This window comes from Dipodomys merriami, unplaced genomic scaffold (assembly GCF_024711535.1).
Source record: "Dipodomys merriami isolate MVZ:Mamm:240054 unplaced genomic scaffold, mDipMer1.0.p SCAF_491, whole genome shotgun sequence".
In the NCBI taxonomy this organism is placed as follows: Eukaryota; Metazoa; Chordata; class Mammalia; order Rodentia; family Heteromyidae; genus Dipodomys; species Dipodomys merriami.
The window spans coordinates 628,625-700,713 of NW_027206059.1; the positions used below are offsets into that span (position 1 = coordinate 628,625).

Sequence of the window (72,089 nt, forward strand, 5' to 3'; positions counted from 1 at the left end):
CTGTGATGGTTCAACTCTCTAGTTCTGCCCTGGCTGTTTGCCACGTATCAGCAGTGCTGAACCCCTAGAGGTCCCTAAAGATCTCGGCTGGACTCCCTTGTGCCACATTGTAGATGGTAGATTGTTTCACTCAGACACAGAAGGAAAGTGTGCCATATTTAATTACTCACAAGTGTCCTCTTTTTCCTCATAAACCTTAACTTCATTGGCTCCAAACACTTGGGTGGGCCTTTTAGACAATGCTCAACTTCTGCAGGTAAAAATGCACCTCTATTTCCAAACTGGTTTTGTCCAAGAGGACATCTGTGTGCAAGGAGGGAGTGGAGCTGAAATGCTTAGATTCATATAGTGGTTCGTGGAGGGTAAGTATAATACTAATAAATAAAATACACAAAATATAGCACAGAGCTGTAAGCATGCATTCATATTTTCATCTATCTCTCTGTCCATCCACACAATGATTTGTTTATAAAGCATGTTTAAAAGCTCTTGGCCAGGCATTCTCCATCACTCTGGCAATTCCACGAGTGTGTTCCTAGGGCCCAAAGCTGGTATGCCCCAGAATTTTCAGTGTCTCGATCCAATCACTTTTCCTGTTTCCTTTCCCCACCTTGGGATGTTGAGTGGCTTAAATAAATGGTGGACACTTCTGTTTGGCTCTTGGTTCCGTTGTCTCTTTTTCCTTCCTTGTCTCAGGTTGTTTTATCTGTCAACACACCTGTGCCCTCTCATGGGCCCAGTCCATTCCAGATCTTCCTAGCTTCTCTGCTTCCAGCATCTAAACATCTCCTGGATTTGTAAGTGATGATTCAAATTCTGTTCCTTCTGTCATGCCTTTGTGGTTATTTGTGAGATACTTAACTACAGACCGGGAGCTTACATATGAAAGTGCTCAGGATGGGAGGGCAACTTGAGGAACTAGTCTAAGAGTTCATGATCTTCGCCTGGTTACACGAAAGGCACACCACCTCAGCATGCATTCTGGAACTGCACTGCCTGGATTCAAATCCTATCTCCTCCACTGTTCCACCCTGTGCCTCATCTCCCAGTTTTGCTACACGAAGACAATGGTGGCGTATACTCATGGAAGACAAGTGCGGATTTCCAAAAGGAAAGTAAAAACTGGAGGTAATGCATCTTTTTCTGCTCCTAGTCTCCTTTCTAAACAGATTCATGCGTTGCACACATACACATCACTGTTACACACACATTCTCCTCATAAAACTGAAAAGAGGAGAGGTTGCTTCCCAGGCCACCAGGAAGAGTATCCATTTCTCTCCTGGGACCCATGATGTGGCTGGTCTGCCCCTTTAAATGAACCAGGCATGCCTTGAGGAGGCCTGAGCTGGTGATTACATAAAAGGTTCTGAAGGGCGCCAAGCCCTATTCCTGGAATAATTCCATGTCCTTTTCCATCTGTCATTAATGCTAATCCTCCATCTTGCCAGGCCTAGATAATCTTCTCTGATATTAATTTATGTGGCTTTCTCCCTGTGTCTTTTCTTCTTCAATGCCCATGATAAACTCTCTTTCTCTCTCTCTGTCCTGTCCTTGTTCAAGCTGACCTTTGATTTGGGCTGTCTGGCTTCAATGAGTGCTGGAACGGGGGAAAGTTGGGGAGTGTGGTTAGAAGGGCATGCACACATTTGAGCCTGAAAAATGTTGTGACTTTCTTTGCTAAGAAACACAGGACAATAAGAGGGGCCATATAGTTGGCAGAAAGATTTAAGTATATTTATGGAGACAGAATAGTTTAGAAGAAGTACAAGGGTGGGAGGAGGAGTATTTTCTGCAGTTTGAAAATTGATGGTATTGAATTGTGAGGTTTGCAGTCTGACTGGTTAATAGGTATTATGCTTTTCCCTGACAAAATCCCAAAGGTGAGACTATAACCAAGCGTTATGAGTTTGTATCTTGGTAAATGTAAAAGTCAACAGAAAAGTGGCCAAGACACAAGAGTGGAGTGTTGTTTATTACTTATGGCAGATAAAGAGAACATAGGATATATTTCCAAAGCAATGCTTTGGGGATTAAGTTTCCACACTGGAATTTTGGCCAGAAATCCCTGGAAATTCATACATTGTAACCCTAACCACAATGTGATAGTATTAAGAAATGGAGTGATCAGGTCATGAAGGTGGAGTCCCTAAATGGTATTAGTACCCCTGTAGAAGAGTGCTTTTCACCCCCTGTACCACACTAGAACACAGCAGGAAGATGTAAGAGTGCTCCTCACTACAGTCCAGCCATGCAGACAATCCCAGCAGGCTTCATGTTCTGTGTTCACACGTTCAGCACCTTCAAAAGAAGTTCAAAAGCTATGTACATATGACCATATGCTAAGCAAAAGAACCCCAAGCTAGGGACACAAGAGGTTTTATCTTTGTTGCTGTTGTTTTAATGTACCTCTAATATATACTATGTGATTTTTTTGGTTTCTTTTGTATGTTTTTCCCCCATGGAATAACTCCTGTTGTCACTGTATTTGATGTCGGTGCCCTACATCTTGTATATACATTTTTCTAATTTGGGGAGGGGAAGGGAAATTACAGAATGCTGAAATAAGGATACAGGTTGACCCATTGTAACAATGAGATGTACAAGACACTATGTTGAAAACAAACTTTACAACTTTGGGGGGAGAGAGGGAGATGAAGTAGGGGAGGTGAGGAGAGAAGGGATGGCAGGGGAAAAACAACAGAGGGGTAACAATGCTTGATAGGAAATGTACTCTTTCTCTTACTCATGTAACTGTCACTCCTCTGTACAGCATCTTTACAATAAAAATAGATATTAAAAAAACTGCAAAATAAAATTCTGCTTTGTGTAAATTACTCCACCTAAGCGATGTTGTTACGGCATCCCAGAAAAGAGAATTACTTTGTGTTTGTTTCCCTCTCAGACTCTCAGGGAAAACCCTGGTGGATGGCCAGGGCTCTCCTTTGGCTCACGCTCCATCTCACTGTTGCCAGAAAATCAAGTTCTAGATGAGTTGAGGCCAGGGGAGCAAGGGTACCTTTGAACAAAGAGATTGGAAACTTCCCATCTTGGGCTGAAAAAAGAGAGCACAGCCAGGTCAGCTAAAATATCTCGATCATTCTTGTCTTAAAACAACCAGAGTTTGGTCAAAAGCCTAGCAATTTGTGGACAGATACTCTTAAATATATTTCCTTCTGTATTTTAACAGAGGTATGGATTTAAAGTAAGACAAGTTAAAAATATATATAGTTATTTTCCAGATTAGTTTTTTAATAGGAGAGGAAGTTATACTCTTATTTTAAAATAGCCTATGTTTTACTGGTCCATTAGAAAGAATAACATTGTATCATTTGTAAAGAAATGAAAAGATCTGGAAAAATTATGTTAAGTCAAGCCCAGAGACAACTATTGCATGTTTTCCCTCATACTCGGAAGACAGAATTAGCTTATAAACTTATTAGTAAATACATTGGGTAGTATGCAAGTATATGCCCATGTATTAGCTAAAATGTGATAGATTTTATGGAGAACTCAAATAGTGTAATTCCTTAGAAAGGCAAAGGCAAAGTTCAAGAAACTAACATCAGAAGATGAATACTCAGAAGGGGTGGAGTGGGCTCAAGGGGAGAAGGGAAGACAAATGAAGAGGCAGAATGCAGTAAACAATTCATTGTTTATCCTACAAAATTCAGAAGAGTGAGGGGACATGTGGGTTGGGAGGGATAGGATGACATTGATGGAGATGTGTGGTATATAGGGCTATGTTGAAGGGCAATTCCTTTGTACAACCCCTTAAAGATAATGAAAATATTATTGAATACTTTGAAGACTTTTATAATATTGGATGAAACTACTTTGAAAACCAAGATGCAAATTACCTAAGACAATTATTCTCATCAATGTTTATCTTCACAAGAAAGAGCTCTGAAAGTTATTAGGTATATATTGATGGGAAAATAATTTCAAGAGTATTTAGGGCTCAGGTTACTACCCAAATCAACAAACAATATTTATGTTTATAACTGCAAATTATTTCGTGAAATTGAATACTGGTTGTGCAGAAGACCATGGCAAATCCTTTAAGCAAGAGAATGCATTCTGGCCTGCATTTAAATGTAGAATTCTTACTGTGCATGTGGAAATTCAGGAAGATTTATTTTCCATTTCATGATGTATGTTTTGATTATGAGAACACAATTGGATCTGTCTTCAGGAGTATTTTTGTTCTATAAAACAGGATTATAATGCATTTGTGCAGACAAAATAGGTGATTATAATGACTGTGGCCTTGGCAAATTCTGTGTGATAGGGACATAAAGTGATCTAGTCACCATTTTATCCTTTTTCAGCTCTTTGTAGACAGTTACCATCATAATCCACTCACCCTGCTTAAAATGGCCACATTTACTGTTGCATCTCTAGTACTTAATATAAGCTTACATATACACGTGTCCCTGTACACAGACAGACAGGAAGTGTGGATATGCTGGACTCTCTCTCCTCCTGGTTCTATGTGCTTTGCCTCCTCAGGTGTAGGGTAATTTTTAAAGGAAAACGTCTGAGGCCAGAGGCAGACTAGAAGAAGCTCCTGGGACTCACAGGGCCAATCTAGATGGACATCTTTTCCAAATATGACGACTGGGATAAAATTCCCAATAAATGATCAATTTATCATATGGTAGAAAAGTCATTATTTATGCTCTCTGGCACAGCTTATATGTATTAAGTTGGTCCTCAGTCTTCGGTAGAATATCTGCCAGTGCTTTTTTGAGTCAGAAGTGTGAACATTTTAATTTAAACATGACCGGAAGTTAAAAGACTATTTATTATTTTAAATGACCTTGTCATATAAGTGGAACAGAGAAATATTGTGGATTGTTAAATTTTGGCAAGGTCATCTGATATATTCCTATAAATGTTCCCCAAAGGTCTTTTTCATTTGGGATAAACATTCCTAAAATAAAATAAGTTTATGTCAAATAAATATTGACATGCTTTTTAAAGGTCATTTGACACAGGCTAGAATATTAACAGGAGGCTGAGTTTGATGTATGTGTTTTCACCAAAAAGTGGCATTGAAATTCACCAAAATTATTTTTACACAATAAATCCCAAAGAGTAAGAAATCGTAGCAATGCATTTTGAGGCCCTGTAGCTCCTGAAGTCCCCTGTCAGGAAAATAACTCAGGCTACTCACATGCAATGATTGTAAAAAATCGTTTCCATAAACCATTTACATAAATAGTTAGAAACCCAAGGTCCTGTAGTGAAGAAATAGATTTTTTTCAACCTAAATTCTCTGAGATCTTTTATTTTTCCTTTTATGAAGTTTGCTTCATCATTGGCAAAGGAAACAAAAGAAGATCTAGAGAGGCAAAATTAGCAGTGAAAAAATAGTTTTCTATTATCAAAGTAAATGATGGATTGACAGAGCCAGAAGCAAAGGTCCAGTCATTTGTTTTCTAATGTATATTGCGGTTTCACATGTTTGTGGAAAAGGGTATATATGAGGATGAGAAACTGTTCTTCCAGGATGCCAAACAGCAGAGAACAAATCTCATCGTACTGTAAAGCCAGACGTCCAGTTTGCTTATCTAAAGTGACGTGGCTCTCTCTGGCTTCATGTCCTTCAAAATAATTTCATTACCTCTAGGTCTTGAAGAGAAACACCAAGTTTTCTATTTCAGAACAAACTTTGGTTGAGATTCAATTTTAGAAATGACTACATCTTTCAATTTTGGCCATTTGTGCCTATCTGGGTTGGAAGGGAGGCCTCTCAGTTAACACTGGTAATTGTTTGATGGAAGAAGTGGGTCTGGCATCTTCATTTTTAAGACTAAAGTAACTATAGTACTAGCCCCACTTCTTCCAGAGCCACTCATGGGGTTTCTCTCTAAAGTCCCTGTGGGGGTGGCATTGTTGTTCTCCTTATACTGTCAGTTGCTGCCTTCCTCCTACTAAATACATCTCCCCAGCCAAAGTACCACCATTAAAAAGATTACACGAGTCACGGGAAGGTTATAAAAGTTTCAAATGAGGATTTCAGATTAAAAGAATATAGGTATGTTAATCCCAATAATTCATAATTTTATAAATCGTTAGGCAGAATTCACTATAAGTTACACTCGGATGTATGAATGCATACAATCTGTAATGAATATATTCATTCTGGGAATTATAGGAAACCACACCCATCTCAGTTCTCCGGGGCATGGAGATCAGTGAGTTTTTTAACTTCACCTCTGCAAAGCCATATGCTAGAGAAATAATGGCTTTTGTGTCTATGCTACTTTCTAAATCTCACATGACTATGCTTCCCTGGTGGAATCCAATCCAGAGCCCTGACCCTAAACACCACAAAAGGAGGAAAATGGTCCTGACTATTGTTATACCTTGATATGCTATCATTTCCATTGTGTCATGCACACATGCAGAACACGAAGCAAGGGTCCTCCGGGTTATTGTGCTACTTGAATCACAGCCACCTGACTGCCGATGAGGACCTCCTCACTGGTAGTAGGTGTTTGATGGATCTTGGCACAATAACTAGGATGATATTCTAACAGAAGGCAAAATTTAAGTGGGGTGATATGTCAAGCTTGTAAGAAGTAGTGGGAAATGGTACTTTAGCACAATGGTACTGACTTCTGCTAAGTGAAATTATTTCTTTGAAAAGGACAAAAAAGGAGAGAATAGTTTATTGGCAATTAAAACCTAACAATAAAATGGAGAAGGCCTTTTTGGTAGCAAATAAACAGACATTTATCTGCAGTGGGAAGATAGAAAAGTGAGGAACAGGAGGCCTACAAGTTAATCATAAGTGTGGCAGAGCTCCAAATACCATCTAGAATGGCTATGCAAAGCTCAGGGTGCTCAATCAGAGAGAAACAGATTCTGTCCTAATGGGCTAGATTGTGATGGAATAGAGATGCTGAATCATGGTGGTTGATAGGGTATTGTGTTTAACTGGTGCCATTTTGTCTTCATGGTGGAGGCAGGCAAGTCCTACCTCCAAGGTGCTGGGCATGCCTGAATTCCTAGAGATGGGGAGGGGGGTGGACTTGAACAATAGGTTACTGGACCTGCCAGTGGTTCGTCTCTGGTCACCATGGTGTTCCACTTCAGCTCTCTACTGGAGCTGATCTGGTTTGTTGGTATTGTTTTTCTGCTTTTTCTCTCCTCTCCTGCTCTCATGGCTCACTTTTCTGACAGTGTTAAGTGTATTTGCATGTCTTTGGGACGAGTCTGCCTGCATTCACCAGCTTTCCAAAAAAGACTCTCAATTTGACCTTTCAAAATGTAGTTTCTCAACTTTCTTGCCATATAACTTGATTTAGATTTCCATATTCTCCTGAACTTTTTGAACCTAAAATGGTTCAAAATTCCTGATGAGGGCCTAGTGGCTTTCCTTGCTTAGAAACTATGCCAAACGTTTCCTCCTTTTCATAAAACCTATGTCTCCCTCTGGGCCTGTTCGTAGCTTCTGTCTGGGTCATTAGGTCTAGAACTAGGATTACGTTACAATATTGCCTGGCACCAATATTTAACTGAATGGCAAAGGCTCTAGTGCAACAGGTAAGAGGTCCACTCAGGGGGTTAAAGAGATAAATAATATGATGAACCCAGGACCAAAGTGGATGAGCTGCAAATACAAGCTCTGTTCAATTAGTATAGAACCAAGGCTAGATATGATCAGGAGACTTGAAAGCAGTGCTCACATAAGGAGGTACGATTCCTGACCAGTTTCTGGGGCAGAGCCGGTTTTTGGATTTGGAAACTATGAACTGAGAAGAGCCAAGATTCATGGAGGCAGGCACATAAATATCATAGATGTGCCCATGCTAACCCTTCCTCCACGTGTTCTCCGTTCTTCGCAAATCCCCTATACCATGGAAAAAGGAGACTGAGATACTTTTCTATGGAATGATAGTTATAGCAATCTACCTGTTCTCTCTTCAGCACTGTATTTAAAAAAAAATTGAAAAACTAAAATTGCCTTATTCTTCTATGAATTTTAGGAGAACATGCTTATCTTTTCACGGGACTCCTATTTGAATCGACATTGAATAGATTTCCCAGTGATAATATGGACATGCATATACACATGTGTGTGGGGGGGCAGGCCTGGGGCTTGAATTCAGGACCTGGCTGCTGTCCCTCAGCTTCTTGCTCAAGGCTACCGCTCTACCACTTCTGACTTTCTGCCGGTTAATAGACGGAGATGAGCCTCACGGCGTTGCTGCCCGGGCTGGCTTGGCACTGTGATGCTCAGACCCCAGCCTCTGGGGCAGCCTCCTCCCTCTCTTCCCCCATCTCTCTTGCCGGTCTCCCTTCCGGGAACCCAAGCCACGCCCCCACGAGTGGGCGTGTCCAAGGCGGGGCCTCTGGTCCTGGCGTGCGGAAGAACGCTGCTGACGCAAGCGGATATCCGGTTCTCCCACCGTGCCCACACGCAGGCTTCGTCCTCCGCCCGGAGTCCCAGCCGCTGCTTCCCCCCCGCCCGGGGGTTGTGGCCGGGGAGTTGGATCCACTGCGATCTCGGGGACCCGGGACCACGCCGTTCCTGCACCTCGGCGTGGGGAGGAGGCCGGGCCAGCCCGCGAGGCCGCGCAGCGCCCGCCCGCAGCGCGCGAGGTAGGAGACCCGCGCCGCGGCTCCCGGGCCCGTCCCGAGCCCGCGGGCCTCCGCCTCCTGCCCCGGGCGGGCCTCCCTCTCCGCCCTGGGCCCCCGGCCCCCCACCCCTCCCACCCCTCCCCTCCCCACCCCACCCCACCCCGGATCCTCCCCGCCTGGTGGCCCGAGCCCGCGGTCTCCCCTGGCTACGGGGACCCCGTCCTGAGGTTGGACTGTGCCCGGGGCGGGATCGGGGAACAGGGATCGCACAGGTGGCGAAACCGGCTGAGGGGCCCGGGTGTTCAGGCTCAGCTCGCTCCGTAGATCCGGAAGACGCCGGTAGGGACGCAGACCGCCCGCCAGAGTCCTCACACCGACCCCCCCCCCCCCCGCCCCCGGACGGGACTGCGCACCCCGGCCGGCCGGGCTGGAGTGCTGCCCTGGCCCGGATGGACTCTGGTGTTGGCTGGGCCCTCCGTATTTCAGAGTCGATGCCATCCGGCCTGCTGCTTGGTTTCCAATCGTCCATTCAGTTCAGAAAACTTCGGTTTCGAACTTTTCCCTCAGTGTAGTTCTTCACCCCAGTTTCATAAGTACTTCGATTACCCACGGGAAGCGTGTATTCTCCGGCTTAAATGGGAGCTTTGTTAAAAGGATAACGTATGGAGGGAGAAGAGCAATGCTCCAAGCGTTGAAGTTCTTTAAATCTCTTCAGAGAACAGTTGGACTTTGTAGTCATTGGTGGCAGTTGACTTGATTATTGAATTTATCTAGATATTCCAAAGAAAAAAATAGACTTATTATATCTTAAAAGCATTAGGTTACCTGAATATAGAGCTTAAAAAAAACCCAAAAAGGTATTTTGGCCAGATGTGGCTGCCTGAGACTGAGAATAGGAAGGTTCAGGCCCAGGCCTACTAAGACTGCAGTGAAACCTGTTTCAAAAGAGGCAGACAAGAAGATTTAAATTGGGTAAAAAATGAACATTTTAATGACTTAGTATTAGTGATATATGTCCACTGCTTTTTATTTTGCAAGTTCAGAATACTTAACTAGAGAAACTTTTTGTTTTAGTGGGGAAACAAAACTACTTTGGCTTTTGGTAGTGCAAATAAATGCCTTATTTTAAACACCTTTGCTTTATTTGGAATAATGTGTCTGATGTTTCATTAAGAAATGCTTGTAGCCAGGTGCTAGTGGTTCATGCCTGAATTCCTAGTTACTCAGGGGGCTAACATCTGAAGATTGAGTGGAAGCCAGCCATGAAACCCTTATTTTCACTTAACCACTGAAAGACTGGAAATGGAGCTATGGGTCAAGTGGTAGAGTACCAGATCTGAGCAAAGAAAAAAAAAGCTAAGGGACGGCATCCAGATCTTGAGTTTAAGCCGCAGTATGGCAGCCAAAGTGGGAGAAAAAGAGCTTGTAAACTGTCAGTGACAAGTTAAAAATTTTAGGAGAATATGAACATTTTGAGGAATGCTTTTGTTATATTATTTCTTAGTTTGTTGGAATAGTAAATGTTTTCTGTTCTCTTGTTTAGAAATGCCTAAGAAAAAGACTGGAGCGAGGAAAAAGGCTGAAAACCGTCGAGAACGAGAAAAACAGCTAAGAGCCTCCAGAAGCACTGTGGATTTGGCCAAACATCCATGCAATGCTTCCATGGTAAGAGCTTTTCTCTATTTTTTTTTTTTTTTTACAAACATACCAGCTAGCAGTTAAAAGCATTTTATCTGATAAAAATTGAAATGAATATACACCCCTGCATTTATTTCATTGCTGAATCTCGAACCACATTGTTTTCAGTGTTAATTTGTTCTTTTCTAAACTCCTCAACTTTTTGACTTCTCTTTTGGCTTCCTGTTCTATTATTGTAATGGTCTGTGCTGAATAGATTAGTCTTGATAATTGTTGAGTTGTTTGAGCAGTGGAAGTTGTAAAAAAGCAAAGGATGATTTTCTCTGTTAGCCATGTTTGTCTTATTGCTTTCTCCTGGCTTCCACACTTGCCTATATTCTGGTTCCATTACCCCTTCCCTTTTTCATTTTCCATGAGACATGAGATGTTTTATGTGCCTTGAGTTAGCAAACATTTCTTGTACATCTACTATCTGTCTGCCAGGTACTATCTTAGCTACTGTTAGAGACACATGGATGGAAGAAGTGGCCCGTCTTTCCATAAGCATATGCAGCTCAATTCTGTTGTTGGGGTTCATAGATGCATGACGTGTTCCATCGTTTTGTAAGCTTATTTAGTTTTGGTCTGTTACGTAACAAAATGGAAGGAAATGCCTAGTAATAAATGACAGAAACCCAACTTAAATAACCTTAGGAAGAAACAAGTTCGTTTCAATGGTTAATGGAGTAGCTACAAAAGGGAAGGATATAGCTCACACTCAAGAGACAGTTGGAACCTGGGACAACTTGGGGCTCCAGTTTTTGCTTTTGTTTCTTTTGGCTTATTCTGGTTTTTTTTTCCCCCCCCAGTTGTCTTTGTTTGGCATCATAGTTAACTGGTAGCTTACATGAGTCACATTACATATTAGTAAGGTAAAGAGGAAAAAACTCGGTAGATTGTCAGTTTCCATCCCAGGACTAATGTTTATGAGGGTAAGGAAACAGGATTACATGGCCCGGAAGGGAAAGTGGGTACTCCTTTCTGAGTCCCATTCCAGAGAAGATGCTTGACAGACAGCAACTGGCATATGTAAACCTGTGTAATAAGAGTAGATTTTGATGAAAATTTGAGTGAAGGAGTAAGAAGTAGTAAAGTTGAATGTGTGTTCATTTACAGAGGAGGTAGGATCATTACCAACATGTCCAACAAGTAGAGCTCAAGGAAAAATATTAGGATAAATAAGGGTATGGAGAAGAGAGAGGCAGAGACATATTTGACCAACGGTGAATTGAGTTTATACAGAGAATAGGCCAGTAAGATTTGAAAAGTGGTCATGGATGTGAGTATGGAGAACTGTTAAAGCCATGCTTAAATGTTAAAATTATGGAGTAGATGGAATTGTGTGTTCTTGTGTTGCTTGTATCTTGTTCCGTCATGTTGGTTTCTTAAAAACAACAGGAAGGGGGTAATAATGCTCAACAAGAAATGTACTCACTACCTTCCTCATGTAACTGTAACCCCTCTCTACAGTATCTTTACAATAAAATAAAATTTAAACAACAACCACAAACCAATGAAAAGCCAGGCAGTGTGACTCAAACCTATAATCCTAGTTACGCTGACATCTGAATTGAGGTTTGGAACCAGCCCAGGCAGACAAATCCAGACAAATCCTTAAACTCTTACCAGGTGATAGAATATAGGATACTAGTTGTGAATGAAAAAGTGGAATGAGAGTACAAGGTGCTTTGCGTTCAGCCCCAGTACTGGCAAAAACAAAAGCAAACAGAAATGATGCCATTTCTTCCTCTGTTTTGGACTACTCAAAAGAAAAACTGTGTTGTGTACCTGTGCTATTGAGAGTGCGAAGATGCTTGTACATGTGGGTGGAGTTGGAGGGCCCCGGGTCCTGCCACTTAAATTACAACATGGTAAGCAACATAGTCTTTATAAAGTAGGTAAATTTACAGTTTTCAAGAGCAGAAAATAACTATTGTATGCTTTTATATTTTACAGGAATGTGACAAGTGTCAGAGGTAAAATTTACTTTCTTTTCTATCTACATGTAATGAAAGTCTCCCTTATCCTTTATTTGAAATTGACCATATTTAAACTTTTGTTTCATATCACAAGGCGACAGAAGAACAGAGCATTTTGCTACTTTTGTAATTCTGTCCAGAAACTACCAATTTGTGCACAGTGTGGTAAGTATACAACTAAGAGGGCGTGTCTTTGTTTGTATCAGATATTTGACAGCTAATGAGTTTGAACCTATGAGTCTGTTACTGTTACGTTTATCATTAATAAAATAATCTGTAAAATGTTACTTGGCTTTCTAAAAGCATCAAGTCTTAGTTTTGACTCTTTGATACATTGCTGGAAAATAACTTTAAAAATATATGTTAGAAACCAATTTTAGGAATGTATGAGTTACAACAGATTTTGAACATTAAAAATACCACATTTTAGACTACACATGTGGTTATCTTGAATTTTCAGTTGTGCCATTTTAGTCTTGGCAGGTTTTACTTTTCTAAATTTTGACTCCTGCTGTATGTACTACTCACAGTCCATTAGACTGACCACTGAGAATAATTTTATTATACCTTATTGTGACATTTTGACCAGATTTTTTTGTGTGTATCATATGATGCTTGAATTTCCATATGTATTTCCAAGTGCCTGAACTGAGTTCTTAAGCTTGTAGCTAGTTTCCAGGTTTTATTTGATAGACACTTTACAGGTAGCGTTAACATGTTAATTGTTTTGAGGATTTTTCTTTTTTCTTTTTCTTTTTTTTTTTTTGTGTGGGGGAGGTATATACATTTAAGGAATGCTAGAGACTTTAAAGCCTCTTGCTCCTTCCTGGGAGATCACTACATTTGTATTTATGCTGAAAGTTCTGAAGACTTGCCCTAATAAAACCTGAGTTCATTGACTTCAGATTTATCTCTCAAACTTTTGTCTGGACAAATAGCCCCTTTTTGAGATGGTATTGTAGATGGAACATTTTGGAAAGTGGCTTTTTTTTTTTGGCTGGGGGGGGGGGGGGCGCTGGGGACAGTCCTGAAGTTTGAACTAAAGGCCATGGACTTTCCTGCTCAGATTGGTTTTGAAGTGCAATCCGCAGATCTCAGGCTCTTGAGTAGCTGGGATTACTATAGGTGTGAGAACTGCTGGTACCTGGTGAAAAGTAATTTTTTTATACATGATTAGATGTGATAAATTTTTTATTGCAGTATTAGCTTTTGAAGAAGATATATTTTTAGTTCTGTAGTTACTGAAAAGAAAAGTAGCTGAGATGGAATCTCCACTGCTGGTTTGTACTCCTCATTTTGTAAAGGACAGGTGAATGTAGAGTGAGAACATAGGCGTTGTGGAACATTAGTAAAGTCTTGTGTCTCTGGGCTTGGGTTTGTAGTGCTATATGTAGATACATTTTCCATGTACTGATTTACTGAAAATTTTTGAGTTTTTAAACAGTTGAAGTGATCTTTGGATTTCCAAGCGTAAAATACAATTTCTGATTTTAGTATGAATATGAATTTGCATATACATCTACTTAGTATATCCTGCTTTTTTTTTTTTTAGATATTAGTATGTTTCTAATCTCAGAAGATCTGACTCAGATCACTGAGATCTGTTGCATCCATTTTTTGTGGATCTTATTTTTAGCTGTATAAGCAGTACAAGGTATTGATTTCATTCCCTTTCAAAAAAGTTCCCCAGGAATTGGGCGGGATCAAAAGAGGAGTTATTAAATACTTTCACGTACTACTTCTCGCACTAATAATGCAAATTTCTTTGTCTAGGAAAAACAAAATGCATGATGAAGTCCTCTGACTGCGTCATAAAGCATGCTGGTATATACAGCACTGGCCTTGCCATGGTGGTAAGCTGCTTGTCTATGTTTCTTAGACTAGTAACTTTCCAGGAAAAGAAAGTCATTTCACCAGTGGTTAGGTTTTTCTAAACAGCAGTGCATTGTATCTCGCTTCAGTGTCAGTCATCTCAGTGGTACCTTTCTAATGTGTCTTAACCAAACACCTTAGATGTTACTTGTTTCTTATTTATAAAGGAATGACCATCTGTTCCCTTTAGATTTGCCCTGTCTCAATATTTAAATGCCATTGTGTTATTGAAAGATGCATTTATATTGTCTTACCTTGAACTAGGACTGAAGAATCTCACACTAGTTCCATATATATTGCTTAATTTTTTATTGCACAAAGTAATATTTCAATGATATAGGAGAAAAGTGCTTTAAGAGAAAAAAAGAACAGTAGAATTTAAGTATTTTCTTTGGTATTCTAGAAAGACTGATTATTTTATAAACTATACAAATATTTAGACATATAAAACATTTAGAAGGATTTTTTAAAATTAGGATTTTTATCAGTATTTAAAATTTTAGTTCAGTTTCAGGAACTGCTGTAGATGAATGTAAACTGCGGGCTCCAGATCTCACTTGAATTAGGATTGATTTCTAAGGCAACTCTTACAGCTCATTCGCTTCATTTAATAACCTTAGGGTAAGCGTGTAGAGTTTCCTTTGCTTATTTTTCTTTTGATTTGTAGCTGATTGTTTTTTTCTTTTTTGTGTGTGGAGGGGGATTTTGAACTTGAACTCTATATTGTTAGACAAGAATTTTATTGTTTGAGTCACACTCTTGCCCTTTTAGCTTTAGTTTATCTTTCAGATATGAGTTAATCTTTCCTGAACTGGTTGCACCAACTCCTAAGTAGCTGGGATTACAAATATGAGCCAATATGCCTGAGTATAGCTAAGTCTTACATATTCTGGAAGTTTTCGAAACTGCCTTTATTTTTGGCTTAGAGTAAATGGTACAGATTTTTAAAATAAGACTGACCATTCTCATTGATTGTAGATAAACTGCTTAATGTAAATAATTGTGATGGTTGCGGTTAGTTGCACAATGGTTGCAGTGGGTCAAGTGACAGTGATCAAGAGTTGTTCCTTGGTTTCAGGGTGCAATATGTGACTTCTGTGAAGCCTGGGTTTGCCATGGCAGAAAATGTCTTAGTACTCATGCCTGTGCCTGCCCGCTGACTGATGCGGAATGTGTCGAGTGTGAGCGAGGTGTGTGGGACCACGGTGAGTGATTAAATGTAAGCACGCAAAAATGTGAGCTGCATAGTGGTGAAGATTGACCTGTAAGCATTCTTAATCCTATGTACTATTTTGTAGGATTCTCTTAGTTTGACTTACCAGCAGTGTTTTGATGAGCAGTTGAGTTGTCATAGTGAATGCTGGTATTGGTCATCTAAGCAGGTAAAGAGAGAAGTTTTTGGGGAGTAAGGTAGTTTGAGACTATGGTAGAAATAGCCGGGGAGAGCTAGTGCATCTGGCTCATGCCTGTAATCCTAGCTGCTCAGGAGGCTGAGATCTGAGGATCATGGTTCAAAGCCAGCCCAGGCAGGAAAGTGAGACTTATCTCCAACTAAACACCAGAAAACCAGAAGTGGTGCTGTTTCTGAAAGTGGTATAGTACTAGCCTTGAGCAAAGAACAGCTCAGGGATAGTGCCCTGCCCCACAGATCAATCAAGCCCCAGACTGGAAAAGAAAAGAAAAATAGTGGGGGAGGAATGGAAGCCCAATGTTCCATGGTTCAGTGAGAAGCACTTAACAGTTTCATTCTAGCTCTTACTAGAATAAAAATGACTGTAGCTTTGCTATGTCTCTGAAATCACTTGCCCTCTCTGTAGACAGTTCTATAGATAAGGATTTTTAAATTGGAGTTGTATCATATTTTATTTGTGGGTTTTGTTTTTATCCTATAGGAGGTAGAATATTTAGCTGTTCTTTTTGTCGTAACTTTCTCTGTGAAGATGATCAATTTGAGCACCAGGCCAGCTGCCAAGTTTTAGAGGCAGAAACATTTAAATGTAAGTTGTTTCTTTTAATATTAAATATTCTTGGGCTGGGAAGGTGGCTCAGTGGTCGAGTGCTTGCCATCCATGCGTGAGGTCCTCAGCACCACATAAGCAGAAAAAGCCAGAAGTGGCGCTGTGGCTCAAGTGGTAGAGCGCTAGCCTTAAGCTGAAGAGCTGAGGGACAGCACCCAGGCAGAGTTCAGGCCCCACGACCAACAAAATAAAATAAGTATTCTTTATACTAAGATTCCAAATAGTATAAATGTTAAACTTAAGATTAAAAATCTATTTTTTAAAACAATGCTGCTCTTAGAAATTTTAACTCATAAATCTAGACAAACAGAATACACAGTCCTGAGCTTTTCAAGGGATGCCCTGGCATGTTGGTGGACTGAGTTCTTCCTTTTAGGGCTTTGCCAGGCATTGTAGTGCGTACCGCATTCCATGCTCCCCTTAAAGTTAACATCACAAGCAAACCTCACCCTTCTCTTTCAGTTCCTAAATACCCTCAAGCGAGTGAGGCCACCTCTGCTTTGTTCCTACTTAGAAATACCTCTGGTACAAGTATTTCTAAAAGTACAAGTACTTTGCCTTCATCCTGGAGATTCTGTCTTTGAATTTGTAGCGAGTGCCAGTCCTCATCTGTATGTTTCCTGTGTACACAGTTGTCATGTATTTCCTAGTTGAAACTAGTATTACTGATTGGGCTCATGATACCATGTTTAGAGATCATTTCCTTCTCAAAAGAAAGAAATCGAAATACAAATTCACACAAAGGCCTGTGGTACCTGGCACTTGGCCATCATTACATTACTATTTACCATCACTGGAAAACTCCAAAGCCCCAGATACCTCCTCCTTTCAGCCTGGTGCTTGTTCTAGTATATGTAATCATTAAATTATTGGGGGCTTGGGAGCTTTGTGTTTTTATAGCATTTAAGTCCAAAAGGTAGGAGGTGATGAGGCTATGATTCCATTGAGAGCAGTTAGTGGTTCAGTGAAAGACCAAAGAAGAAGATGAGAACTGAGCAGTCAGGATTTTAAGAGGAACCTGTTTTCCACAGGTGTTTCATGCAATCGGCTTGGTCAGCATTCATGTCTCCGTTGTAAGGTATGTTTGTTTTATTTACTTGTTTATGTATTCGGCATGGAATGATTTTACACTTCCTTCTGTTGAGATTTTGTTTTGAATCCTTATACTTTTCACCAGGCTTTGGCTTACTTATTTATAAAGGATGGATTGAGACGGGGTCTTAGCATGTAGCTCAGGCTGGCCTCCTGCCCCTGTCTGCAAAGTGTTGGGGTGACAGGCATGTACCACCAAGTCTGGCTAACTTTTGTTGCTGAAATTGTAGAATTGAAATTGAGAACGCACAGCAACTTTCCACTGGCCATCCATTACAGAGGACATTCTGACCAAAATGTAGGAGATACCTGCTTAGGAGAGTTTGGATACAGTGAAGCTTCTATAATGTTTCCTCAGGCTGTCTCCAGATAGCCTCTGCTGGTCATACGTCAAAGGCCAAAGATGCAGCCTTGGGAACATTTCTGTGGTCCTTATATTCCTAACCCATCTCTTACTTGTCTCAGCTGTCAGCTTTCAGTTTGTTGGAAGTGTTAATGCTCTCAAGCCATTTCTTTGCCTGGAACTCTTCAGTCTTTGCTTACCCTATGCAGGCCAAGCCCCTTTAGTTCTCAGCTAAGACTTAGGAGTCCCTTGTCTGTGTGGTGTCTCATTTTTATTTCTCTGTCAGTGGCCAGAGCCCAGACAGCCTCTCCCTCTCTTCTTGGCTCTGAGGATAAATAGGCTGCACACCGTCATATGACCTGTGGGTGGTGAATTCTCACATGTGTACACATGAACCAGCGTACCTCACCTGTTTCTCCATAAATAGTGTACCTCTCTGCTTTGTATTAGGAGTCCTGGCAAAATCCATTCCTCTTAAGAAATTGAAATCAGAAAAAGAAATGGAAGTTTCCTTGCAATATTGTATGGTATCCTTTTGTGTCTTTTAAGAGATTTATATATTTATTTTACTTTTCCTTAATAGGCTTGTTTCTGTGATGAACATACAAGGAGCAAGGTGTTTAAACAAGAAAAAGGGAAACAACCTCCTTGTCCTAAATGTGGACATGAAACTCAGGAGACCAAGGATCTTAGCATGTCAAGTAAGGTTACTGTTAGGTTACTAGGGGAATGATGCTTACTCAGTCCAAGTTCATTTTTTGTCCTCTTTCTCTTTTATTACCTCTACCTCAGTTTGAAAAGATTTGTTCTCATAAGCACGTCGGATTTTATAGCCTAAGAATATATGTGTTAGAGTGAAGTATAACAGTATTTACTTTGATATTTGGTTCTTGCCTTATTTGTTGATGATGAATGTTGAAATTTAAGGTGAGAGTAATTTTTCTGTCGTTATTGAGGCTTCCTAATTAAAGGGCTGAATAGCTGTTGCCGGGGGTGGTAGTCTTCACCTCTTGGAGGTTGAGTTCATCCCATAGCTCTCTGTAGGCGTGTGTGGTCCATGAGCTTTTAATGCAGCCTTTCTCTGCAGAAATGAGACTGCAATAGTCATACTTCCAGTAGTACTCTCATTTGCTAAAGGGAGCTTTGCCTCTTTCCTGGACATACTTACATCATACATGTAATTCTGTATAGCTCTGATAATACTTTTAACAACCAAAAATGAAGTTATATAGTTAGAAAAAATACTTTGCTAATCAGCTCTAAAATTTTAGTCATCACTAGGGCAGAAGGAATGAAGACTTGTGTTATTTTGGACACTTGTTAAAAAGTTAAGAAAATTATAATGATAAGAAATCAGCTATTTTGTGTGATTCATGTGATTCAAAGATGAGGTTTTAATTTGCCAGGTTGAAGGCATTTGATTTTTAATATGACTATTGGAGATATTTCCTGGACTAATTTTGTTTTTCTAACTTTGTAGACTTAATGAAACAACATTGTAATCTTTGTTGTTTATTTTGGTGTAGTACACATTTATTATGTAAAAAAATTCAGAAAATTAGACCAACCTTTAAGAATCATAAGCTTAGGTGATTTTCATGGCTACATAGGAAAAATTAAGTGTGTATACACTAGAACTGACACACGTGCACGTCTGTCTTTTGTAGCACGCTCTCTGAAATTTGGCAGGCAGACGGGAGGTGAGGAAGGAGATGGAGCTTCTGGGTATGATGCTTATTGGAAGAACCTCTCCTCTGATAACTACGGTGCTCCTGGCTTTCACGATGAGGAGGAGGAGGAGGAAGAAGAGGATGAAGCAGAGGATGACGAAGAGGAGGAAGATGAAGGCGGGAAGGATTCAGATGTCGAATCATCAGACCTGTTTTCTAATTTGAATTTAGGAAGGACCTATGCCAGTGGCTACGCTCACTACGAGGAGCAGGAGAACTAGGAGAGTAGCTCGTCACTGGCAGTTGTGGATGTGAGAAAGGAGCAGGGATGTAGGCTGATGAATCATGTGTGGATGTTTAAAATTAGGCTTTGGGCATGAGTGGAAACACACTAGGCCCAGGAGTGGGTGTAGCATTTTTATAGTGACTGAGAATCACACTTTTAATGTAAGAAAATGAATTTCAAATGTAAGTGATTTGTTGTTCCAGGCAAATGAAGTATCATGGATTGATTATTGCTGATTTCAATAAGCTAATAGGTTCCACCAAGTACTTGCATAGACACCAGAATAAAGAATAGAAAGGTAATATATTTATTTGAAGTTAAATTACTGCTTTTATTTTTTAAAAAAATCACTGCTTATAGATTTCTTGTGTCTGATTTTATAAATTGTAATGGGAAAACTTGATTTCTGTATCTTTCCCTTTTTTCTGTCCACAGAATAAATACATTATATTCTAAAGTTTCATTAAATATTCCTGTTATCTTAGGAATCAGGTATGCTTTAGCAGTTAGTACACTTCTTTACAGTGTACGTCCTGATAGTTAATGCCTACACCTGGGTGACCTAGCTGTTGATCAGGTCAGGGGTACCAGAAACAGTGTTGTACTTGTTGCTTTACCCAGGAAACCCCATTTCTTTTTTTTTTTTTTTTTTTTTTTTTTTTGGGTCGGGTCGTGGGGCCTGAACTCTGGGCCTGGGCGCTGTCCCTCAGCTTTTCAGCTCAAGGCTAGCGCTCTACCATTAGAGCCACAGCGCCACTTCCGGCTTTTTTCTTTTTGCTTATGTGGTGCTGAGGAATCGAACCCAGGGCCTCATGCATGCAAGGCAAGCGCTATACCACTGAGCCATCTTCCCAGCCCCCCATTTCTTTTTGAGTAAATCTAATATTTCACTTTCATACTTTTATAACCTAATTTTTTCACAGTGTTTTCAGCTTGTTTGGGGAAGTATTCCAGTATTTTTCTGTGAACTTTTTTTTCCTAATAGGAAACTGGGTAGCTGGGATGATTTACATGGTGTTTATACGCAGTGTAGACTCTGTCACTGGTGGTAGTTGGAGAACCGATAGTTCTTGGAGGACTTGGATTACCGTGGATGGGGATAGTGTAGATAGTGCTAAGAGGAAAGCAGACCCAACTGGCTGCGGGTATAAGGAGAGATTGTAGATAATTATCTCTGCCATTCTTATTCTAGAAAAACAAGGACAGCGGTAGGCAATAATAAGACTAAAATGGAAGCCAGGTGTGCAAGCCAGAGCACCTAGTTACATGTTTAGAAGCTTTTTGTGTTTTGGCAGTGGAACCACTGAGAAAACAGGAAAACCTGAGTTAATAGTCCAATGAAGTCAGTTATATTATGCTAAGCTCAGGACACTGGAGTGCCTGAGACCCTGACAGCCATCAGTGAATGCTGATGAAGGTTTTTAATTTCCCATACTTCTGTACTTTGAGAGCCTACACTCATAGGCCATTGGCCACTCTTTCCATTCCTAAGAGTGAGTACTCCCCACATTTCTGAGCTGGGTTACAATACAGAGGCTGTTTCTAGCAACTCCCCATTTGGTACTTGCTGTTTCTGGACCACTATTGTCTAGGCTTAAAACTGGGTTTAACTAACAGTAGTTGAGGAACTCACGAGTTTTAGACCAAGGAAACACCATATAAGAACTAGATGAAATAATTCAATATTTGTGAAGAGCTGGAGGAGTGTACCTGAGATGAAGCGGTGCTTTAAGAGGATCAGAAGATTCAAGCAGCGTTTGATGGCAGCCCCCAGAGAGTCCTGGGATTGCAGAATAGGAATCACAGGGTTTGACATCCTGTGGTCCCTGGAGGTGGTATGAATTCGTTTCCAGGATGGCTTCTGCATAGAGTGGAAAAGCAGTGGCCTGTTTGGTGTCAGGATTGCTGTGACTTGGTGCAGCAAGATTTAAAGGTTGGGGGAAGTGGTTATGCTAGTGGATAGGCTACTCAGCTGGATTATGTTCCCTGAGAAAGTTCAGTATTTGTAGTCTTTATTCCAGGGACCAGCAGGCAAGATGAGAACTTAAAGCTTGACAGAGATGAGTCATTCTCCTCACCGAAGCTGGTCAGGTTGCATTTACATGGTGAGTACTAGGAGAAATATGAGTGGAGTGCAGACAGTTCACTCAAGCTTTCTCTGAGCTCCATTACTTGAAACCGTAAGTGAATGGATATGACAAATATCCCCATCCTTTAAAGGCCACCACACCTAGACCGTTTGGGAAAGTGGATCTAATCAGATCTGATCAGTGGATCTAAGCTGACTAGTAGAGATGAAAGCCCTCCAGTGGTTTCAGGTTTCAAGACCTGCTTTGAATAATCATACACAACGATGGGTGATTTGGTTGGCCCAGCTATGAAAAATACTAATGAATATCCCTATGCAAAATCTAGTTGCTGACACTTAAGAGCCTGGGGAGTGTGTGTGTGTGTGTATATATAATAAACTGACACTTAAGAACCTGGGGAGTGGAGATATATATATATATATATATATAAAATTTATATATATATAATATACATATAATAAATATAAATATATATATATATTTTCCTCCTTTGCAATTTTGTTCATGGTTTTGAAAACTCAGCTAGAATGCTGTAGTGATACTTTCAAGGGCAACTCTTATAAGTCACCTACCAGCTTCTGCTCATGCAGAATCTATCAGTCCATTTCAGAAAGCGAATAGACATGTAGCATGCACACCTGTGTTTTCCAGAATGACCCTGGTTACTTAGGTACCTAATAGGAACAATTCAAAGGATGAAACGTAATATATTAAGCTCTAATCACATGTCATAGAATCAGACATACTAGATGACAAATCAGACATACTGGATTTTCTTAGTAAGAAATTGGAGTCACAATACAGTTTACTTAGAGGCAAGGGAAATTCTCATGAAGACCTTATGTGCAAAGGCAAAATAATATGCTATTCCAAATTTGCCGATTTGTATCATCTGACTTATCAAATAGCATTTTAATTATAAATGTAAAAATTCAGCTAGCATTTGCTGTATCCCTGTTGTCAAATATCAGAATACTAAGACAGATGGGAGGTTTAAATATAAACAAGGAATTACCTAAGCTCTTAAAACCAACCAAATTAATAAATAGGCAAAGAAACTACATGGACATTTCTTGAAAGGAGAAATACCCATGGCCAAAAACTATACGAGGAAACACTCAGCATCCTTGACCCTAAAGGAGATACACACCAAAATGACAAAGCCTTCCGCCTCAGTAGTCAGCATAGCCATGATCAAGAACACAATACCAGTTGTTGTCTAGAAAGCAGGGCAAAGGATATACCAATACACTGTGGGATTGTAAGTAGTGTAACCACAATGGAAACCTGGATGCAGGTTCTCCAACAACTAGAGCTACTGTATGATGCAGCAGTACTGCTTGTGGCATTTATCTGAAGGAATATGTCAGGATATAATGGGGGCACCTGCACATCCATGTCTATTCCAATGCTATTCACAGTAGCAAAGCCATGGAAACAGCTCAGGTGCTTTACAACTGAAATGATGAAGAAAATGTGGTATATATCCTCAAGGGAATATTATTCTGCTAGGACAAGAATGAAATTATGTCAGTTTCAAGGAAATGGAAGGAATTGGAAATCATATTAAGTGAAATAAGCCAGGCCCAGAGGATAGAGGACATGTCTTCCCTTGTATTGGGGTGTTAGAGCTAAACTATATATGTGTATAGTAAGCACATACAGGATCATATGTCATGTGCACGCATGTACCACGCTGGAGACTGAACAATTAACATTCACTTCCACAAAAAGAATATTAGGAAGTTTACATCTCTGTGATGGAGGCAGTGGGCGGGGCAGAAGGGCAAATATAGTCAAAGTACTTTGTTCATGTGTGAAAATGAAACAGGGCAGCTGGAGGCTGGTTTGGGAGAGGAAGGAGAATGGTCGAGGGATGATCGTGAGCACAAAGCACGGCATACATAAGTGCATTTGTTAAAATGAAACCCCCGTTCAACTAATGGGGGTTGGTGAGAGCAAACGAGGCCATATGATACTAACAGTAGATTATGTTTGCTGTGCATTGTCTATGCTGCCAAGTTTCTCTGAATTCTCAGTGGAGGAGGCACACTGGATTTGGCAGCTGATGGCAGCCAGGTCAGTGGCTTACCTGGCTGGGAACAGAGTGGTTCCAGTAGGTAACAGCTGGTGGTTCAGCATTGCTGCTGCCACTGTGAACTTAAGAGAACTAAGATTTCATTCCAGTACAGCTTCCCCGGCTGAGATGTATGATGGGAAAATACTCACGCTAACATGGAAATGTAGCAAGAACAAAAGTCCTGGGATGGAGTTATTTCCCTCAGGATGGAAATTCCCAGGAGTCTGTGGAGTGTATTGTTTAAGAGAACATGGCCTTTTTTTTTTTTTTTTTGTGAGAGATATGTGGCTCTTGTGAGATGTAGATAGATAGATAGATAGATAGATAGATAGATAGATAGATAGAGAGATAGAGAGATAGAGATAGATAGAGATAGATAGATGTATCTGGAACTGTATCTGTGCCTCCTTATTACACAGATATAGTAGAAAGCATCCTCTATTTACCCAATTTAAGTTTTTAGTCTGTAAGTAAAAGGAGCCCCCAAGAAAATGTCATTGTTATAATTTATATAGTTTTAAGCCTTAAGTTTTTGATGCCAAGTGCTTTCTCTGCCCATGACTGAATAGTACAGCTGATACTGACTTATTACCTTATTTTGCTAATCATATTTCTATTTCTTAAAAGGAATGTTGTATTTAATGCTATCACACAAGCACGATAGAAAGTGGACTTGTGTTATTGAAGCTTTTTTAGCCTGGAAACTTATTTTTGTTGGATGAAAGGAAAGTTTAAAGAGGCTATTTTACCTCTGAATTTTAGTCTGGAATGCCACCCAGGCCTCTCAACTAGGCTTTGAACTTGAGTCTAAAGAAAATGTTTGATCTTCTTTGTCTTTCAACTTGATAAAATGTCCTTCTTTGAAATACACGTTTTGTTTTATGTGTGCTTGTCATGTGTTTTAGAACTCTACAGCTCCTGGGGGGAAGATAGGAGTCTTTTCTGTTTAACCTTTGAACATTACCCTATGTGTCTACTCTGTCGAGTTGTCATTCTAGAAACAATGCTCGTGAAGCCTCACTCTTCCTGTCCAGATTTGGAAGAAGAGGTAGGAAACACTGAGTTTACCTTCTTCCCTCAGAGGCATTAGATAAAGAAATACTTGGTTACATTTCACTCCTATGCAGCAAATATTTGCTGAGGGTTTTCTGCATAGTGCTGGCATGTTCTGGGTTCATTAAAAGACGAATTGACAAAGTGTGATTAAGTTATGTGGTGGATACTTAAGAAACTAAGATGTGGCCCATGAATTAAAATGTATGCTTTTATTGGAACAAAAACATACTTGCTGCCAAACAGTGTTGTTTGGTCAAAAATGATCCGAGAATACTAGCTTTTGGCTGTATAATAACTCTCATTGAATGGAATGAATACACAGAGAAAGGCATCATTATAGTTCATCACCTTCCCAGGTGGGGATTTGGCTTTAATTCAGTGCAGGATCCTGGTGATAGAGCCTGAAGCCCCCAGAGAAACTGTTTACTTTGCATCTAGCTTGAAAGGTGAAATGTATTCCCACTCTGTCTCTTCCCTGTGAAGAATTAGGATAACCAGAAGCCCGAACAGAGGTCAAAAGAGGTCACAGTGAAGAACAGCGCAGGGAGCAATGAACTTTGTTGTAAATTGCCACATGAGTTAATATAGGGACTGCGCCTTCCTCATGCTCACTTGAGTTAATTTTCAATAAGAGCCCTCTGATATTCCAGTCTTAGATTTTATTGAAATAAAAGAATATTCTGATTTTTAGATCAAACAAAACTTAAGTCCAGCCTCTTCTGCTTGGGCAGGAAGCCATTCCTACTGAAAACTCATCATTAGGAAGAATGTGCTAGCTGCTAAGATACCCATTAATAAGTCATAATATAATCATGTGTAGTTCAGATAAATGCATTTGCATATTACTTATACAGCATCTTGAATAATGCAGCATTAAGTGATAAATCAGATTTTTCATTCCACTGGGGCTTTTGTCATTTACTCAGTTTTCATTTTTAAAGGGGACTTTTATTGGCTGGCTTTCAGAGAATTCCTGATTCCTCAGCATGAATTCAGCATGAATATGGCTTTTAGTATCAAAGTGCATGACTACAGTGGCCTTCATTTATATTTTACTATGAGCAAGTCTTAGCAATAGACAAAATAGCACCCACTGAGCTCATTGCTTTATGGCAAGATATATCATAGAGATACTGTATCGTTTGAAGGAAAGCTAAAAAGAAGATTGGGAGAACAGAGGGGAAGAATGGGACTCCCACAAGGCTCCTTCTCCCCCATCCTCCAAACAGCTCCTGGACCATCAAGAGAGTTCAGTCTTGATACCTAGGGTGGAATTGGCCTGTGCACACACAGACAGTTCTGTAGATTTTGCAGAGTTACCTCTTACATTTGTTATTTCTCACAGTCTGGCCACCCCTCTGAGCTTACTCATCTCTCTGAAGCTGCACTGAACCTGGCCACTGGCTCACAGCTTCCTCATTTCCCCTGCTATACCAGTTCCCTGGTTTCTTTCCCTCTCCGTATCTTACACAGGAAGCTACTAGATTTCCCTCCATTTTTGCCATGTTTCCCATCTTTTCACTGCTTCTAGATCTTGTCTTACTCCTTTGGCTTTTCTTTCTCCTTCTTTTCTCCATTTTAAACATCGTATGTACCTGGTATAACTAAGTATGTAAAATTTACCTACACAATCCGACTCAGTTTTAAGGCTTTCACAGTATCTTCCAAATCCCAGGCAACTTCACACATAAAGTGCTTTGTTAACTTTTCTCAGAAGACCCAGAGGGGGGAAAATCGTTAAAATTCTTTAACAGCTAAAATATATATACTTTATAGCTACAGAGAAAGTAGCTCTAAGTATGGGATTACTTGTTATTTGATTGGACATATTAATAATCATATATAACATTAATGTAGAGATGTTCTATTCTCAGAGTCCCATGAAATAATGATATTCAAAGGCCTTGCTTGAGATTTTATATATCAGTCTCTACCATCAAATGCAGTTCCTGAATATACCATTTTCATCCCCATCTAAGTCTTTCAATTTAACCACTAGGGAATTCTTTATGATGTTGTCATCTCTGGAAATTTTTTCCCAAGCTCCCAAGTTTATTAATGCCATTTTAGTGAGTTTCTGTTTATTTTCTCATGAGTGTAGATTCATGATCTTCACAATATAAGCATTATCTTTTAAGTAATTTCAATAAGTTTTCTTTTCCTAGAGGGATACTTAACATTTGTAATTATGCCCTGTCTTCTGCAATAATATTAACATTGTGTTTAGTATTTTATTTCCATTTTTATGGAGTGGTCTCTATATAAGCATCTTAGACTAGAATTAATTAAAATCTTTTGTGCTTGAGTTATTCTGAAATATTGCTTTGATTTTCAAGTAGAGTTTTCTGCTAGTCTCAATTTTTTAACGTCCTTGAGACGTTTCTGTTTACAAACTTAGTTTATTAAACATTTTGAAATATATTAAACTGTATTTATAAATGAAATCTGCTAAATTTCATTTCTAACCACTTGAATTAACTGACTAGAAAAGACTAGCATTTACAAATAAAGCAAAATTGTACAAGTCTAAAACACTTCTACATATGGTGAGACTTGAGTTACTATAAATGTGCAAGCTCTGATGATTAGCTGTGTACCTTCAATTACTCAGGTACAGATTTTACATAGGCCTTATAACTACATGTATCACCAAATATATGTGGATGCCTCACACGAAATTGGTCTTGGTTCTCTAATCACATAATTAACTTTTTATCTTCCTGACATTGAAGGAAAGATAAATGCCTATCAGTTAACTGTTAGTCAATAAGATCTCTTAACCTGTGTTTGTAAATTGGCTGAAGCCAACGTTATCTTTGGGTAAATTTTTTATTGCCACTTACAGTAATTTTAAATTTAAATTTTACAGTAAACATATTTTTGTTATTTCTATGAAGCAATGCCAAAATGGTTTTCCTCCTAAATTCTGCCTGTCACTCAAATCTTTTGGAACAAATCACATCTTGGTAAGGTCAGCTGTCCTGACAACCGAATGAAGTCATAGCTCTGTGTTCTCTCAGGAGCTCCACATGGAAGACTTGCTCTACCTAAGGCAAACTCAGCATGGTCCTGTGTCAGGACTGTTCGTGCATTCCTTAGAGACCAGCACCCAAGAATTTCCAGCATCAACTGCTGGACATAGGATCAATTAGGGAGAGAGCCTACCATGCTGCTCCTGTTTAGTGGTTATAGGGCTCTAGATTTTTTATTTACTGTTAGTCTAACAACCTAAATAATATTCTGACTGACTCTACACTCATTCTGGATGTCAGTAATGAGACATTTATTTCTTTTACGCATACTCTGAATTATAAAACTCCAATTGTTGTAAGAACTAAAGACAGCTGTGCACTTATTAGCCTTCTCAAGAATGTGGAGTTAATAGTGAAATGTTAGTTAAACACATTTGATTTAAGCAATTGGCTTCCTTAGGTGTCGAATGAAATGAACTAATTTAAATTTATACCACACTGATAGGTTCAACAATTTAAAATAGATTGTAGCTATAAATATACCAGTGAAAGATATTATATATATTAAGATAGACAATTGCTGGCTTAGTTAACTGAGCTTATGTTTAATTAGAGATTCCAGCCTGAGGCTGACTGGATTCTTGTCAGTTACCATGATGGGGTGTGTTGAAGTATATTTATACTTGCCTTGTCATTGACTGTAAAACGAAGCAGACACATTGCCTTATTCTCTAGATTCATAGTTTACATACTGAACTCTTTTCCATACTCTTAGCAGTTAGTATATCCTACTCAGCCTGATCACTTGACTGAACTTTCCTTTGTATTTTCAGATTCCCAAAGAACTCAAAACCTTTTCTTATAACTTAAAACTCTTTGAACTTGATGGAATTCTTTATTTTTAATCATAGAATCTCATGGTCCTTGATACAAGGGTATCCTTGTATAATTACAAATGACAAATATTTCTCATGGCTTTGTGTTACTTCTGATAATAACTTAGGGATAACTCTAATTAAGATCTAATTATTATTATGATGCCCATTTCTGTAATTCATTCAGATACAAGGCTTTTGCCTTGTATGTTTTCAGAAAGAAAATATATCACACTCGAGGTATCTAAAGAACATGGAACAGCTAGCTGTCTTTATGTCTCTAACCTTAATTACTTTCCATAATTCTAGAACTAGGCCTTCAACTATTTACTAGACACTTCTACTGAAGTATTTAGTAGATATCTTCATGGACAAAATACAACTTTTGAATCCTCTTTGCGCTCTCTTTCCCTCTCTCTTTCTCTCTCTTTCATCCCTCCCCCCCTTTCATCCCTCACTTCCTCTTTCCCTCCCTCTCTCCGTCTCTCCCTTACTTCTGTAAACAAGCACTAACATTTTCCCACAGTTTCAGGACAAGAATCTTGGAGTTGTTCAGAGTTCCTCCTCTTCTTATTCGCCTTCATCCTGTCACCCATCTTAAGAAGTTCTGTTGCCTATGTCTGTAAAACCGATCCTGGATCATTGTTGTCAAATCTCCATTGTTTCCCTAAAGCACTACTTTACTATTCTGTAACTGGCCTCTCTGCTTCCATTCTTTCCCACCTATCATCTGTTCTTTATGAAATTAGACGTCTATCTTCTGCCCCAAACTCTGAAATTGCCTTTCCACACCTGGAATATGCAGACTTGTTTCCCTATCTTAAAAATAGTGCGTTTGCAGATTCTTTGCCTGCATTGCCTTACTCTCTTTGCCAGCCGGAGAGCCTTTTGTTCTCACACACATTGGCCTATTTCTACCGTGGGGCTGTTGCCCTTGCCCTTCCCTCTGAACAAAACACCATTTTCTCTGACTCTAGGAAGTCTTGACTCTTTATGGGCAACTGTAACAAGTTACAGTCAATATTAATCAGTACTTACTAATGCTTCAGTCAATATCAATAATTGTGTATTTTATGTTCACCATTGTCTTCTCAGTAATGTGTATGGATCTTGCCTATTTTTGTTCCTTACTATATTGTCAAGTCGTACAGAAGTGATAGGCACTCTGTATATTTTTAAAAGAATTAACACTCGAATAGAACCCAGCTCTCCAAATGTCTATTGATAATTCCTTGCCTAATTGTTCTATCTCCTGAATCTCCTGTGACAGACTTCCGTCATCACTGACAATGGTATTTAAATTTCAGTGTGTAAGTAAATGGCTTAGGGGCCGAGGAGATACTACTCAAAGGCATAAATTCTTTAATAATATGATGTTGGTTTAGCCTACAAATCTAATTGTTACATTTTTAACATAGTAATTTTCAATCATTTTTATATTTATTTTAACCAGCTACTTACATTTCTTTAAGCATTTTAAAGTATACTTATATACCTACTATAGTTAGCACCCGTAAAAATACTTATTTTTGACTTACAAATAAACAAAACCTTCCTATATATTTAATTCTTGTAAGATTCAAATTTAATTTGTACATATGCTTCATCTTACATGCTCTGAAGTGTTTGTTGGCAAACCTAGATAAATTTGAATTTGAGTCCACAAGTCTAAATCATCTGTAACTTACACTTTTATTATTAGAATACAAAATTAATGAGGAAAATATTTCTTAAATCTAAAATATCTAACATGCATTTTTCTCAGACAAAATAATATTATAAATTTTATTTATTTCATATTTTGATACCTTATTTTTCCTGAGGTAGAAAATGTAATTACATCATCTGTACAGTTTTAGGGTTTTCACTTCAAGCAATACTTTACTTCAGCCAACAGAAATTACATATCAAGAAAAAGTTGGACAAACTTGTTGTATGAGGAATCACAAACCCCTTACTTTATATAACAAATATATTCTGATTTTAAAAAAAGATTAAAAAGTAAATGAACTCTGCAGAGTCATAGATACATTTCAGAACTGCCAGTCTAGGCTGAATGTGAGATTTTACACTGTTCCTACTCAAGGGGAAGTTTTTGATTTTACGCCACCACCATCAGTCCACCCTTGAGTTGTGATGTCCCCAAGTCTTCACATGTGGTGGAGTTCAAATCTTCCAATTTCTTAATTTTCACATCTGATGAGTCTACTCACCCATCAACCCAGCACGGGATTTGCAGCCAATTTTCTCTGCATCAGATGGATTTTTGTTTGTTTCTCTGCCTTGTGAGATATTTGTCATCTGATTGTATCCTGCATATATATTAAATATTTTTGCTCATTCATAATACATTTTCAAGATCATGTTAAAGACATCACTCCAAGGCAGTAATTCTGAAAATAAATGAAAATAGCTTTGATTTTCCCCAGATTAAAATTGTTTCGTGTCTTGATTTGTTAAGGAAAAATGTTATCCATGATGCTTATTAAAGACAGTAAAGGACAAATTATTCAGCTTGGAGGGGGGAGCTATTAAAATAGGGTTTTGTAGGAAAGGTGATCAGTCAGGCTCAACTCTAAACATGACAAGGAATATATGAATTGCTAGGCAAGAATCAGAGTAGGGAGTAGTGGGTGAAAAATTACTAATAGACATCAGCAGTAAGAAAGGAAGAATTTCCTTAATTCCTCTTCCTTTTCTGATAAATTATCCCATGGAGAACTCTGGCCACTCTAACTTGCCAGTGTTTCACGTAGTCTGGATTGTTCTGATTTCATGGTTTTGAGGACGATCCATGATTTCTTATGTTCTTGGTATGTCCTAAAATGGGAAGCTGCATCCAAAGGTTTGCTTGGTCTTATATTTGTTTCTTTTGGTGAGACTGTTCAAGGTTTTGTGGTTTTTTTTTTTTTTTTTTTTTTTTTTTTAATCAGGAAGTGTATAATTTCTAATGGTTTCTTGGTGACTGTGACTCATCTGGGTAGTTCTAACTCTCATGAGTCTGTAGTCAGATCATCAGGATTATAGCACTGGTGGGCTGAAGAATCTACAACAAAGGCATCTCTTATATGATTGGCAGGTGGGTCCTGTGTTCCTTTCCTCATGGGTCTTACAGGGTCCTGGATTCCCCTAGAGTTAGCTTTCTACAGGACCAGCTCTTATTCTATTTGTCACACAGAATACCTGCATCAGAGGCAGATAGACATATGAAGACACATTTCCTGCCCCCTCCCCCCGCCACCCGACATGGAGACATGAAGACAAGGAGAGCATTTTGGAGAATACCACAGTGGTCTTCCTAACCCCTCAAGGCTCTGATAACCAGATTTCTCTGAGTATTGACATATAAATCCCAGTTGTCTGGGGGTCTGGACTAGAGTCCAAATGGGTTGGTTGGCTTTTGATCTAGAGAGATAATGAGAGTGTGTGTGATTCAGAATTGTGAACGCCTTCCCCAACAAATTCATATTCTAATTCCCATTAACTTGTAAATGTGAGTGTTTGTAGGTGTGATTAACTTGGGATTCCTGGGAGGGAAAAGTCTGCTGGATTGCCCAGTGGGGGCCTAATGTAGCCAGGTCCTTGTGGAGGGGGCGGGAGAGACAGTGATGTGGCAGTGGAAGGCAGGGCTTCTACCCAAGAACCCAAGAACTACCCAAGATGTGTTCTGAGTGTGGAAGGGTCAAGGACTGTAGCTCCTTTAGATCTTCAAGGAAGACCGCAGCCTTGTCCATGCCGTGCCTTTAGCTCCATGAAACCCACTGCAGACGTTGACTTCCAGATTTATAAGAAGTGCATTTGGGTTAGAAAGAAATGTGTTGTGGCAAGGGATATACAAAAGACAGGAAAAAGTTGAGAGGTGGGGCAGTGAAGTATGTTTGACTCTTCCTTTGCTATCTGTTTTTAAGCTATTCAGATGGTCTTGTGGATGGAATAGAGAGATTTCTGAGTACTTTTTTTTACAACAATGTTGTCCCCTCACTATTCTTTTAAAACTCCTAAAAGCAAGACATTTAATTTTTTTTATATGATCACTCCTGCAAAGCAGGGCTTTTAAAATACTTTTCCTCCTTTTACAATGAATTGCAAATAATAGATTAATCAGAATTTTCATGTTTTATGCAGCATTTAAAAGGCAGAGGTGATTTTCTGATGATATTATTTAGATTTTGATAAGGCTTCTGCATTTCAGGCTATGCATATTTATTCAGCATTTAATAATATATCATAGGAAGAGATAAAGCAGACTTAAAATATTTATTAATGCCTTAACTTGTCCAAAGCCAAAAGTGCCGAGGGCTGAACATGAGAGGTGTGAGGCAGAAGGGACACGGTGTGGGTTTGTAGTGGAGAGACTTTATGTCTAGCTATTTGGCCTTGAGCAAATTAGTGTATCTTCATCTGCAGAGTGAATGTAGCCCTTCACTGGGATTAAATATCACTAAATATTAATAGTAAGTATGTAATAATATTAAATATTACTAAATACAGTATCTCTCCCTGTTATACGTGTTAAAAGTTTATATAAATATGTAGAATTGGAGGGAGAAGAGAGCAAAATCTAGATCCCTGATGCTTTTTCAAAGTTATATATTGTGTTAAGCATACAAAGGGTGTCCTTCTATTATTTTGTTTTTGACGAGGTTCTTGAAAAATGAATGCATCTGTAATTAATTGTCATTCCTAAATTGGAATAGCATTACATACTTTATTATAATAAGTGCATTATTAATCTTTGTAAGCCTCTAGGAAAAGGTGTGCATGTAGAGCTAATGCATACAGTGCATAAAGCATAGCAAATTAGAAAGGTAAAAAAGTAATTTTTAATAATTATATTAAGTTCTAATTATAAATACAACTAGCCCAACAGAATTTCTTTTCCTTAATGTTCTGGCAGTGAAGGTAATGATAATAATAAATAATCCATATGAAGTTCAATAATCCATATGCAGTTAGCGGAGTGAATGGGAGAAAGTATCTACAAGCCATACATCTGAGAAGTGGTTAGTATCCAAAATATAGGAGGAACTCAGTAGCAAGGAAACAACCCAATTAAAACTAGATACAGGAACAGGAAAGATATTTCTCAAAAGAAGATACGCAAATGGCAAAGGTATATGGATAAAATGCTCAACATTACTGGTCATTAGGGAAATGCAAATGAAGACCACATGGAGATGCCAGTTCCCACCTGGCTGTTATCAAAGAAAGAAAAGACAAGTGTTAGTGAAGACCTGTGAAGAGGGAACCTGCGCTCAGCTGTTGGTAGGGATGGAGAGCAGGTGGAAGGCTTTTCAAAAAATTGCAAAGAGAAAAAGCCTGGGATCGGGATTTCCACTTCTAGCTACATCTACAAAGGAAAGGACATCAGTATCTTGAAATGCTGCTCTTTAGCCTATTCATTGCAGCAATACTTACAATAACCAAGCAAATGCCCATTAAGTGATGAATAAAGCAAATACCCACAATAAAATATTATTCAATTATGAAAAGGAAATACTCTTACTGTTATTTGCTACAACACGGAAGAGTCTGAAGGACGCTGAATTGGCAAATGGATTAAACAAAGCTCAAGACTCAGAATATCAATATTTAATAACTCCATTTGCAATTGGAAGTCCAATATGTCTAGCAGTGTTATTTTTTAAGTGAAAAAGATTATCTTAGATTATTTTTCTTGATTGCTTCCAATGATATGTTCATCTTCTGTGTACTTTCCCCTTTGGAATCCACATGGTCTGATGCTGGTGGCTAGTGCTCTACCACTTGAGCCACAGCTTCATTGTTGTTTTAGTAGTTAATTGGAGGTAAGACATTTTTGCCTGGGATGGTTTCCAAACTCTACTCTCAGATCTCAGCCTCCTGAGTGGCTGAGTTTATAGGTGTGAACCACCAGCACCCAGTCCTCTCCAGCTTTTAATATTTAATCCCTCATCTACCCAATTTTATATAATTGGTTTGTAGAAGGTACATAAGTTACAATTCAAACATTTCAGACTTTAAAATCCTTAGAGCTACTTTTTCTTTTGTCATATTACACTGTGAAATGCTTTGGGTTTTGATTTGTTAAACCTGTGCTTTTACACCACATTGAATAACCAGCTTTTGTGATAAAGTGTTTATATTCTGTAAGAGTCCTCACTGATTAACAAAACAGATCAACTGCTGTATGCTGCATGAGATAGAGAAATAATGTGCTTTTGTTGCTTTCAGTTAAGCCTCAGAAAGTCAACTAGGATTTATTTTAGGCCAGTGTTATTCCTGTACTAAAGTGGCCTCTGAAAGGGAGAATGCAAGTAGCTTTATGGAGGAGGAAAAAGGAGGTATAGTAGTCCATTTGACTATTATCAGAGTTTTTTTTTTGTTGTTGTTGTTGTTTTGGAAATCTTGGCTTGGCACTCTAGCCAAGGAATCACTGATGGAATATCAAAGATATTTATAAATTTGCATGCAGAGAGTGGGGTGATCTATCATGTAATTCATTGATAAAGTACATTCATCCAGAACACACTCATCCACAGTCTAAATGAGGCTTGCATGGATCCAACATAGAAGGTACTGGCAGTGCCCGGATTCAGAGATAGAGTGCTGGGTACTTCTTTCTTCTGCCTGTGGTGTCAGTATATTGCAATTTCCACAATGGCACCTGCTTATTAGGAATTCACCACGTGCCCATGTGGTTAACATGCCCTTCCATTTGTATTCTGAAATAATTTAGCATTGAGAACTTAAATGTCATTAGATCAATCTTCTGTAGAGTCTTGTTTTATACTCCAGGCAAATTAATATGAAGATCACTGCCACATATTAAAGAGATTTAATTGTTCATTGATCAAACAGTAACAGAGAAATGTTTCCTAGAAGTTTGAAGACATGAAAAATATGTTACCCTGTTAGATTGGGTGGCAAAGACAGGAAGATGAACATTAAAATATATGCAAAGCTGAGCTCATTTTCTAAAAAAAATGAAGTTATTTCCATGCTTTGGGAATATGGAAGGATATAGAGATTTCATGAGATCATTGTTTTTATATATTAAATTTAAAAGCACAATCGTAAATTGAAACAATGCTGAATTTACAGATTACTTACTTTAATGGATTTTAAATGATTCTGAAGTGAGTTACATAAAAGCTGTTAAACTTAGTGATTTGGTATCTCTTCACATTTCTCTTTTAAGCTGGAGGAGCCATCAAAACATAGGAAATAATGATCAAAAATGGACTTTTATAAACTGCCACATGATAAAATAGAGAAAGTATCTCTTTTTGAAAAAGAAGTTGAAGGAAGGCGAAAAAATAGAGAAATCTCTCCTTTCTCAAACTCTGTGCAAATAATACCCATGGACTATTTCTGGGCAGGCTTGCCTATCCCCAGTAACAATGTTTTGCCTCACCATCTTCTAGTTCCAAATTATTTCCAAAGTTCAGAGGTTTTCTCAGATTAAGAAAAAAATCTGATAATGCTTTCTGTCACATACACTCACGTTCGTATTTGATAGAAGAATCTAAGGAAGATAGGATATAAATAAAAGGCAATTGTATACCAGAGTGTCCAATCAGCCTATAGGATGGGTGAGGGCCAACGGTGTGTCAGGGTACAGTGCTGGTGAAGATGTGTAAAAATCAATTGTGGAATTGTACAAGAGATTGCAATGGTGTTCTGGGCCATGCTCTTCACATTACAAGCTAGGAAATGAAATCCAAGACATGAAATTAAAAACTACTTTTGCAATGCAAGGTTGCAAGAATGAAGCTAATGGACACTGTATAACCATTTTTCTTTTGTAAGTAAACTTCAAATAATCTCCAGGAACCTCATAGAGTTTCTTATATACCTTAGAGTTTCTTATACTTAGTTTTTATTGCTAACCTACAGGTGACTAAAATTTTAAGTTAACTCACCATTGAAGATTGAAACTAGCATGCAACTCTCCTCATTTGTTAAAAATATTGGTTTTTGGAGACTAATGGAGTTCTAGGCACTTGGCTTAAATGCATAAGACAGGTCAGTGTTTAAGGAAAAGTTCTGCTCTCATGGTGGGGAGGCAGGTAATCTGGTAATAGTTAAGCTGAAGGACAGAAGGTTTGAAAGAAAGCAGATGGAGAGAAATGGAAGTAGGCATGGAGTTAGTGTGAAATGTGGCCTGGCCTGGATGTGAGGTGTGGCTTCAATGTGATGCATGCATGCAGAGGTCTGAAGGGAGCGTTAGCCAAACAAATGGTGAAAGAGCGTCGCTGGTAGGGCCCAGTGCAAACTGTGGGGGAGGTTGTTCTTGGCATTTTAGAAGAAACCAGTGTGGAGCTGAGTGAGAAGCAGTGATTGGTTCCATGTAAAGAATTCAACTCGTGGTGCGATGGAGATTTGAATAGAACAGAGAAATGATCTTGTGGGAATGTGTGAAGAGATCCTTTTGGCTCTTGTCCATGCAAAGTTTATCTTCCTATATGGTTATCTTCCTAACTGGTTCCTTTGCAACCAGTACTATTGATGCCCAGGGCATAAGTAATTTATGAAGCTATTTGTTAGAATACTTGACGAAGTGACTTGACTTCTGAAATCAAGTGCTCTCTTCCTAGGCTTGCAAAACATTCAGGACTTGCTCTGTATGTGCACTACACCTAGTGACCCTGGCTTGGATCATGTGTGTATGTGTGTGGGGGGGTGGTCATGTGTGGGGGTGATCTTGGGTTCTTTTCCACAGGCCATGTGGGATGGAAGTTCACAAGACCCTACTGTACATCACAAGTTGCTTTGTTAATGTCACTGGGGCCAGACTTTGTTTCTTTTAAGCAACATTCAAGTCATTGTTCTCAGTTATTCAAGTCCTATATCATTTCCCTCTATTCAAGCCCTATATCATTTCCCTTGTAAGGTGTATGTATCCGTATAATCCTGTAAGGGAGGAAAGCCACAGAACTCTTTCTCCAGAAACTACTTCCTGCTCAACCAGGGCATTGGACCTCTCTATGGGTTGGTGAAGGCTTGGGGGGAAAGGGAAAGCCTCCTAGTAAAGAACTGGTATGAAGGATATGGTGCAGGGTCCAGGCAGGAGTCAGGGAACCTGCGGACTAAGAACATGGTTTGCATGTTGACATGGAATCACCTCCTGGGCTGTTGCTGATTTGTAACACACCAGAGGGCCTGGCTGCCCGGTAGCCCCACAGTCTGGAAAATGACAGCTCTTTCAGACCCTCCATCCAGACCATCTTGTCAGACCAGCCTCCCACCCTCACACCAATATGTAGGTGGGGGGAGAGTTGATATTGCTTAATGCAGTCCCCAAATTACTAATTGTCGCTACCCGCCTCGACCAGCAAGGAAGACGCGACACCGGACTCTTCTCTCTGCAGTTTATTCAGGACCTTTGAGTAATCTTCTGACCCCAACCCCGGGGAGAATTCCCCAAGCCTTAAGTACCCACTGGGTAGCCAACCCTGATACGCCACGTGGGAACCGCCAATAGGTTCAGGTGCACAGAAGCAAGCCAGATTCTTTGCCTTAGCCATATAAGGAGTTGTTTACCACGAGAGCACTCGCCATCGGGAAGGCGGAGGGCGGAAGCTGGCGCCATCTTCCAGGTGCGGCCTCTCGCAGCTCTCTACAGTTCCCCCTTTTTTGTTTAAAGAACACAGATGAGAACAGAGGTCTGATCCCTGTTGTGCAATGCAAGGACTGCATACAAGCCTTCTCCCAGAGGGTACCTTCTCTAGGGATGACTCAGCCTGTCCATTGATTCGTTTTTCACAAGGACGGGAAAAGGCGAATTGAACCCGTGTGCAATCAAACATGCTCTCCTCGAGGGCAAAACTCATGCCTCTCGACTGCAGTACTTTGGCTTTGCAATCTGTGTTCATTGTTTTAGGGTGGCAAGCCACGCTTGGGGGGACTGACCTGCTCCAATGACTGTAAAGGCTTGGATAATCATGGCTGCACTGGGACGCTAAGAACCTCTAATTTGGCAAATGCACCACAGACATACCAAGGAGGCTAACACCAGGAGGCCTGTCAGGGCTCCTAAACCCGCCCATTCCTTAAGATGATTCATAGCAGCGGAGATCCATGAAGATAACCCCTCCGCCAATCCGGCATCCACTCAGGTCGAGTTCACCATGACGATGGCAACCCTGAGCTGTTCCATCAGGCTGTCGAAATCCCCAGTTCAATTACCTAAAAGATAACTAGACAACTGTTTAGACAAATTTGCAGCGTTTTTTAAATAGGTTTTTTCCTGGGCCTGAACTCTGGGCCTGGGCGCTGTCCCTCAGCTCTTCAGCTCAAGGCCAGCGCTCCACCACTTAAGCCACAGCACCACTTCCAGCTTTTTTCCTTTTGCTTATGTGGTGCTGAGGAATCGAACCCAGGGCCTCAGGCATGCAAAGCAAGTGCTCCACCACTGAGCCACCTTCCCAGCCCCATTCTTCTGGGTTAATTGCACCACAGCAGCAGCTAATCCAGCATTAGTTAGTGGTCCGCCCAGCTCTCTGCAAACTCTCATCCATGCTTCTAGTCCCCTATTCTTATATGGGGTTATGGCGGCTCTGCATTCCTTAGTGCACTGCTCGTAAACAAGCTGTTTAATTAATGGCATGGCTGCGTCTGGGTCACCAAAAATTCTGCCAGCAGCCTCGACCATATGGGCAACAAAGTCCGAAAACGGCTCCATAGAGCCCTGCAGGATTTTGGTGAGATTGCCACTCACCTCGCCTTTATTTGGTAAGGCCTTCCATGCCTCTATGCCAATTTTATTGATTTGTTCATAAACTTGAACCGGGTAGCCTATCTGCTGATTGGCGAATCTCCCCTGTCCAAGCAGCATATCTCTGTCCCAAGCTGGGTTTCCCCCAGCCTGATTGGCCGCAGCCTCTTCACTAGCAAATTCAATCAAAAAGGCCTTCCAATCTAAATACTGACCTGGGCTCAAACAAGCTCATGCAAGCCCACTCCAATCACCGGGTGTCATGCAATGTCTGTTTAGGGCCTCCACCTGGGCTACAGTAAAGGAGGCTGTGATTCCGTATGTCCGTGCAGACTCAGCTAAAGATTTTATAACCTTAAAATCTAAGGGTTCATGATACCGCTGTCCCTGTGGATCCTGAAATATTGGACAGGCTAGATGTAACTCGGTTCTGACCGCTTTCCACATGCCTGGGCTGAAAGAACAGCCGGGGCTGCCACTTCCGGGGTCCTCCGCATAGAGCGGAGGGGCCGAAGGTGTGGGGCGGTGCACAGAGGGCGTGCATTCGTCTTTATCTGGGTCCTCTCTCTCCTTCCCTTTCCTCCTCTTTCTTATCTTTGTTTTTTCTATTTGTTCTATGAGTGATTGTAGTTCCTCTGAGTCTGTAGACTCAGAGGTCTCTAGTTCGGCAAAATCGGGCTATAACCCCCCCCCCCCCCCCCCCCCCCCGCTCTCCTCCTTTTTGCTGTCTGCCCTTTCCGATCTTTCTTCCTGCAGCATTTCTAGGGCGGCCTGACCATTCTCTACCGCCTCACTGCAACGCTGGTCCTCGAGACAGCCTCTTATCAGTTTCCATATTGGTCTCACTCCGCTCTTAAGCGTTCCTTGTTCAGAGGCAAAATCTAGGTCCCTCCCTAGTTTCTCCCAAGAGGCCACCGTGAGGCTTCCGGAGACAGCGAACCACGGGGCAACGATGTCACATTCATTCAAAAATCTCTCTAAAGTACTCTTTTTTATTTTTAACTTTTTTGAGTGCAGTAGCTCATTGAGAGCCAAAAAAAATTGGGTGCGAAGAAGCGCCCATGTTTTAAACATTTAAAGCTGGTAAACAAACTTTGAATTTCACTTTTGGCTACTCTATTGACTAGCCCCGGGTTCTCACTCTCTCTTTATCTACCGAGAAGAGCAAAAATCCCCCCGCTCTTGTCGCGGATTCCCCTTTTACCTGGGAACTTATCCCCCGCTCTTGTCGCGGATTCCCCTTTTACCTGGGGACTTACCCCCGCTCTTGTCGCGGATTTCCCTTTTACCTGGGAACTTACCGGTGCACCACCCTGACCGCAGAGAGTTCTGAGTCCTCGTTGGGGTTATGGCTGATTCCCCGTACGGGCCACCACATGTCGCTACCCGCCTCGACCAGCAAGGAAGACGTGACACCGGACTCTTCTCTCTGCAGTTTATTCAGGACCTTTGAGTAATCTTCTGACCCCAACCCCGGGGAGAATTCCCCAAGCCTTAAGTACCCGCTGGGTAGCCAACCCTGATACGCCACGTGGGAACCACCAATAGGTTCAGGTGCGCGGAAGCAAGCCAGATTCTTTGCCTTAGCCATATCAGGAGTTGTTTACCATGAGAGCACTCGCCATCGGGAAGGCGGAGGGCGGAAGCTGGCGCCATCTTCCAGGTGCGGCCTCTCGCAGCTCTCTACAACTAATGATATATTAGACTAGTTTTCCATGAGCCACCACTCCCATATCTACAGACTCCATTCCAAGCTTGTGGTCTTGGAACCACCAGCATACTGCTCCTCCTTGAACATGCCTTCCCAGCCACCTGGAGAATATACTTTTGCTCTGCTTTCTCTTCTCTAACAATCCCACTATCCTTCTATTCAAGTCTCCCCAGAATTCCTTCTTGCATTTCTTCTCCAATGAGACAGAACTGTCTGACCCCTGGGCCTGGTGACCAGAACCCAGTCATGTATTTTGGTGAGCCAGCCTGGAGAGTCCAGCTGGTCCACCCCAAGAGCAGGAGACTTTATACTGCGTATATCTGCGTAAGCCAATTTCTCTATTCTCGCGTTCAACTTGTTGCTTATTTTCTCAATTTATTTGTCCCATACCTATCTGTCTACTCTGTTCCCGAGGCTAGCAAAGGAGGAATTATGTGATTATTTTTGCTGCACAGCAATCAGACATTTCTCTGCAGAGGAATTCCTGAATTTCTCTGCACATTGAATGTCCTTTTTCTAATGTTTTATTTATCGTTAGAGGATTCAAGGAAAAATTGGTTTCTCCCTTATAGGAGATAGTGTTTGTTTGGGAATTCTCAAGTTAAGGTTAACTCCAAAGGATGACCTCCCAAGTACAAGGGAGATACACAGAGTTCAAGAAGCCATGCACATTCTTCCTTTTCTTTTCTTTTCTTTTCTTTTTTCCTCTGAGAAGGACTGACTAAATAAGATGAACACCCTTACAATGTATATTTAAAAACTCGATTTTGACAAAGGGGATTGAGAAAAATAGACGTTAGTTAATCTGCTGGAATATGGCATGGCCCCAACATAAACTTAAAAATGCTTCCTTAAGAGGAACCTGAGTTAAAAATTACTCTTTAACTTGGGCTGTTCTTGAAAAAAAAAAAAAAAAAGGTCTTCAAAATTCTACATTCTGATGTAGCATTGTACCAGAACGCTGAATCCAGAGAACAATGTTAACTTTATCCTCCTCCTGCACGATTTGTTGGGAGTGACCAGAGACCCTACATTAAACTGTAAGTATATACTTTAAATATGTATATACTTTAAAATATATGCTTTAAAATGAGTTATAAGGCCTGATACAATTTAGAAGATATCTTATTGTATTATTTAAAAAATAATGATCAGAAAAATATCTATTTATATTCAGGACAGATTAAAAAAAATCCCCTCCCCTCCAAATCTCAATCTTTGTTTGGGTGAATTGTCACCTGTAGAACCTGCAGGTACAGAAAGCCAACTGAATTCTGGTTTATAAATTAAAGGAACTTCAGACATAATCTTTGACTGTAGTTCTAGCTAGTCCTTGCATTTCCAGATTGTCTATAGACTATCTGTGGCCCAGAAGTTCTAAGCAGCTAATGGGTCAAGGCACATTGTATTAAAAATTCCAGATCTTAACTGTTGCTGTTGCACATACTAGGAGTTTCCAGCTGAACTTCATCAAGTCAAACTGAAAATGGTTGACTAACATTCTAGATCCCAAGTTTATTTTTATGTCAGAAAAATAAATCTTACTTAGCCAAATTAAAAAAAAATTACTAATAAACATTATTAAAGACATTATGGATATTAGTCATTAAAAATGAGAAAGTGGAGATGGGATTTTGGAAAAGTGCCATTAGGAATGGTTTAGCTAATATAACTTAGGAAAAGATCCATTGCTTTTTCATAATTACTAGAGAGACAGTTACAGATGGACATTTGGGTGAAAGCAATATAAGCATTCTTTTCTTAAAATTATATTTATAAACACAATGATTGTGAGCTCCGGACTGAGGGTTGAATGCAAAGTTTGAAAAAAAACTTTAAAAAGTAATGTATTTCTAGTTCTACTTACAATGTTCAGTATCAGCAAATTCAAGGGCTCATATCCAAAATAGATTATAAATACTAAAGTTGTGTGGCTTGTGGATTGTAAAAAGAGATGACTGTTCTTTTGGAGATTTATTTTTCAATCAACAATGAAAGGCCTTTTCTGACATTTTTGCTTGAGGGACTGGATTAAAAAGTATGCAACTTAGGCTTGACATATTTAATTAAATGTTTGGTTTGAGCTTATAAGGAGCCTCTGTTTACTTTAGTCAGTACAGATCGCAATAGATCATTAAAAATTCCATTAACCGTTATTGTTGACATTTTGATTTTTTAAAAAATTATGTTTAGCAAGTTAAAGCCTCTCTGGTCCCAAGTTTTTGTCTCTTCTTTGACAATTTTTTGTTTAGTGAGTGCTGCAATCTCATCATCTCATAATGGTTTCCTGATTTTGTAGTTTATGACTCAGATAATGCTGTTTAATCATGGGGTCAGGCTAATAAACCTAAGCTCATGCTTGCTAAGTTCTCAGCATAAATGGATTTGAGTGAATATGTCATCTTGTCAGCATATTGGTTATTTCGTGCAATTTCCTATGTGGTGATTGCTCATTTTATGTGGTAAGCTTTGGGAAGATGAGAGGCATGTCTCTGTAACTTGATCTCAAACAGGTTTAATAATGCATGAAGGCATTTTACATTAAATAATAATGATAATTATATTAACAATGGCCTTAGCAATAAAAAGTTTAAAAAATTATGAGTTACATTTTGTATAACTGACATGGTATACATTTTAACATCTATTGTCTCTGTAAGATACTAATATCTCCATTTTATATGTAAGTTAATTGAGGTTATGAGAGGTTAAATGATTTGCAGAAAATTCAGAGTTGTTAAATATTAGCCATAAAGAACAGTTTGCTTTTCTGCAAAGATTAGGATATTTCATTGTATACTTTGTTTCTGATGGCTGAATGTCATTTTCACCATTAGAGATACAGTATTTTACTATATCTAATCCTACAATGATAGTGCTTCTCACCCTTTGATGTAGCGCTCTAATGAAAACTAGATTCCGATTCAGTGGATATGGGTGGAGGCCTGAGGGCCAACATTTCCCACCATCTCCCCAGTGAGGCCTGGCTTGGGGGTCTTGGGTAGCCTCTTGCGACACGGTTTTTTTCAGTGACGCCCAACCTGGTAGAGAAGCAATGTATTTCATCTCCTTTGAAAGCATTTACAAGAGGTTTTCAGACTTGAGATGATTCTTTTTTTCTAAAGTATCTGATATACTTCTTCATACCTCCTAAAGTCAGTGACGAAGAGAGCCATGAATACCACTCATGGGGACTATGGCCCCCAACACCAGTGGATGTCTGCGAGTTTGGAGAGCACAAAGCCATATGTCTAGATCTCTATTTACAGCAGTGTATCTGTATCCACATCGGTGGATGTTTTGTTTTGTTCCCACACATGCCCAGATTTAATGCGTTCCTCATCTTATTAAGCCCTTATAATGCACTGAGCCATGATTTTGCAGTTTGAGCTACAATGCCACAACCAGCCCACTGTTTTCTTCCTTCACCATTTCACAGAGAGATCTACTGCAGATCTAACAACCTCAGTAACTTTTTTTTTTTTTTTTTTTTTTTTTGCCATTTCTTGCTAAATAGAGAACTTTCCCATTTCCATTTTAAGGAAGCAATGTATGGCCTTTTGTCGTATCTGAATTGCTTGCATCGCTTTTTGCTTTGGGGTCATTATTAGGTAAAAACAAGGATTGCTTGAACGCAGCATGGAGAGACCACAACAGTTGATTTGATGACCCATAGACTATTAAGTGATCAGGGAACAGCTGTAGACTTGGGATGAGTCAGATCTGAGCCAGGAAGGAGTGAACGAAGTGATACTTCATCACACTATTCAGATTGGTATGCAATTTAAAATGTATGAGTTGTTTGTTTCTGGAATATTCCACTTACTGCTTTTAGGCTGTGGTTGAATTCAGGTAATAGAAACCAGGGGAAGTGACATGCAGAGAAGGAGGGATTGTTGTACTGCTGGAGTCTTGGGACAGAAAAGGATTAGAAATGACAGAGAAGGCCATGGGATAATCTTGAAAACTAGCAGCCAGTTTGAGGTCTCAGGTAATCTATCAGTGATACGGAATGGTCAACACAGAGGCAAGAGAAAAATGCTCTGGGGAGACTTAGTTACAAGAGAAGATAGGTAGGAAGAAGAGAAAGACAAATTAAGGGGAGGACAATGTTCAGTGGCTAGTACCGGAGTGATTACAAAGGTGACCCCCAAAAGCCAATCCCATACAACACATGGCATAATCTGAAAATATCACTGTCCTCAGTTTGTCATGGAACTTCCTCATGTGAATCTTCCTTCAGCGCATCCTCGGAGATAGCATCGTGTGGCAGGTACCTTCCTCACTCGCATTTCAGGGTGAGTATTTTAAACTGGGTAAGAAGTAATCTCCCCTTCATAGGTAGTTCCAGGACCATCTTGTGCTTATCATTTAGTTAATGAGTTTGTGTAATTGAAAAGAGAAGAAAGGATGAAGATAGTCAAATTATACTAGTTACCTTGACCCTGAAAAGTGGTGTGTGTGTGTGTGTGTGTGTGTGTGTGTGTGTGTGTGTGTGTGTGTAAGAGAGAGACAGATGATATAATTAGGTGAAAATGCTTTGTTCAGGTTATTGAAGTAGGTGACAGATTAGAATATGCTAGAACCTACTGGATACCTGATGCTATACTGTGCTACTTAATTTTGTCATTGCTATGCCAAACTCTCCCAGACCTTGTGAGAGGTCCTGGTGACATGTAGTGATCAGGGCTCATTATATCCAAAGTATGTTGGGTTGAACATAATGATGTGGGTGGTCACTGGAGTGGCTCTGACTTGAAGATATGATAAGACTGCAGGAACCACCCCTCTATCCCAAGTCTGATCTTTCTCCAGTGAAGTACCAGCAGTGTACAGTGTACACTGAAGTGGAACCCCTCAACAAGACTTCGTGAAGCAACGGGTGTGGGTGTCAGGCCACCGTGCCTCCAGTCCTCACAGCATGGTTTCATCACCCCAACCCCTTGTATGTGAAACTCCATCTGTGCAGTCTATCTCAGGAACTTGAAAGGTGGTTCATGATTATTGATTATTGATCAACAGATGTTTATTTCTAGATTGTTTAACTATAGTCTGAACTGTCTTACTCCATACAAAGTTGCAAGTATGACTCTTCTGTATGGTATGCTCCCTGAGAATAGATGTTCATTATGGTTGTTTTACTTCTGACCCTTCCTAAGCTGCTTATCACCTTGTATCTTGGAGAGGTACGAGCTCATCTACAGAGCTCATTTGTAATTACAGATCTGTTGATTCTATGAACAGGATACATATTCTAACTTTCATGAATTGACCTGAGTTACTTGAACTCAGAAACTGCATTTGAATACCAAAGACTGAACCTTTCCCAAAGACTCAGAAATGGATTTAATAACTTCTCCCTCCAAATTAGATTCTGAATGACTTATATTGGTTTGGGAATGGTGGATGAATGTCCTTCACCATAGAAAATGAAAATAATAAACTATGCATAGTAATTTCAATTTTCTTTTAGTGAGACTTGCTTTATGATCTAGGATCTGGTCTATTTTGGAGAATGTTTCATTGGCTACTTATTATGGAGTTGTCAAATGAACTGTGCTGTAGATGTCTGTCAGGTCAAATTGGTCTATGGTGTCATTTAAATTTTCAGTTTATTTGTTGTGTTTCTGTCTGAATAAGCGCGAGTCTAGCCTTGTATTAGAGATGTTAAATCCTAACAGATGGAACTTGAATTTTATTTATTTATTCACTTATTTTTGGGAGCAGCGCTGTTTAAATTCAGGGTTTGCCACAGCGAGGCAGGCACTCTACCATTTGAGCAACACCTCTGGATATTTTTTGCTCTATTTTTGAATCTCATCTTTTTTTCCAGGCTGGCCTGGACTACAGTGTTCCTATTTCTACACAGCTTAGCTGCAGCTTAGCTGTTCTACACAGCTTAGCTGCAGGTTGAGATAGTGTCACAGATGTTTAGGCTGACCTCGTGGTTTCATGGATGGCTCCCCCCTTCGTGTCCCACATAGCTAGCATTACAAGTGTGTGCCACCACACCCCCCACCCTGGAGCCTCAGTTGTTCTCAAATTTGGTCTATATGAACCATAAAGTGTGAAGTCATATGTTTAGGGGAAAAGAAAAGATTTCTATCATTTTCTAAGGCCACTTTGCTTTGTTACATTTTAGCAAGTGACATGCTCTCCTTTTACAAAGTCTTGGTGAAATAAAATAAACTTTTGACTTCAAAAATAGAGGAATCCACACTTCATGAGGCAGTGGAGAGCGAGACAGAAGACAGTAGTAGCTAATTGGCTTTTCCATCTTTCTGTCTCTCCCTCTCTCACTTTGCTTTTTTGCTCAATCCTGAATCAGCTTTGTCTGAGTGAATGCATTCTAAAGTCTCAGTGTTTACTCTGAAGTCCCTTGCCATTGTACACACGTGTGTTGTCAGAGTGTGACCGTATGTTGAATTCTATGTTTGCTGACAGTGTGGTGCACAGGTGCACAACATTCATTCCCTACAATTGCAGTTCTTTGTGGTTTGTGGGAAAGCATTCTAATATTATTCTGTCTGGCACGCAATATTTGCTTTATTGTTTGCCATTTGCTCTTGAGGCTCCAGGTTTACTATATAATAATGACATATGAAATGGCTCTGAGCATAGGTATGTAAATATCTTCATTTTCTTTGTGGCTTGTTTGTTAGAAAATGGTCTCAAGTGTGGGACTATCATTAAGTGGGCTATCATTAAGAGAGGGTTTTTGTTTTTGTTTTTTCAAATTCTAATTCACTGTCAGATTGTCGTTCAGAAAGCTTGAAGTGATATTCCTTGACATGGGCAATATTTCCTCTTCATTGTAACAGCATTAAACGTAAGCTCTTTAAATTTAATTTAATTTTTGTCAGTTTGATATGAAACTTACTCTATTATTTACATCTTGTCATTGTCATCATTATTCATTTCCCTTCCTCCCTTTCTTCCTTCTTTCTTTCCTTCCTTCCTTCTTTCTTTCCTTCCTTCTCTCCCTCCCTTCCTCTTTCTCTCTCTGTCTCTTTCTCTCTCTTTCTCTCTCCTTCATAAAATGGGATACTTGTAAAATTGGGACAAGAATTTAGGACAGAATCAAGTGTCTGTTCTCTTACAGATGACTCCCCAGCCCATCAGTGCTATTTCCCAATCTTTTTGGCTCATTTTTCAGGAGAGCTTTTCCAGACACTCTACAAGGCTGTTACTTTGTGGAGCAGTTCCACTGGTGGGCAGAAGAGGGCACTGCTTGTCTGTACCTAGGTAGAACAGACAGTGACCCATTTAAGGAGACTGATGGCTAGCCCCAGAGAGCCCTTCCTTCACCCTTGTGGTCTGTGACCACCACACTTATGGCCACACCTCCACCCGTGCCTGACAAATGCTGGTAAGGGTTCCGTCTGCGATTATTCACTGAGCTCCATGTGCTTCCAGCCGCCTGGGAGACCAGTGGAGTCATTTACACTGCTGATGCCCAGGACTTGGCACTCAAGCAGGTGTCTTACACAAGCAGAACGCTAGTTGGCCCCAGGAGACACCAGCCGGCCAGACACCTGCAAGGCTCTGGAAAACCAACGAGGTTAATTAGAATTCGACCAACAGTGAAGGTCAGGCATTTAGAAAGGCTGGATAGAAACCACACTGGGAATCTAAAGCCTGGTTTTGTTAAAATTGTAAGTGCTTTCCAAGAGTTTTAGGTCAGACAGATTTCATATATCTTAAGGGTTTTCTTTTCTCTTTAGTTTATAGGAGATACATAAGAAATGCACAAATATGCTTTTATAATAAGAGAATAAATTGTACCACGAAGTGTTGAGCAATCTATGAAGCCTCTTTTTGCTATTTGCCTCATATTCACATACTCAAAGTCAATAGTTTGATGGCTTCTCTGTGGGCATTTACATAGATGAAGCGCTGTCTCTTTCCTTCTCCCTCACACACATATACATACACACATACATTCATACACACTTTCTCCAGGAGCAGGATTGTACTTTTTATCTTGAAACTACACTTATTTTAAAACTTAAGTCTTGGCATCATTTGCGAGAGCTCAAGCTGATGTATCTTATTCTGCACATAGAGCAGTAGTATGGATCATCATGAATTAATTATCCATTAGACTAACGAGAGACAAAATTAGGTTTACAACTTTCACTATGACAAAAAATGCCAGGTGAATGTCATTATGTCCCTAACTTTGTCCACAGTCTTAAGCGTTTGTCTAGGAAAGGTGCTGGATGTGAAATTACCAGGTCCACTTTTATGGGCACTTAAACATCTTTAATAGATGTGGTCATGGCCAGATTGCCTTCCAAAAAAGTCTACCGATATGTGTGGCCATGGGACTCGATGTCAGTAGGAGACAGAGGAAATGCCCGAGAGGATGCTGTGTGCTCGGGCGGTGAGTGCACCGGTGCTCTTTGCGCCGCTGCCTTCGCTCCGCTCCAGGTGGCCTCTTAGGCTTTCTTTCCTAGAACAAAGACTTTGTAAGTTACTAGAGGCCTTTGTTCTATATATCTTAGGTTTGGCAGAGGCTAGTGTAAAAAAAAGAAACAAAGAATTTTGACCCCTAACAGCGGTGGTGGGAATGCCCTCCCTACCAAGGTGGACAGTAAGACTGGTGGTGCTTCCTAACTGGCCTGACCAACTTCATCTTTCTTTCAAAAGCATGTATTTCATTGTTATTGTGAAGGTGATATACACAGGGCTTACAGTGACAAGTCAGGTAAACAGGACGTTTCTTTTTGAGCCATGTCACCCTTTCCCTTGCTCTCTCCCAGACCCCCCCCCACCAAATTTTATCTTTCATTGTGTTACATCACGTTACTCCTCTGAATGTTTCCAATGGGTGCCCCCTCTACAAGTGGGTTAAGATGCAAAGACTTCACTCTGGCTTTCTAGGCCCTTGTGTACCCCCAAACCTTCCCTTGCTCTTCCTGTTTCTCTCTTTCTCTCTCTCTCTCTCTCTCTCTCTCTCTCTCTCTCTCTCTCCCCCCCCCTCTCTCTCTCTCTCTCTCTCTCTCTCTCTCTCTCTCTCTCTCTTTTGTCTATTGTGGGGCATGAACCCTAGGCACTGTCCCAGAGCTCTTCAGCTCAAGGCTAGCACTCTGCTACTTGCGCCACAGCGCCACTTCCAGCTTTTTCTGCTTATGTGGTGCTGAGGAATGGAACCCAGGGCCTCATGCATGCAAGGCAAGCGCTCTACCACTGAGCCGCCTTCCCAGCCCTCCTGTTTCTCTTTTGCTACCACCTCTGCCTCATGTTGAGTGAGGCTCCTCGTGGATGCTTCAGAAGGCTCTGCAAAGTGCTCTCTCCACTCCGTGAGGCCTGAGCCAACTCACAGAGCCTGCATTGGGTCTGCATGGGGCCAGCAATTAGATACAACAGTAACAGGACTGAATGGCAAGAAAGCAGCAAGGGTTAGGCAGAGTCTCTATGGACAGCTGTGGACAGATGGAAAGATTTCTCCTGGGAGCCACAAAAAATAGCAGGAGACGACAGACAGAGAGTGTCTGTGCACAGTATACCAGGCATAGCACACACGTGTGTCATAATTGCACGGAACTCCATTCAACTGTGTTTATTCCAAATAAAAGGAGAAACTGGCATGGATAATTTGTGGATTTATGTTGGCTGTCCGTTACCTAAAGTTATAAATGATAGGTCTTTTTAAAGTGTGGGTAAGAACTTACCTACAGAGAAGAATGTACACTATCCTCAACATTGAGGAGTGGAATAGTTATCTGAGCCCAAATCACAAAGGCTTTCTAATCACAGGAGCTTTCTAATTATGCTATAATGTGATGAGTTGTCAAATACACTTATGACAGAATATATTCTAATTTGCCAATATGTGTCAGATTGTAGGTATTTTAATATCACTGGGTATGTGGTTCTAGTTTCTCTAAAGAAACACAGCCAATAATTGGCATGTGTATATCTAGTTGGATATGATTCTTTATTATAGGCACCAGAGCCCAGTGTCATGAGGGCAACAAGTCTCTCAGTGTGCGATCTACAAGCTGGAGGGTCAGGGAGTGGGTGGTACAATTTGGCCCAGGCCCAGAGGCCACAGGCTCAGCAGCCTAATGTCCACGTGCAGAAGATGAATGTCACAGCCGAGACGGCGACTGCCCTTCTCCCAGCCTTTGGGTCCCTTCAAGCTAGCTCACAACAGATGGAGTGATATCCAAATACAACAAGACGGGGCAAATTTGTCCTCATGTCTACTGTTCCAAGAGCTAATCCTTTGGAATCACCATCTAGACATACCAAGTGAGTGGGACGCTTACAATGAATTGTCACTCGGGGCTTTAGGATCATCACAGAACACTTAGGTTGGGCTTAGCATTTTCCTTCAAAACTAGGATACGTACCTTGAAGAAATGCCAGTTTGTCAGAAATGGCGAGAGCTATTTTTTTTTTCCATATGAAGTTCTCCTTGATTTGGTGTTCATTGATTTGAAAAAAAGCCGACCGTTGGGATTGACGGCATCAGGATCTCTTTGGGAGCCTATTAAAGATATTGATCCTCTGGTCCATGACCAGACATTAGAACCAGCCTTCCTGATGGAGAACAGGGAGCAATCCTATTTAAACAAATGTTCCCTGGAGGCTCTTAGGCCCAGCCAGGATAGGAAAGCACTGGCAATGTTAACTGATAATGAGACCTTAGATGAAGTACAAAACCTGCAGTGGGGAGAGGAAGGTCTCAATTAGGAAACAAGCTCGCTGTTGAAAGGTGGTGCTGTGACCTTGGCTGTGCTTTCTCAGTGCAGGCCACCCGGAGAGACTTTGGAAAGTTTCTCAGTGAACATCCTCATTGATGTTCAGAGCCATTGGGTTAGGTTTTTCTATGGGGTCAATGTGGTGGAGGGGAAGCATCATCACCTGGATGATTTTTCACAGTTTTCTTCATCTGGTTGTAAGTTGAAATGATTTGTAGTCCTCATGGATTGAATATAGAATGTGCCCCTCAGGAGCACGTGTTAAACACTTGGTCCCAGCTGCTGGTGCTGTTTTGGGAGTTGGTGGGAACTTTTAGACGTGGTGCTTAACTAGAGGAAGTAGATCTCTTGGGTGTGGTGTTAGAAGGAAGTGGAGCTCGTGGGGTGTGGTGTTGGACATTATACCAGATACTCAGTTCCTTCACTTTTCTCGGCTTCCTGTTCACCATGAGGTGAGGATGCTCCTCTTCTGTCAACATCGTACTGCCCAAGGAGAGGGAGTCAAGCGGTCTGAACCTTCTAAGCAAAATAGATTCCTCCTTCTGTAAGTTGTCCTCTCAGATAGTTTGTTAGAGCTATGTGAAAGGAACTCACAAAATTACCTGGGATAGGATTAGAGTTTCACATTTTTGATTGCTAATTTTATTTTTTTCTCTTTAGTCTATTTTTACTTTTCAAAGATGGGGAACCATTAAAAATAGAATCTCTTTGCCTTTCTGTTCTCTAAAGACGAATAGGTCTGAAACACTTTGTAGCACGTCGGATGATAAAATAGAAAATAGACCTCACGTTTGTACAGCCAGGGGACACTGCCTGTATGTTGGCCTTATCTTGCTTTCCTCCAGCTGTAGGGATGTAGGACTTCACTGCACAGTCTCCCAGTGCCATTTAGGGTGTGGCTGATGGTGCCTGATGGGAAATAACCAAGTGGAGGTCCTGATGCTCTGTGGGTTCAGTCAGTGCTCTCTGAATCTGAACCTCAAATCTGTGGGAAAACCACAGGCTAAATGCACAAAGCTCTCATGTGGACTATGCATGTGTACATGGAACAGACAATGGGCTAGGCAGAGAGTGTGACCTGTACAAACACCACCCTCCCAAGGGCCAGCAGAAGGAAATGGAAGGGAAAAAGTGGAATATATCTCAAAGAAATGGTAGGACTTGGATAAAGAAAATTAGACAGATGGTTGACACACACTTCAGTCTTCAGAATCTTTAGAGAGTTATTTTTGCATGTAAAAGGCATTGTCTGACAGCAGGTGTTACTCACCAGAGCTTAGTGTGTCTAATAGAGCCTTAGGTAGAAAAGCAGGAATACTGACATTTTATTTTGTCATTTTCCTATTAAGATGTCAAACATACTTTTCTAGCAGCAGTTTTAATGATTTCAAAGGACAGTTTATCAGCTCTCATCTCTAGGCTGCCGACATCTTCACTCAGATTAGAGCATTCTTTCTACATCTTCCTAAGCCAAATGCTTCAAAGGGAGAAACAGGTATGTCATTCTTTTCAGATTAGAATATGTAAGTGAAAAGAGGGTCTTGTTTTCTGTTGACTATAAGGGACAGAATTGAGGCTCCATGGCCTAACTTGTAAAGCAAATCTCTGGGTATCTAGTCCAGGTGTACAACTCAAATAGCAATCAGAACCAAAGTAACATTTGGTTTCTGGGAAAATGGTTTTCCTATCAGCAGAAAAGAGTCCCAGGGTTACAGAACGCTGTGTGTGAGAAAGAACAGCATTAGTGAAAAAAAAGTTGGACGGATTTGAAGATCATTATGTTAAATGAGATAAGCCAAGCTCAGAAAGACAAATACCATGTTTTCATTCATGTGAAATGATACGTGGTGAATGCTTTCATTCAGATAGATATTTCTTCATGAGTTTTCACATCCTTTAAATTTGGATTTTCATTTTATTATAAAATATTGTTATATAAAATATTCATCATACATATCTTATTAAATTTTTATTGTGAAAAGGTTGCCAAATTTTTGTTGCAGCCATTTAGTTAACTGATTGGCTCAGTGCTGTCTAATTTGCCATTTTTAGAGCATCAAAGGGGAAGCAGCAAACAGTGTGAATGATCATCTAAAATTGGTGTCTGGGCTTTTTTTTTTCCCTCAGTAATATCAGTCAGTGAATTCCCTGGGCTCTCTTTTTATTCATTCTCTTTCTTAACTGTGAGCATACAGATGGTAGGGAAGTAGGGAAAATAATTAGGGGAGGATCCCAAGGTCCATTTTGTTTCTTTTTTTCCTTTAAAAGAAATTCAATTCTAAGGTTCTTTCTCTGAGACTATGGCCTACCACAGAGAAAATAGATTAAAAAATTATTGTACCCTCTGGGAAGAATGTGTTTACTTATTCCTCAATTCAGGTCATATTAGTGAACAAGGATTAATGGCACATCCAATTAAGGTGAGCACTAGGAATCACAGGTGAAGCATTGCTGGCAATTACTGCCTGTGGCATCCCAGCGTCCCCAGGCTTCCCAGCGAACGCGTGGGACAGTCAGCTCTTTCCAGTGACAGAAAGCCATACTTATTACATGACCAGGACTCACCCTGGTAATGCAGGTATTTTTTTTTGTTGTTCTTTGTCGTGTACTCTGCAAGAAACTGAGGAAATTTTAAACATTCTGGAAATGATGTGCTGGTGTATCTATGCCATGTCTGTGGTCTCTGAGAGAGGTCCCCTCAGTCATCCTTGTGTCAAGATTATGCAATGTATATAAGATGTATATATATGTATATGTGTGTGCATATATATATATATATACATACATATACATATATATGTTGTCGCTTATCTGTTCAGTGGTCATGGGACAAGGTGGTCAACTAGCCCCAGGGCAGCTATCAGCATAGTAAAGAAGATAAAGATGAAGATGACACAGCATAGTAAAGAAGATGTCACAGGACAGTATGAAGAGGGAGGGAAAGAGGAAGGAAGGAAAGGAGAGAGGAAGGGATGGAGTCAGGGAGGGAGGGAGAGAGGGAATAAGGAAAGAAGAAGAAGAAAACTCATAACATTTCAGAGCATTAGGTGATATTTCAGAGCAATAGGTGAGCTTTTACTTGATTTTTTCCCCCAGGACTGACTTTTGGAATATTTATATTCCCTGGTAAACATTGTAAAACGCAACAACATATGTAATCATCCTGTTAATTCTTTCCTCTTTGGTATCCCCAGGACAAGAGCTCAAGAGGTCCTAGCTTGATTCTGAAGACTTCACAGAGCTCTCGTATTTTCTCCATGTTTAGAGACACAGGAGCAGGAGACCCCGAGTAGCTCTAAGTCGCTCTGGGGAGCGGATGAGTCAGATGCCCACACGGTCCTGGTCGCTCTGTAGCAGGTCAGTTCCATGTGCACAGCCAGCCCAGAAAATGGGCTTTGTGTGGAGGGTGGCATGAAGGTCGTTGGAAGAGAATCAGGATGATGGAGTGAGTGAGTGTGGACTGCGATTCTAGAGAGATCACTAACACCGTATCACACCGTCGGGATGATGGAGGTGCCAGGACAAAATTCAGACAGCAGCATACACTTTATAGGGGGAGATTCTGCACTTCCTTCACTCTGAACTAAAATATCTGGGACATTTATAGAAACCCTGGGGTTGTCCAGCCTCCACCAGGAAGGTGAGAATAACACCAGGAGACTGAGTTGGGTCATGCACTGCAGATTCCAGACTCGAAAGCCCAAATACATTGCGTAGACCATAAAAGCCACCAAGGAGTAGCACAAATGGTAAGGTTATGGGGGGAGGGGGAGCAGCGGTTATCACATAGATTTAGGTTGATCCACATGTGCAGGATAGTTTGGGGTTTGTGTGAGGAGATCTGGCATGAAGTTCTGTAGAATGAATGGCAGCCCTGATACAGGGGGAGTGGAAAGAGCACGCTAAAGAACGAACATGAGGGACACCGAGAAAATAACTATGAATAAGCCAAAGACTGGGGAGGTGCATGTCACGTTAACCTCCGTTGTCCACTGCATCATCTCCAGCACACAGTGAGCACCAGTTTTATTAGTCAGTACACAGAGTGAACTAAACAGACTCTGACACGTGCCTTGGAGTTGCACAATATAGAATGGGCAATCACAGAAAAGTACATGGAGAATGCACTCACTGACTTGAGAAAGATCATGTTTGAGAAGAGAATCAGTTTAAAATAGTGAACATTCAGAGTTATATAGCCTCATAAAAGAAATTAAGCTTATTTCCAAGTTCATGTAAAATGACATGTTGTACATCATATGGTGAAAGTTCTGGTTTCATTGACAGCTAACATCCTATAAACAATAACATTCTGTATATGTACCATTTTTCTGGATAGTAATTTTAAATCATAACTCAGTAAACATGAAATTTCCCCTATCTATTACATACAGTTTGGAATAAACTAGTTCTGAAATGAACAGATCCTTTAAAGTATGTAATTCCATTTGATGTGTGTATATGATAATTTAGAAACATGGAGGATAATATAAAATTTTGCAAATAGCATATAGATATTCCTAATAATCTAAGAACCCTGTCTGGAAAACAACTTCAGAGGAAGAGAAGGCAGGAAGCTATTTCAAGGGTAGGTTTGTAGCCTTGAGCCTTTAGCGCTATGTATTTGTTATGGACTGAATTTTATATTTTTATGTTGAAGACACTAAAAATATTGAAGCTCTATTATTCAATATATATTTGGAGATACATATTTTGAGGAAATAATTCATGTTAATTCATGTTAAACGAGGTAAAGATGGGACCCTAACAGTCTTTGTAAGGAGAGAGGGAGAGAGAGAGAGAGAGAGAGAGAGAGAGAGAGAGAGAGAGAGAGAGAGAGAGAGAGAGAGAGAGAGAGAGAGAGAGAGAGAGAGAGAGAGAGAGAGAGAGAGAGAGAGAGAGAGAGAGAGAGAGAGAGAGAGAGAGAGAGATCACAGTGTTCTCTTGGTTTATTTCTGTCTCTGTCTGAGTGTCTCTGTGTGTCTTTCTCTCTGTCTCTTTTGGAATTGGCCACAGAAAAGACCAGTTGAGATTTGAGGCAGTAAAAATGTGATCATCTCAAGCCCATTCAGTTTTGAACACCAGGTTGGCATTCACTTTTTGGCTTTCTCTTTGCTTTTGCCAGTTTATCTCTTGGTTGAACTTATATTACATTTTTAATTGAATTAACTACTCTTACTCTGAAGAAACAGTGAAATTCAGGTCAAGGTTTCGAGGCACATCTGGTATACTCTTTTATTACATGAGTTGTGTTTACATAATTGAAATATTATCATCCAGAATGGTGGCAACCAGAGGTCTTGAATATTTCTTCTTGCATTTGTGTTTTGAAATGGCATAAAGGAGAAGATAAAAAATGTTTACTGAAGTAGTTGAATCATCTCCATCACGGCAGAAAAGCAGTTGCATAGTTTGAAATCCTTTCTTATATATTTTTTAACTTTACATCAAGGGAGCTGACCTTCTTGTGGCTTTGGAATGAGGCCCTAGCTTTCCAGGAAAAGTAATTCAAATAGAGTTATTTTTATGATGTATTAGATGGCTCAGAGAAAAGCTTTTAACAGCTCAGAGCTTGTCAAACAAGAAGACACTCTAGATTCTTTTGTAGATTTTAATTTCATTATTACTTCTTATCCATTTGGGAAAATAAAATATGTGAGAGAAATACTACTATTGTGTGCCTTAACATTTCAAATTTGAACAAACAGTTCTGTCAAGCTGGATCAAGCTAAATATTGGGAAATATAACTTAAAGAATCAGAGCTGGATGGTGGTGGTTTATGTCTGTAATCTGAGCTACTCAGGAGTCTGGGATTGGAGGATCACAGTTCAAAGCCAGCCAACATAGGAAAGTCTATGAGACTCTTACCTCCTATTAACTAGCAAAAGGCCAGAAGTGCAGCTGTGACTCAAGTGGTAGAGCACCAGTCTTGAGCAAAAACATCAGTGTTCAAGCCCGAGGACCAGCACACACACACACACACATACACACACACACACACACACACACACAAACACACACACACACACACAAACACATACACACACACACACCATACACACAAGAATCAATTAGAAAATATGTGAATTATATTTCCCTAGTATTTAAATTGATCTATCAATTGCTCATTTAGAAATTTATGTACATTTATATATGAGATATCAGTTATAACATTTCAAAGTACAATAAAAAGTAGAGTATAATGAATAATAGCTTATTATAAGCTAATTTCAATGATTTTAGGGCCAATAAGGTGAATTTTAACATTTTTTGGTCTTCATCTGAAACTGTGATTCAGGTCTGACCTTGACTCTTGTCTCTAAAGGCAAGAATTTCACTCCAGATTTAATTTCACTCCAGAAAAAGCTGTTTCCTAGCTTCTTAATGCACTACTCCCTCCTTTTCCAAGGAGATTAGTCAGCTTGGTGGGCTGGGGGATACACGTGTCAGTTCCTAAAACGCCCTTTAGATGTCTCTGTTTCATATCTCAGCTGAGCCACCACTAGCAGGCCAGGAGAAAAGACAGTGCCGGAAGCTGGCTTCCTGACAAGTTGAATTTGTCCTCAGAGGACAAACATGGCTCTGTGAAAACAGAATTGGGCTGAGTTAATGAAAGAAATATATAGATAATGACATGCAGATACATCATTACCACTTTATACTATTTTTATAAGCCCACGGGGGGAAATCATCTGTATTGGGAAGATGTCCCTTCCCACTTACCCTGCAGCCATTGCATTACGCTATTGAATAATGCAAACTTCACACCATGTTGTTTTGTGATGCATTTTCATTAGGGGATATTCCTTGAAACTGAACTGACAGAAAATCAGATGTACTCCTTTATTATTTGCATTCCAACGGATCTTTTTAAAAAGATATAAAATGTTGTGATGAATTGTCTGTATTACACAGGCGCACTTCACCTTATCATGTGTGTGTCCTGATGGAGTCATCATGAGTTGGAAGGTGTCGGAGCTTTGTGTATGTACTAAACTTTATCACACAGCACACAGTGCGCACCCCAGGTCTCACTGGGAGCTGTGGTTCTTTGCCTTGGCTCACCATCACCGGAGAGCAATCTGCCGCACACGGTGTCCCCGGGAAAAGCTCAAAACTCAACGTGGACAGTGGCTTCTACTGAAAGCTTATGCCTTCCCACCTCCAGGAAGCTGGGAAATGGAGTTGAGCCACTAAATAATTACAGGAGGAAAAATTAGGGATGGGAAAAAAATAACAATCTTGGTGGACTGTTTAGAAAAGGGATTTATATTAATTCCCTGCAATACTATCGAACACCGCTGGGCCTGTCACCCACCCCTCCTCCAACTCCTGTAGAAGACGGGGGTCTGCCTCCTGCCAAAAGCACTGCCTTGATATGATGACACCAAGGTTAGGAAGACGAGCCTCACTGGTCACTCACGCCTGGAATCCCAGCTACTCAGGGGGCTGAGATCTGAGGATCGCGGTTCAAAGCCAGTCCAGGCAGGAAAGTCTGTGAGACTAATCTTTAATAAAGCACTGGAAAACCAGAAGTGGCGCTGTGGCTCAAGTGGTAGAGCACTCACCTGGAGCTGAAGAGCTGAGGGACAGCGCCCAGGCCCAGAGTTCAAGCCCCACAACCGACACCCCCCCCAAAAAAAAAGATTAGGAAGATAAAAGATAAGGTGAAATATTGATAAGAGAGGAACCTCTATTTTTATTTTATTTAAGTGAACTCTTAAGTATCACTAAACCTTAGCCTCCTTCTTGTTCAGCATTCATACTGTGATAGCTCTGGCTTGGATCCGGTGTTAGCAGGTATCTGTGTATTGTTGAGTGGCTCAGAGGAACTATCCACATGCTGATATGTCTGGGTCATGACCATTCAGAGTGGGGACCATCAGTTAGATTGCCCTGACCCTCCAAACAGCTTCTAATAAGTATAGGTGCAAATAGAAAACTGTGGAACACTAGACATGTGAGGAAAACCTTCTATTTGAAAGTCATAGGTAGGACCAAGCTGAGAGGAACTCAGAGGAAGTAAAGACAATGTAGAAAAAAGTATGGTCAAATCCTTAGGGACTCAGGCAATGTATTTTTCTCTGCAAGTAACAAAAGGAAGGTAGAAAGACTTCAGAGAATAAGAAAGTCACAAGAAGTGAAAAAGAAAAAAGACAGTGAGAGAAATAAAAAATACAAGAGAAACTTGAGAAACTGAAGAAGACCCCCCCCCAAATCAGCACCCAAACGGGAAGATTTTGCAAATGAGAAAGAAAATACTTTTTTGGGGAAAAATTAATGGACCATATTGAGGATAAAACATTTGAGAATTGGGAGAATTGAGAATTGAAAAGAGCAAAGAGAGAGAAGAAAAAAGAATCTTAGAGCAAGAATATGAAAAAACTTCCAAGTATTGAAAGCCTTGCATTTCTGTATTCAAAGAGTCCTCTGAATGCTCAGATGTGAAGAAGAAAATTACATACATAATGTTATGGCTTATGTATCAGAACCCCAAAGAAGGGTTTATAAGCAGCTGGACAGAGGTAATAGGTCACATTCAAGAGCTGGGAGCCAGAGTGGAGAAATCCTTCAGAATTGTGAAGAAAAATGCCCAGACTTCCATTCTCAGTGAGATTATAAGTCATGGATGTGGAGTAATGTTTGCATGTCGTTAGAATCTAAACATACGTATCTCCTCCTGTGCTTGAGTTGTCAGGATGCTCAAAGCTCTATTCCACTAAGAAGACAAGAAAGGGAAAGAGAGCAAGGAAGGAAGATGGGAAAAAGAGAGGAAAGAGGAGAGGAGAGGAGGGGAAGTGATGAAGCAGACATACACACAGAAGACAGAGAAAAGAGAGAGAGAGAGAGAGAGAGAGAGAGAGAGAGAGAGAGAGAGAGAGAGAGAGAGAGAGAGAGAGAGAGAGAGCATCCAAGCAGTAGGAGAGAGGAAGAGACTGCAGGTGGCGACCACACATCTCCCAGGATGACAGTTGTGCAACGGATCTGACAACAATTTGGTCCAGATTAAGAAAATTAGCCCAGAGGCCATCAAGGGCTATGTTTCCAGAACTTAAGTGAGAAATGATACATTATCTGGTACTCCGCCATGTCTTCCTTTTTGTATTTTCCTGGCATGGGGACGCCCTCCTTTCTTACGAATAAATTCTCTAGAAGTCTACCAAGCAACTTGGTTTACGCCAGATTGGCTGCTCACCAACCATTTCTTCTTTGGCACTAAAGTTGAAATTCTTCACCACCCTTTCTCTTGGGTGAACCTGCCAGGCTCAGGCTGAGAGACTGAAAGAGGAAACACATTGCTGACACTAGGCGGGGGCTCTGGATCGCCGGGCATTCTCTGAGAATAATGACTCGCCAGTCACAACAGGCATTTCACAGGGTCAAAAAACAAACTTCCTGTTTTCCTACCACAGCAAAAACATGTAGAAAACAGTGAGACATGGAAGGCAGAATTAGTCTGTAGCTTTGGGGGAGGAATTGGAAAGCGTCAAGGAAATAGACATTACCACCTGCTTTCAACAAAGTCCTATTGGGAAGCGGTAAGCTCAGAAGGAAGGGGCAACTTTGAACTCAGAAATGAAAAGCAATAGAGACCAGAAATTTGGACCCTAGAATTCTGAATATACTATACTATACATTCAATATGTGCATTAGATACCAATTCTAATTGATTTCACGCTCATTCTCCACCCTCCAGCTGGAGCAGAGACCAGCTGTTTTCTTTGGGAGAGGGGCAGGCAGGTTTTCTGTCCCCGTCACCCACATATTTGCCATCTAAAAACTGAGTTATTGATGTGTAGGGACAGAAGGGCAAGGAAGCTGGGTTTTCTCCTTGTGTTGCTTTGGGTACCTCAACCTCTGGCTTGTAGGGATCTTCTGTAGAGCTGGGGTATGTCTTGAGTTGTCACTAAGCCTGTGTGGTTTGGGGCGTACCCTCACTGTTCGGTCTCTCCTACCGTGGGGATATGTTTGGCAGTGCTAAACATGGCCCTTGGAACACCAAATGAGGTATGATGTGACCTGGTTTGCAGGTTACAAATGAACCAGAGGTGGAAGAAAATGAGCACGTTCACCAGTAAGGAAGATCATCTTCCCCATCTCTGGAGAAAGTACTCAATTTGTAGGATTAGACTCTATCAGTCAGAAACTGCTCTTCTGTGTTCACACAGCAGCCAAATGTTCTGATTCCTGTGATTGTGTCAGTGCTTACAACTCATCCCATGAGGTGCTGTCATCCAACTGTTCACGACACATCTTTCACTCTAACATGACACCGTAGGGTGAAAGATCCTAGTGGCCTCATGTCTAGAAGCAAGGCCTACAAGAGAGGACTCAATAAACGTTGAATGAGTAAGTGCATGAATAAATTAGCTGAAATGACGGTGAACCCAGATGTGATTTGCATTCCATTGGGAATCTCTTAATTGATTCTGCGTGTTTGGTTCCTTTTCTTCTTGATTGAATATGAGAGCAACTGAATCTGGCCTCACTTATTCTAGGATCCTCATCATTAAGTCTTGTGGGTATTGCCTGAAATGTAAAGGATGCTCAGTTAGTGTTTGCAAAATGAAGAAATGAAAGCACGCTTGTGAATCCTGGGTAATCTTGGTCCTGTATTTTTGTGATGTACCCCTTGTCTTCACTTTAAGGAACACAATGACGAAGAAGTTGAAATGGGTTGATGTTAGTGTAGGGATGCATTTCTCTACTATCATCTTCACTACCTCCTGAAATACCAATTTTGCTTCACCCCACCTCCACCTCCTTAAGGTAACCCAGCTCTTGAATGAAGATCTTTTTTTTTACAAACACAACAAGGATAAGCCATCCTTTGCCTTGGGAGTCTCTGCTGCTTTGTCCTGTCAGTGCTGTTACTGTTGGATGACTTAATGTAAATGTCCGAGGTGTACAGATGAAAGCACTCACAGGGAAAGTTACTACCTGGGCTTTCTCCCTGAATAATAGTTACTGCTGAATATCCCTGAGCACTGAAAGGTCAAATAGTAGTATTTGCAAAGTCTTGGGTCCACACCTGTGTGTTGCTGCTCTTGTTTCAACCCTGGCTTAGTCCTGTATGACATCTGAAGAACTCCCAGTCCCCATTTTTAGTGAAAAGAACAAATGGCCTTTCCTATTGACAAGGCACACAGTATCCAGAGGTCAGCTCTGCCCTCGAGATTATTGGATGGCTGTGAAGCCTGCTGGGAGCATCCCTATATTAAAGGCAGAAAGTACTGGGTTTTAAATCTCACTGCTAGAGGAAGTTGGAAACTTAGTTTGGTCCCACTTGAAAGAAAAAGAAATTATACTGCAAAGCAGCAAAGGAAAAGTTTAACTTATCAAAACTGGCTAAATCTGTCATGCTCAATTGTGCAACCGAGCAAAATAATCGGAATGTATTAGTGACAGTTGAGAAAAATGGCTTTTCAAATTCAGTTCTTTTATGAGAGTAATTTAGGAAGTGTACTATGAGAGTCATTAAGTACAAAATACCATAAATGTCAATATGAGTTGTATTCTGCTTTTGTTTGGTTCACTGGGTGACATAGCATACCCTAAATCGGATCAAGCAGCCCTTTCAAGAGTATAAAAGGGGAGAAGACATTCAAGTAAGTGTTCGAGGGACCCAAGAATTCTCAGAGAAAGGAGTCCCTGAAATTAATTTGGCCATCTTGGTGAGCGATTAGAGGAGGCTGTTGTTCCCAAAGTAGCACAAAGAACCTTTCCCTTCAGAGTACTCAGCTGATTTCCACACAGCTCGTTAATGAATTCGGTTCTCAATTTTGCAAGCACTGAGCAAACAATACATTTCTGGCATGAGGCAGGCACATTGCATGCCGAATGCTGAACGTTCTAGAATACGTGAGGCGCTTATACTCAGTCAGGAGAAGGAGGAGAGAAACCCATAGGACATGTGATAAGGGAGCCTGGCTCCTGGCAAGTGTGAGGTCGCAGTTTACTCCCTAGGACCAATAATAATCAAAAGAAACCATTAGAAGGCTCGGAAAGGTGGTTAAGTATAAATCATGGTAGAGTTCGCTGCAGTTTCATGGATTAATTCAATCAAGATATATCGGTGCCTCTCTTCTAGATCTTGTTCCGAGACATATGGACTCCAAACTGCGTCAGGTCGTTCACCTTATGAGAAATATGTCTGGAGCAAACGTGGGGCGTGCTGTGACACTGGGGTGGGCACAGAGTGTGGAGCACCTGTCCGGGTGTGAGAATGGAGGGCCAGGAGCAATGGTAATTCCTTTCAGCAAACTTCCCTCCTTTGGCCAAGAAGAGGCAAAGGGATGTGGACAGAGCAGTGAGCTTTGGGGAATGACTAGGGGTGTGTTGGGCGTGGAGGGGGGAGGCAGGAAGGAGTGAGGGAGTGAGTCCTCAGGCTGATGGGAAGACATGTGAGCCACAGCGCAGCTGTGGAGCAGATCCCTGAGCAGCGATTGCTTATTGTGCCGGACAGGATGACGGGCCTCCTAGAGACTGCTTCCACTAGTTTGAAAACGTGTGGAGCATGACCCCTTGTAAATACTGACCCGAAGGCCTTACCATCCCCAGTGAGTTTTACAGTGAGAGAAAAAGAACTACAACTCCAAAGCCTCCAGGGAAATATTTTTTTTAATATAAGTTCATGTTTATCGGGAATTTCTTTAGCCTAGAAAAGAATGACCAATTTAGCCTCTGTTCACATACTTCCAGTGATTTTACCCGCGTTTGTTGTCTTGCCCTCAGAGTTAACCCTTTACAGGTTGCAGTCCTGGGACATTTGCATCCGCCTTCTTGCGTCGAATGTGGCTCATTGCCACTCTGCCACACAGACTTTCTCTGAGAGCCACACGGTTTCTCAGAGAGTTGCCGTTGTCTCTCACCTTTGTCTCCTTAGGTGTCTTTGTCTGGATTTCCCATTGGCTGGATTTAGCCTGTGCAGGCTCTGAGTTTAGTGTTCTTTCTCACAGTCTTCCTCACAAACTCCAGCTTACGCCATGGCCCCTGTGACTTCAATCTGTAGTCTTCAACCTCTTCTCTCAGACACCAGTGTGCTGCCTGACAACTTACAACGTACTTCCTGACAACTTCTCTTGTACTGGGAGTTTTTCCAACTGTCATATAATCACTTTAGCCATTGATTCCATGGTATTCACATGGCTTATTTGTTCATATGAAATGTTTATGTGTTATATGAAAACACCTGAGCTGTCTTTTCTTCCTCCCTCCCTCCCTCCCTCCTTTCCATCCTCCCTCTCCTCCTCCTCCTCTACCACCTCCTCCTCCTCCTCTTCTTTTTCTCCCCCTTCCCTCTCTCTCTTCTCCCCCCTCCGTCTGTATGTATGTACCCTAGAAGAAGAAAGAGAAGATTTCTCTTTTGTTACTTTCACAATCATATTTGTTTATTTCCTTTGCATTCATTCTTGGCAGAAACATCAGTGAGCAACCACTACTAAATAAATTTCTTGCAATGACAGGAATAATAGTAATAGACATCCACCTCCCAGTTTTGCACATTTTTGTGGGGTGTGCTTCTTATCTGACTAATGACCTCAGTCAAAGCATAAACCCAGCTGGCTCAGTGGTGGGTGGGTGGGTAGAGCGGTTACACAGTCATTCTATGTAGGATGAGGCGGGACAGAGGAAGATTTAAGAAAAACTAAGATGAATCCTGCCCATGTAATTGTAGCCCCTCTGTACAGTATGTTCTCAAATAAAATAAAATAATATTAAAAATTAAAAAAAAAAAGAAAAACTAAGATGATAATCTAATCTAAGTAAGATTTATTTAAATATGATATCCTGTTAATGATATTCTTTTTACTTCTTCGTTTCTGACGCAATTATTCATAAATTTGTCTATCTTGCATTCAGATTTATTCTGCATGAGTATGTCTAACAGGGATGAGGACTCGCTGTCCATTACCACAGCCATCCTGCCTAGCCTCAATAACATACAACAAAAACAAGTATTTACTTTATGGGTCTGTGAATCAGTGAAGGTTTTTCTACTCTGGGGAAGGATGAACGGATCTCTCCATGTGAATCATTGAGTGGTTTTTCTAGTCTGGGGAAGGATGAACAGATCTCTCCATGCTTACTGAGTGTCAGTGTCTGTAGCTGAGCGGGGGGCAGTGCAGGGCCTTGGCTAGGACCAAGCAATCAGCTGCGTTTGTCTCACGGCTTTTCATCCTCTCAGAGGTTATCCTGACCTGGGTGGCAGGTGGGAGAGCGCCAAGGCAGGAGAGGACTGGACAGGACCTCTGCGGGCGTGGTTGCCGAATGGGAAAAAGTCACTTCTCTCACCTTTTTGGGGAAAAAAAAAGCCAGAATATAAAGTATGGATAGAGTAGATGAGACAAAAGTTATACCTCTTTCGGGAAAGAAAAAGAAACACAAAGTGGAAGACAGTGCGGAGAGGCTCTGTGGATATTTGCTTGGATATCCAATGTACCACGAGAGACAGCAAGTCCCAAGACGGATAAGAACTGACTGTGAAAGGAGTATGTGTACCCAGGAAAGCCTTACCTACCTCCCCTCCCCTTTTTACAATGCTCTTTTACCACCACTTAAATGTCTTTTAAAGTTAAGATTATTTTAAAGGAACAAGAGGAAGCAGATGTAGAAAAGACGCACAGCTACCTTCCCTTCCTCACCAATACACACAAAGACTCTTACTGTGGGAGGTATCTGATGGCTGATTGCCCTACACATGGGCCCGAGCCATTTGGAAATCAGGTTTTCTCTACAGCCTGTGAATGCACCTTTTGTTCTTCTGGTAAAGAAGCTGTTATTCGGTAAGTGAGCTTGCTTTACAACCCTCTGCTGCCTTCCCAAGTCTTCAGGGAAGCTTTTCTAGGTTACCTTGTGGAGTCAATTCTAGAGTCAGAATTGGCATGTGTAGTTTCATTTCAGTTTCTCACCCTGCGTTTGTCACTTGGTCTCATTAGCTTCCTCGGTCTCACTTGTCCATCTGATTTAGACTCCTGTCAACATCCAAGGCAAAGGTGACTGCTATCATTTTTTTTCAGTGTTGGCTATGGTTTTAAATCAATGAATCTTACACTTTGGTATCCTCAAACTCAGAAATTCCAGTCTTGCACCGATAACCTGTCTAAAAGTCAATTGCTGTTTGCTTTTAGGTGTTGTTACAAGAATAGATCGGATTAGAACTTCTCAGTGGAAGGCTCATTGGACATAGCCACAAGTATTGGAAAATGGAGAAGCAGCGGAAGTGACTACACCGTGGGTGAGAAACACCCAGCCTGAACAACTGTTCCAAGCTCTTGACTTACAGTCTGCTCTCCCCTTTTTGAATTACATCCTGTTCTATTTTGAGGAGTCCTAATTCAAGTTAAAATGATGTACAGCAGCCATTCCTCTACTAATAGTTAAAAATAGGATAGAGAAACTGGATTTAATCACTAACAGCTGTAATCCCAACTACTCAGGAGCGGGAGACAGGAGAATTGATCCAGAGTTTAAGGCTAGTTCTGGCAATGTCATTAAGACCCTACCTCAAAAACAAAATAAGAATCAAAGGGCTGGAGAGTAGCTCAAATAATATTGTGCTTACCTAGCAAGCATGAGGCCCTGGGATAGAGAACTTGTCTATAGATAGAATATCATATTCCAGAAAACATTTTTTACCTTATTTATATTTGTATCTCTTTATTTTTGACATGCACATATTTTTTGACATATCCATATTTTGGTATACACATATTTTTGACATACACATCTTGGTTTAAGCTTTACTTTCTTAACAAAGTATGTGCATAAATTTGTATATTGATACATGACCCTCCAGATAATAACCTTAAGCTAAAATGTATTCTAAAAACTTCAGAACTCTTCTGAACTCTTCTTTATATAGGTAGGTAAACAAACACACAAGTGCTTCTTGCACAAGACCTAGTCAGTTACTACCCATGAGCCACAGGTGTCCCAAGTCTGTGAACTCTGTGTGTGTAAGTTGCATAATTTATGCGACCCTGATTTTACAAATGAAATGCTGTGAAGAGGTGGAGGCCGCATGGAGAGGGTCTTAGACCAGCTTGGTGAAGCATGGTATCTACTCACCAAGTTGTGCTCAACACAAGCTCTAACATTGCAGAGTCAACTCCCCAAGGGGAGGGCCCCGTGCTCACTGACTGTCTCCACTTGCAAACCCTAAACAAATCGTTCCAGCCCAGGAAAATGTCCACTATTACTATGTGGCTTCCTCACATGTCCCAGGTGACTCTGCTTTATGCTTAAGTGTCCTGTCCACCTCCCAAAGTGACCCTGTGTAGACAATATACAAATCTGTTATCCTGACTATTAGTACAGTGGGAACAGCATCTTTAGTTTACATCATAGAGGTTTGTCAGTTACAAAAGTCTTCCTTACCTTATAGAAATGTTAGAGACTCAAAATCTGAAAAACAAATATGAGCTACTGAAAATAAATAATAAGATAGAGCTTGAAGAGTAGCCATTCTCGTTTCTGTAATACCTTCAGCTACCTCCTCCCTATACATTTTTATAGATTTTTAATTAACCTAAATATTACAAAGCACAAAAGTAGCAAAGTAATACTAAGAAAAGAACACACTGTGCTTACACCTCTACCACAGCAGCGCTTTAGCAGGGGCTGCTTCAAAAATGTGTGTGGTAGTTTGCATTGCCATAGCTTATGTCTGTAATTTCAGCTTCTTGGCAGGCAGTGATGAGAGGACCACAGCTTGATGCTAACCAGGGGGAAAAATGTTGGTGAGACTGTTTGGAAGAACATGCTGGAGCCAGGCGTCGGGGGCTCCCTCAAGAGACTGAGACCTGAGCTTTGAAGCCAATCCATTCAGGAAAATCTAACAGACTATATTTTCATTTAACCAGAAAAATGCCAGATTGGAGATGTGTTTCAAGGGGTAGGACAATAGCCATTAGCAAGAGTGAGAAGCTCTGAGCTCAAGCTCCAGCACACACACACACACACACGCACACACACACACACACACACACACACACACACACACACACACACACAGAGTGAACAAAGGATGGTGCACACCTCTACTTTCACTCACCAGGAAGCCATATGTAGTAAAGTTTAGGTCAAGGCCAGCTCTGAGCAAAAAGCACAAGGCTCTATCTAAAAAGCAACTAAAACAAAATTGACCAAAGTATGGCTCAAGGGGTAGAGTGCTGGTCTAACGCAGAGAATATACCATGATCGTGACCAAAAGTCCAAGCCCCAGTTTGCCTCTTTTGTTTGGCTGACATGAAAGCTTTCAACTTTCCAACTTGTCAGGATCTGGAGGATGAGGTCCAGCCTGGCTTACCCAGCTCTCTGCTTGCCCTTCGTAAAGACTGGCTTGGTTAGGGACAGGCCTGCGTTTGATGTGTGGACATGTCCATGAAGTCAGAGCCAGGTGTGTGATGGGATTAGTTCTACTCTGGGGGCTGGGTTGGGGGTGAACTGTGAAGACAGGGAGGGCTTCACCAAGAGACCCCCTTTGCATTCTTTAGATTTCTGATTTCAAGTTGAAACTGTCACAATATCTTACTTGGACTAACATAAGTTTGGAAAGCGGTCATCTTATTTGACCCCCTCTTTTTTTTTTTTCTGAATTCAGGGCTTGGGCACTGTCCCTGAGCCTCTTTGTGCTCAAGGTGAGCACTCTACCACTTGAGCCACAGTGCCACTTTTGGTTTTTGAGTGGTTAATTGGAGATAAGAGTCTCAAGGAGACTTTTCTTTCTGGGTTGGCTTTGAACACTGATCTATAGAGTCCATTAACTAAAACAGCATTGCCACAAACATCTCAGGGCAGAGTTGATGCCAAGTGGACTTTTCCTGAGAAGGGAGTTAGAACAGAAGAGTTCTACGAATTTAGCCTTAGAGAGATAGGATTAAAAACTATCTGGGAAAAGGGAACTAAGAGAAAAATGTGCACCTATGTTTGTTTTAGGCCCAGAGTCATGTGTGTGTGTGTGTGTGTGTGTGTGTGTGTGTGTGTGTGTGTGTGTGTGTGTGTGTAATCTGTAAAAATTGTCTGTCTCCTCTATCCCTGATTTGCAGAAGTTTGATAGAGCTGAACCAAATATTATTATTTGTTCTTACAAATCGAAAAAGTCAACTCCAACTATATCTTTGGAGGAAAAACAAAGGCTCCAAGAAAATTGACCCTCTTCAATAAAAATCCAACCATACAACTCTAGTCTCATTAACCACCAGGAAAAAAATCATTATTTTGCTTATTATGTGTTTAACTTATTATCCTTTTCATACTCCCCAAGTGCCTCAGTCATTTAAAGTCATTTTCTGTAGTTGAGGTTTATTTTTAATACAGCCTCTCAAGTGTTTGTGACAGGTTCTTGGGTCAATCGTTGCTTTATATATTTTAATTGTTAAATTTGATGAAGATTAATTTATTTATGTCTCTGATTATAATGTGTTTGTCACAAAAGGCAAAATAAAGCTAAATAACAAGTGCAAATTGGCTTTCTCGTCTTTTGAAATTCGTGTATAAAAATGACATTGTGATGCTGTGCATCTCCCATATGTAAAAAAAAAAAAAAACTCAGTGGGGAAAAGTTGATGCTTTTCCCCTAAGATCAGAAACAAGACAATGCCAGGCACAGACATTCACAGGGACTGCTTCTGTTCAGCACAGAACTAGGAATCCTACCCAGAGCAATTAGGCCTGTGAAAGACAGAAAATGACTCAAATTGGAAAGCAAGCAAATCATATTAGCCAGACCATTTTCCAAAGAAGCGAATGATCGTATACATGGAAAACTATAAAACACTGGTGAGAGAAACTGAAGAAGATGCATACAGAAACATCCTGCTTTCATGGATTAGAAGAATTAGTGCAATTAAAATGTCCTCAAAAGTCATCTGTCAATTGCTACCAAGACGCCAGTGATGTTTTCCCACAGAAACATCAAAACCATCTCACATTTATATGGAGCCCCCAAAGACCCGAAATAATCAAAGGCATTCTAAGCAGGAAAAACAAAGCTAGAGCTATCACACTTCAGAGTGGAAAATGATAAGAGTAGAATAATTCAAAGCAGCATGGGCCTAGGATAGACACCAACACATTGGCCAGAAAAACACAACACAGGGAGCCCAGAAATAAATCCACACATGTGCAGTCAATCTATCTCTGGCAGAAGTGGCCGGAACACAGGATGGGAGAAAGGACAAGGTCTTCAGTAAACAAGCCGTGGGAAATGGAAGAATCAGCTTCGATTCTGATCTCACCCATGTAAAACATCAAGTCAAAATGGATTTATGACTTACAACTAAGACTTTAGACTGTACCGCTACTAGAAGACAGGGTGGGAGGAAAGCTTGTCTAATATGGTTTTTAACTTTTTTTTCCTTTGGTCGACTCTCAAAGGATCAGGCAACAAAAGCAAAGGAAATACTGATGAAGTGGAGAGAGCACTGTGGGGTAGGAGTATAAATGTCACAGCTCCCGTGTCCCAAGGGGAAGATAACTCTGAGGCAGATGTTTTATATCATTTCCAAGAGTTAAGCTCCAGTCTGTGGTGGATTTATGAAAGCATCTGATCAGGGCGCCTTTCCTTCCTGGGGACAGGCCAGAAGGTGCCCCTGGCATGTCTCCTTTCCAAATGAGCCCTCATCACGTTGCCGGGCACAGTGCCAGAAGACAGCCTTCAGCCACCTTTGAGAGTGATCTCAACTGGAAGAATAAACTTCTCCAGCGACATTGCTGTGTCAGAGGGCAGCTAACACCCAAAGACCGAGGGACTTGGTCCAGCTTGGACTATCTCAAGTCCAGAATTAGCTTCAGGTTTTGTCAAGACTTCACTTCCTAAACTTCACTGCAGCCCAATCTGTCCCTCTGTCCGATCCCGCTTCCCATTCTTTTCTTCCATAGGTGTAGGCCCCGAAGGAACTCCCTATTGAAGCTTCAGCATGCTCACCGGAGCGTCTGCTGCTGCCTGAGGATCTCAACTGCTGTCTGTTGGGTTTCGGTGCCCTCTTCCCTCCATTTCCACCTGTGGAAGCCCTACGTCTCGGCGTGCTGTAAGGAGTATCTATCTGAAGCCATGAGGGATACGTGGGGTGTAAGGATGGAGCCCTCAGGATGGCATGCGTGTCCTTGTAAGAAGAGACACAGAAGAGTTTCCTTTCTCTCCACTCCACTGTTTGAGGATGGAAGAGGGTAGCCATCTGCAAACCAGGCAGGGAGTCTTCATCTGACACGGACTCTTCCAGCACTGTGAGTTTGACTTTTACCCTGTAGAACCTGTGAGAAGGAAATGCCTGTTGTTTATGATGTCTGGTCTGTGATACCCCAAGATGCTGCAGCCTGATCGGATCAAGAGAGCAGGAGATCAAGAGTGACCCTTTCACT

At 40.7% G+C, this 72,089-nt stretch overlaps 1 protein-coding gene across 1 annotated transcript; it reads left to right on the forward strand.

Annotated features, from left to right (window-relative positions):
* Nucleotides 1–8,416: 8,416 nt before the first annotated feature.
* Nucleotides 8,417–19,955, forward strand: LOC138809335 (zinc finger protein 330). Its single transcript, XM_069995877.1, has 10 exons — nucleotides 8,417–8,613; nucleotides 10,136–10,257; nucleotides 12,226–12,245; nucleotides 12,343–12,413; nucleotides 14,022–14,101; nucleotides 15,199–15,325; nucleotides 16,013–16,117; nucleotides 17,170–17,216; nucleotides 18,157–18,274; nucleotides 19,241–19,955. The coding sequence occupies exons 2-10, from the start codon at nucleotides 10,138–10,140 to the stop codon at nucleotides 19,522–19,524; spliced, it is 972 nt and encodes a 323-aa protein (XP_069851978.1). The 5' UTR covers nucleotides 8,417–8,613; nucleotides 10,136–10,137; the 3' UTR covers nucleotides 19,525–19,955.
* Nucleotides 19,956–72,089: the final 52,134 nt, after the last annotated feature.

Bases quoted from the DNA above. Each gene is read 5' to 3' on its own strand.
- LOC138809335 (XM_069995877.1), top strand. From the start codon at position 10,138: ATGCCTAAGAAAAAGACTGGAGCGAGGAAAAAGGCTGAAAACCGTCGA. The intron at 12,246-12,342 runs GTAAAATTTACT...TCATATCACAAG, and splicing joins GAATGTGACAAGTGTCAGAG to GCGACAGAAGAACAGAGCAT. The intron at 16,118-17,169 runs GTAAGTTGTTTC...TGTTTTCCACAG, and splicing joins AGAGGCAGAAACATTTAAAT to GTGTTTCATGCAATCGGCTT.